Genomic DNA, 60948 nt, shown 5'->3' on the forward strand with positions numbered 1-60948 from the left:
TTCAAGAACGTGTCAAATTGTCACAATATTAAACACGCTTATAGCGTCAATAGTGTTGTAGAGACAGTTCTTAACATGCTTTTGAAATCGCCTAAAAATGATACGGAGTTAGACACACTTCTAAGCGTCGTTAACCTATAGACACGTTATAAAGCGTATCAGATATTTGTTTATATCAATTAAAGACTTTTTTACATAATTAAATAATACTAAAAAATGTTTTACAAATTTGTAATTAAATAATACTAAAAAATGTTTACAAAATTGTATCTACATGATTGTCTCTACCTTGATTAACACATGATAAAGTGTTACTATATTGCGTAACTAAACCAATAAACACATTTTGTAGATGTGTTTGTAAAACGTATCAATGTGTGTTCACATGAATCAAACATGTCTACAAAACGTCTTTTTCTTTCATATGCACGCTTAAAGAATTCGTTTCTATAAAGCCTGACACGGTCCATACGAAGACGCTCCTAACACGCTTTGTGAAAGCATGCCTACATTTGTATAGAGATGAAATAAAGCGTGTCTACCTCCAAATTAAGCGTGACTACAGGGAGTGCATTCTAGTAGTAATTCTAAAAATAGAACAACTACTAAACAAGTCAGAATGTTTCGGAACACTTTCGAAAATGTCTTAATATTTTGGAACACTTTTGTAATGTCTCGAAAACAAATCTGAACATTTCGGAACAATCTTGAAAATTGCCCAGAACATTTTTGAAATGTTCACAGAACAAATCTTAATGTTTCGTAATAAACTGAAATGTCCGGAACATTCTAAAAACAGGACAATCTACTAAACCAGTTAGAATGTTTCAGAACAAAGTGTTTTCTATTTGTTTTAGAGAATATCTTTTACTGAACATTTTCATTTGTTTCAAAACGATAGCTTGAATTTGTAACATTTGTTCCTCTTAGAGTTATAATTGTTTCCGCTTCTTGAATTTTTGTTCCTCTTAGAGTTATAATTGTTTCCGCTTCACCATCAAATTGCTCCAACTAAAGAAGTATTTAAATATACTCATGTTTATGAATGTTTCAAACATTTTTTTTGCGACTGAATGTTTCAAACATGTTGAAATGGATTTACAATTTTTTGAACAGTTTGAAACATTCTAAAATGTTTGACACATTTATAAATGTTATGAGCCTATTTATATATGTTTAAAACAATTTGAAATGGTAAACAACTCTTTTGAATATTTTGGAAAATTTATAAATGTTTTAAACATTTTGAAATAGGTTCAGAACTTTTTTTAAGTCTACAACATTTTTTTGGATAGTGATTGAAACATTCTGAAATTGGTATATAACTTTTTTTTGAATATTTTGGAACATTTATAAATCTTTCAAACATTCTGAAATGGATCCAGGCTATATTTTATTTAAAATATAAGATTAATATTTTTCAAATAAATTTAAATTTCCGTTTGTTCCGATGTTATTGTTGATGATGCGCTCGTTGGCCTATTGAAGATGAATGTACGATCAGACCATTTTAGTAGTAAGAGACTTGGTGAATCAATAATGGGCCTCGAGTTTCGGCCCGTGAGGTCCGCCTGCAGGCTGCCCGCTCTGAAGATGCTTCTGCGATGCATCAGCGCAAATTCGCTCGCGCTACGTATAGACGTCCCCGACTCTACCCGTAGATACCCAATCCGTTGGCACGCTCAGAAGGCGGAGCCGAAGGCGCCTGAACGTTTCTGTCAACGCCTCATAAGGACGTACTTCTCAAGTTATCCCTTAATTTTTTTGAAAGACCGAGTTGAGACCTTAGAAACAGTATTATAATATTCTTTTTGCCAGAAAGAAACTTTATTGATCTACTCGAAGACGGGTATAAACCTGAGTAACAATTGATCTACACAATAATGTGAATCTACGCCAAACTAAGGAGCGTGCAGGTACAAAGAATTTTTGACACCATCTCTATATGCAAAAGAACAAAAAAAATTGGACGTTCGGTCGACATTCTAACATTTTGACAGGAAATGTAATCTGATCTATAGTTTGAGCTCCAAGTCCAGCTCCTCGGCATGGCCGCCGCCATCGTCGTCGTCGGAGTCGACGAGGTCCACGAAGGCGACCTGCTGGGGCGCTGTTACTGGCACCGTCTGGCCAGTAGGCAGCTGCTGCTGCCACGGACGGCGACTCCGCCGCCGCTGGTACGCCGCCGACGAGCTCTGCAGGTCAGACCGGCCTATCTATCAGTGACGATTTACAATGTTCCTCAGATGATTTTATTTCAGAGAAAATAAAATATACTACCTCAGATGACGCAGCCGGTCCGGCGGCAGGAAGTGCAGTAGTGACGGCGCTCCGAATCTGATGATCGGCCTGACGGCCGTTCTGATGCGGCGACGGATGGCCGCTGGACGTAAACAGCCTGCTGACGCACACAGCAATGATCATTACGTTTTAGAATGAGTGTCAGGCAGCCTGGTAAAGGATTCGTACTGCTGCGTGGTGACGTAATACGGGGGGAAAGATCCCCTCGGCATTTGGAGCTGATGAACGGCGCCATTTCCGACCTGCACATCAGGATCACGCAAGTCTCCGTCATGGCTGACGATCTGAGAATCCTCCGCGCGTACGTGGGAGATGAATCCGTGGCGGTGGCGTACCGCGGCGAGGCCGGCGCCATGCACGACCGCCGGAGCAGTGGGAGGCAGCGCCAGCGGGTGAGGCGCCGGCAGGGGCGGCACGGCGGCGTAGCAGCGGTCGGCCACCTCCAGCGCCACCCTGATTCGCTCCAGCTCCGCCACGCCCAGCCCGCGCCGCGGCTCCCGCCTCCTCGCCGCCATGGCCTCCGCGGAGGCCTTCCGCTTCTTCCCGGCGGCCTCTCTGCTCCCGCCGCCGCTCACCATGATCGCCGCCGCGGACGTCTACCCACCTGGCTATATAAGCGAGGCGCGGGCGGCGGGGGGCCATTTCCTGTATCTCAGCATTGACGCCGGCCCGGGGCGATCTGACGCGCATGAATTCGAGATACGCTCCACGTGAATTCCTTCCTCTTCTGCTCTCCGATTCCTCACCGGCGGCCGGATCCCGGATTCCCGATGGGGTAAGTGTGGTGGATGCTGGTGCATGCCCGGGCGGGATCATATGATTCGAGCCAAATTACTGGCGCGATCTCCATGCATGGGAACGGATCCTGGCTCGATCGGGAAACGGCTGGCAAGTGTCCCAATCAAAGGGCGAGATCGAGAGTTCCAGCTTGTTAGCGGCTCGCAAATAAAGATCGTCGTCATCCGGCCTGTTGGTGTTTCGGGGGGCGTGTTTAATTAAATTCGCCAGCAACTTTCGAAAGATCCACCGCCTAATGCAAAGATAGTAATTTTCTTTCGTATTCGATTAAAAAAATCCACCGTCTAATTGTATTGGATAGATTTAAGGGTCGTTACTTTGTACTTGCACAATGATCAAAGAAAATAACTTTCAGTGGTGGATGCAGCACTGATCTAGGGGTGCCCTAGCCTCCCTAGGCTCCAAAAAATAATGGAGCCTCCCTTGAGCCCCCTCTATTTTTGAGAAGAAATGAGAAGGAAGAAGGTGAGGAAGAAGAAAGAGAGGGCAAAGAAAAAGAAATTAACCCCCCTTTAGGGTGTTTTTGGTTGGGCTTTTGACTTTTGGAGGCAAAAGCCTCCAAAAGTCAAAAGCTCAACCAAAGAGCTCAAAAGCCAGATGTGCTTTTGCCCAAAAACAGTTTTCATTACCCACCTATCACTGGTTATGAGAATACCGGTTCACCATTCTATTTTTTTCACACCTCTCCGCCACCAGCTTGCCCTGCGTCGCCGCCGCCAGCTCCCCCTCTTCCCCCTCCGCCGCCGCGCCACCGCGAGCTCGCCATGCTGCCACCGCAGGCTCGCCCCGCCGCCGCCGCGACCTCGGCCCTCCACCGCCGCCACGCTGCATCCTCGAGAGGAGAGAGAGGGTCGCGGGCAGGAGCAAGAGAGCGGTGGCGCTCCACCGCTGCTGGCGCGCAGTTGGAGGAGAGAGGGGCCGCCGGCGCACAGGTGGAGGAAAGGGGGGCCGCCGTCATGCAGTTGGAGGAGAGAGGGGCCGCCGGCGCACAGGTGGCGGAAAGGGGGGCCGCCGCCATGCAGTTGGAGGAGAGAGGGGAAGAAGAAGATGAGGTGGGGGAGAGCAAAAAGTAATTTGTCTCTATGACATATGGGGTCCACTCGTAAGTCAAAGAAGCTTTACCTAAAGCCACAGCTGCTCAATCAAACTGACTTCCAGGCTACAGCCCACAACAGTTTTTTTCAAATGCCACAGCCCACAACAGCTTTTCCAGAAGCCGCAGCCCAACCAAAATGCACCCTTAATCATTTCTGGATCCGCCACTAATAACTTTACTTATCATATAATAAATGCAACAAATTTTTTTTGTTGATCATTCGATATTTTAGCTAGGAACTCCTCGCTACTAGTGCTATTTATTACTATAGTAACAGCGGAGTAACTCAAGTTGTGATTAATTCAATAATCAAAGGGTTACATATATGGGCGCAGCACAACCTTATCTCAACACGAGTTATAGCACAAGGCCGGGAGATTTAGAAAGGCAGCCCAATTACAGAAGTAATCCACGGCACACAGACTAGGCTGCATGCTATACGCTATCACCCCCCAATCGAAACGGGAGGAGGCCAGACATTCAGAATGTGCCAATCAAAAGGGGAGATCGAGAGTTCCAGGCTTCCAGCTAGATAGCTGGTTGCAAATATATAAGCATATCCAAAAGACTCTTCATTTTGGAATCTTTATTTAACTCTTTATTTGTCCCTCTGTAAAGATTTCACTTCAATTAAGCATCTCACTCCAGCAGTCTCTCCATTTTCCACACTCCAAACCCCAACAGCTACATTATTCAACTTTCCCTCTGCGCATGAGGCCCATACTTGGCCAGCCGAACTGGCTAGCCAAGTTTAGCTAGCGAGTGGGCCAATTTGTAGAGCATGATAACTTGGCGAGTTAGATAGTTAGTCTGTTGGAGAGCTATTTTAGTATTTAGTAGACAAAGCTTAGCTAAGCTATTTGGCTAGTCTCTTGGAGATGCTAACCTTTGTTTCTCAACACCCTATGGAGTAGCCAAGTGGACAGATGATGGGCAGCACTAGGCACCACACTAAAAAACATGACATTAACACGACACGGAGTTGGTACTTTGTAGCATCATGAATAAATCTGCAAAGCGTACAGATACCAAACTGAGAGTATTCCAGAGTATTGTATGAACTGGGAAACACGAATATATTATCTAAAGTTCAAGTTCATCCAAGGACACCATACTATAGAAGAGGTAAGTAGTAGAGAGGATTTTTAAGAACTAAGCATCTACGGTAAGATACTAGTAACTTAGTTGCTTACTTCGGATGACCAGCTTCTTCATGGATAAAACCAGAGTTTCGGTAATACAACTTCTATGATATATCCGGATATGGAGTATTTCATTGAGTAGATAGGGTTGTCACAACTTGCCACCTACATCTACAAACCATGAGGTATACAACAACTAAAAGTAAAATCTAGTCTAGACACCACGTCCGCACTACCTTTTACTAACTCTAGAGGCGTACAAGAACATCTGTCTCTATTAGGAGTCCTACTCTAGAGCATCCACTAAACTAGTGAACGATGGTCCCATAAATAACCAAAGGATTAGCACTAGCTTAACTGAGAAAGTAAAGTATAAAAGAAGTCACGAATGCTTACTATGTTTAGCGAAGTACAAGCTGGCGGAGAGTGCCGGTGCCGCAATCCTAGCACCTCCCAGACTTCCCCTCACTCTCTTCCTATTTTTAAAGCATTATCTAGGCAGCACTAAGCCTCTAAGGCAAGCTTTCAAGCTCAAAGGTGGGAAGAGTGTGTTAGTGGTGGTGTGTCCTCATTACTAACCCCTCCCCTACTATTTATAAATGCGGACAGGAGGTTTTGGCCTGTGAGAATGCTTGGGGTGCCCGAAACTGACTTCTAGATTCACCAGGCGTCAACAAGAAGGTGGAGAAGAGAGGAAGCTGTGGCTGATTGGTCGACTCCTAACTGCTTCCAACCGACTTAGTGTTGGGCTGGGTCACTGCCGGGTGGGCCTTTGTGCATTTGGTGGGTGCTTGCACAATAGGTGAGTCAGTTTACCCCTCTGGCGGGCCCATGAATCCTCATGCTCACGCCTGATTCGTCGAGAAGGTGTTGCCTTGGATTCAGAGTGTGTTTCTCTTGCTCTTGAGGTGTGTTTCCTCCACATTTCTATGGATAAGTGACCAGCATAAAAATATTCACTAATACTTTGTGGAATTCATTTGTAATAACCTCAACCACTAATATTGATGCTCCTCTTATATGTTTCTATGCAGGAGTTGACGATATGGATTCAACACTTAAGAGCTCTCAACAGTGGCCTAGTTGTGGGCCTTTTGATCCATGGGGGGCTTAATGACGCACTTTGATTGGTCGGGACTTTTGTAGCTTGGGTTCTAGATCTTGTTTTACCTGCATTCCTGCTCAATTCCCAACATTCCAATATTTTGCAAGGAATATGTGGAGTTGGCATTATTTCAATAAAAATGCAAGCATGATATGTTAATTTCATGATTTTGGCTAAAGAATGACGCTGTAGGACCGAGAAATGCGACCAGAGGGGGGGTGAATGGGAGCCGATCAAAAATTTTCGCAAACGAAAGTTCGGCCTTGATCCCAATTACGCACCCAACCCAAGAGTCCTAGGTGAAGTGCAGAGTAGCTATAGATGAGCTACACTAACACAAAACAACCCTAGGAACAAGAGTGAACAAGCGTGGAAGCAAATACGAGAAAACAGCACCAGAACCAGTAAGGTATATATCACCGGTTGATCCGACGCTCACAGAATTGAGTGCGTCGGTTAAACCGATGATACAGAGCCTACAGCACGTGAAAAGCAACACCGGTTGATCCGACGAGAAGATTTGAATAGTGTCGGATCAACCGACGGTAGTGCACCGGATCAACTGACAAAATCGACTTGAAATGTCGGTGCAGTTGTCCAGAGAGAGCTCAAAACGATCTTAACACGCACCGGTTAAACCGACGCTCTCAAATGCAAACACCGGTGCATTTGTCCAGAGAAGCACCATGTCTAAACGTCCAGAGCGCCGGTTCAACCAACGTCAGTGAGTTTCTATACACCGGTTGAACGAGCAGAGTAGCAGTAGGGCAGCAATCACCGGATGAACCGATGCTCTAGGGAGAGAAAGCACTAGTGCAATCAGATGAGAAGCAGAAAACCGCAACAGTCGAGATTTCTACACACCGGTTGAACTGACGATGTTAAGCTTGAACATCGGGTTAACCGGTGATAGGAAAAGTTCAGCACGACGCAGAAAACTCAGTTTTTGCTCGCGGCTCGATCAAGACTTGACGATTCAAGGATCAAAACAAGTCCAAATCCCACCAAAATTTGCAGGCACGATCACAAAGACCTTGTGAACATACCCACCAAAGGAATCGACGATTCACTCCATAGTTCGAGAGGAATCGACGAAATCCCGAGCACGAACGGGGTTTTCTCAAAACATGAAACTCTCAAGAACGTCGATCCTAAGAAGCTCGTGAATCCTAGGGGTTTTGCACTAGGCAAGAGGGCATGGATTCAACACAAAAAGCTCTAAGAACTACTACGATCTCATGCAACAAAGGAATTCTTCGCGGAATAGAAATTCAACCCAAACACGAGAACATGAAGTATTGAATTCACAAGGAATTGAAAAGCCCAGAGGGCACAAGGAGGATAGGGGCTCCTTTCCCAATCGAATTCAATACATAGTCTCATGATTCCATCCCAAAATCTCAATCCCAGAGGAGGAAGAGAAAGAACAGTGAGGGAGAGAAAAAGAAGATAGCGCCTGGTCTATCTTCTGCCTTTAGTTCTCAGTGCGCCACCAGGGAGAGGAGGGGCGCCTCCTTTTGTTTCCTGGGCGTAGCCACCCACTCCCTGCTGGCTTCCTTTTCTTCCCCTCCAAGTCTTCCTCTAAAGACTAAAATACCCCTAAGTGCTGAAATTGAACTATAAGGCCCGTAGGGGCAAAACGGGAAAAGATACACTAAAGATCATCCAACGGCCGTGACGACTTGAAGATATTTGCTTCAACCCGACGTAATCGTCCCGATGTCGCCACGCGTCCTTCTAGAATCTTCACGGGGGCAGTTTTGGGAAAACTGCCAAACCAAGTTCGGGGGCGGTTTTGGAGGAACCGCCAAACCTTCCCGCGCGATGTTTCCGGCACACCCGCCAAGCCCGATGTCACCACGTGTCCGACCTCCCTCCGGAACCCTAGCGCCTTCGTCATCCAGACGCCATCGCCATCTTTCTCCGACTTGGCCGACGTCGACGCATCCGAGCCGTTGGTTTTTCCCGAGCTACCAACAAACTCCACGTCGTCCCGTCTTGGCGCCAGGAGTGGATCGCAATGCGGCCCAACAGTGGCCCAAGCATCTGGGCCGCCCTTCTCCACCGCACGGTCGTCCGGTCGGGCCTGCAACGCCACCGCAAGGTCTCCTGCCGCCGCTTGGTCGTCGAGCTCCCTGCCACCGCAACACCGCCGCATGGTGCATCAGCACGCGCCTCGCTCTTGTCCAAACCATCTCACTGCCACCGCGCTATCCGTGTACCTGCACACCACAGACCAAGAACCGGCGCAATCTCCACAGAGTCGCGACTACACACAGTTAGTCCACTCCACGTGTTGGCAATCACTCATCACACCAAGGGGCAGGCCTCCACTGCCTCTCAATCTCCCCCTTGATGAGTGCATTGTCAACACCACACCCCACACGGGCACTGGTGAAAGAAAAAGATAACTGAAAAAGAAATGGAAAACAAAGAGAGCTAACTCAAGTGATCAAAAGCGAATGAAAGCCAAAAAGGATCACTTGAAGATAGCAAAGCCAAAAGAGTCAGCCCCCAAGACAAGGGCAACGGCTCGACGCACTGACTCCAAAACATGCTTGACCCGTGAAGGAAGAGGCAAGGCTCAACACAGCCAAGCATGTGCAAAGCTGGTCCCTCCAGAAAGAGGCAAGGCTCAACACAACCAGCAAAGAGCATGAAAAGGCTCAAAAACTCCCCTGAAAAGCAGCTCCCCCTCACTATGCAACTCTCCCCCGATGTGTACACACTCAAAGACTGGAACTCTCCACAATCTCTCCGCCTAAGGTATCAGAGACACCAAATTCTCCCGCTTAGACTAAACACCAATCTCTCCCCCTTGTTGACAAGGCACACACCAAGGTACCTCCCCCTGTCTAGATCCTCCCCCTGGAAATATGCCATGAAGTACAATGCATGCGTGCCTAAAAAGCTTCCAGGTACATAACAAGAGCATTTGCAAGGGTCGAAACAGCACAGCATATGAGGGTGCATATACAAAGACAATGCATGGAGAAGCTCATCAGAATATATCTATTCAGATCATGAGCAAGCATTTGTCATTTGTAAAAGAAAAAGCATCACCAGAAAGGACCTAGCATACTAGAAGGTAAACAAGCATGCTAGTGCTAGCAAGAACATACAGGTGAGCTATCCAAAGCATATCGCAGTAACTACCACTCAACCAACTGAAAACTCTTAATTTCTCAACAAGAAGAAGTGGTGCCAGGGGTTGAAAACTTTGCAAGTGCTTAACTTAGTGAATGTGCCAAGCCTAGGTCAAGGACCATCAGAAGCATAAGACAACACTCTCAGTCATTCACAGCCTTGTCCAAGTTCTCCAGAGGAGCAGTCTCGGTACAAGATCAGTGGTGCAAGCAATCCCACCTGGATCTTTTCACTCAGAGCAAAGCATGATATACCAATTATAACACACCAACTGTTTGAGTTTGCAAAACAATCATGAATCAAAAGAGGGCATCTTGTTGCATATGATAGCAAAGGACCCAGCCACTAAGCATGAAACAAGATAGCATAAGCATACAAGTCTACACATGCTAGTAGCTGATCCTGAAGGTGACCATGTTTTATGATTTTCACAGAATAAAATAGCTCAGCTCAGAGCCGATATACAACATATTCAAAGGAGCTAGCTACACATGGTCAAAGCATATATACAACTCATAGCATAGCACAAGGCACAAGCAAATGCAGATATCATACATGAGAAGCTTAGTGCAAGTATAATGCATATGAGCAAATGCTATGCAAAATGGTATGTACACAAAAATGCAAGAAAAAGCAAAAAGAAAGGAAAACCAATCCTAAACTATAGAAAAAACTACCCAACTCAAAATGGATAGCACACGCCAAGCTCTCCCCGCAAGCGAGCATAGGTGGCTTGTTCTAGGGGCCTGGTCAGAATGTCGGCTACTTGATTATCAGTGGATACATGGGTCAGCTCAACATCGCCCTTCTCATAGTGATCTCTCAGGAAATGGAACCTCACGTCTATATGCTTGGAGCGAGAGTGTAGGACGGGGTTCTTGGCTAAGCTTATGGCTGAGGTGCTGACAATGAAAATAGGAACTTTGCCATAGGTTAGGCCATAATCACTGAGAGTGTGTCTCATCCAAAGGATCTGGGAGCAGCAACTAGCAGCAGCAATGTATTCAGCTTCTATGGTGGAAAGAGCTACACTAGTTTGTTTGCGGGCAGACCAAGACACAAGAGAAGTTCCAAGAAACTGACAGCAGCATGAAGTCAACTTGCGATCAATCCGACACCCACCATGATCAGCATCAAAAAAGCAAACCAATGCAAGAGAAGAGGAAGAAGAGTACCAAAAGCCAAACTCAGGAGTGTAGCGGAGGTACCTGAAAATCCCCTTCACAGCATTCCTATGAGAAGTGCGCGGAGAAGACTGGAACCTCGTGCAGAGACAGACCGCGAACTGGATGTCGGGTCTGGTGGCCGTCAAGTACAGGAGCGAGCCGATCATGCTCCTATACTCCTTCTGGTCCACAACAACACCTTCATTGTCCTCATCCAGCGCCATAGAAGTGCCCATAGGAGTCGGCATGGGACTGAGGTCCCCGAAGTCGAACTTTTTGAGCATGTCCTTGGTGTACTTGGCCTGGTGGACAAAGGTGCCATCTCGGGTTTGCTTGATGTGCAACCCGAGGAAGAACTGAAGCTCACCCATCATCGACATCTCAAACTCCCTACTCATGTCATCAGAAAAACTAGAAACAAGAGACTGAGAGGAGCCACCAAAGATAATATCATCCACGTAAATCTGAACCAACAGAAAATCAGCGCCACGCCTGAGGAGAAACAAAGTCTTATCTACCGATCCCATGACAAACCCCTGCTTAAGCAAAAAGGCTCTCAACCTTGCATACCAGGCTCTAGGGGCTTGTTTCAGACCATACAAAGCCTTCTGAAGCTTGAAGACTCGGTCTGGAAACTTGGGATTCTCAAAGCCAGGAGGTTGCTTCACATAGACCTCCTCCTCTATGAACCCGTTCAAGAAGGCACTCTTCACATCCATCTGATACAGCTTGAACCCCTTCGAAGCTGCAAAGGCTAAAATGATCCGGATGGCCTCTAAACGAGCTACAAGTGCAAATGTCTCCTCGTAATCTATCCCCTCCTGCTGGCTGTAACCCTGAGCTACTAACCTAGCCTTGTTCCTCACAACCATCCCATCCTCACCCGGTTTGTTCTTGAAAACCCATTTGGTACCTATAGGGTGGCAATCTGGTGGCGGCTCTACTAGGACCCAGACTTGGTTTCGCTCAAAGTTTTCTAACTCCTCATGCATGGCATTGACCCAGTTAGAATCAGATAAAGCGTGTCCAACATCTTTGGGCTCAAAGGTGGCTACAAACGCGGAGTGAGCACAGAAAGCAATAGAGGTAACCTTCAACCGCGTCTGAACTCCTTGGTGAAGGTCCCCAAGTATCCTCTCTGGAGGATGATCCCGCAGGGCTCGGTGGTATACTCGCTATGGTGAAGTCACCTCACCACTGCCCTCAGCATGGGTCCTGGAGGAAGAACCTTGAGCTAGACGTGGATCGGCCGTAATCGAAGCTGTGGGGAGCGGGCCGCCATCGTCGTCAGAACTCGAATCCCCAGGAAGTGGGCCTGCAGCCGGCGCAGGGACACCACCATCATCCTCAAAGGCTTCAGGCTCATCCTCATCCTCGAAGATGTCCTGGCCAAACTCATCGTCACCTGCACGCTCCACAGAAGCAGACAAGAAAGGAGTGGACTCGTCGAAGGTTACATTACAAGTTTCGACGATCTGGTTAGTCTCAAGAATAAGAACACGATAGCCTCTAGATTGAAGAGCATAGCCAAGAAGAATGCCATCAGAGCTCCTAGACTCGAACTTATCAAGATTTCTCTCCTTCAAAACAAAGCATCTTCAACCAAAAGCACGTTGGTGGGACACTCTGGGCTGTCGACCAAACCGCAACTCATACGAAGTCTTTTTCATGAATGAGCGAAGGAAGACGCGGTTGGAAACATAGCATGCGGTGTTGATTGCCTCAGCCCAAAAATGGTTAGGAGTCCTATGCTCATCGAGCATCGTCCTGGCCATCTCCACTATGGTCCGATTTTTGCGTTCAACCACGCCATTCTGTGGAGGAACATAAGGAGAGGAGTACTGGTGATCAAGACCGAGGCCACGACAGAAGTCATCAAAACAAGCATTCTTAAATTCAGAGCCATTGTCTTTGCGAATAGCCCTCATGGCATGTGGAAGCTCATTCTGTAACCTGAAGGCAAGGTCTCGAAAGTACTGAAAAGCCTCATCCTTAGTCTCCAAGAAGAAAACCCAAGAGTATCGAGAGAAGTCGTCCACGATCACAAGAATGTACCACTTCCCACCAATAGAGCGCACACGAGCAGGACCGACGGTGTCCATATGAAGAAGCTCGCCTGGGTGCGATGTCATCACCTGATTCACAGGTGGGTGCGGAAGGGAAACCATCTTCCCGTGACGACATGGATGACAGACAAGGTCCTTTTCCAACTTGAGCTTGGGCAATCCTCGGATCAGATCAAGTGAGCTGAGCCTAATTAGTAGATCAAAGCTCAAGTGACCAAGTCCCCTATGCCACTTCCAGAGCTCAGAGGACTGACCAGTCACCAGACAGTGAGAAGTGCTAGAAGAAGATCCAGAGAAGTCAATGCGAAACACACGACCAAGAGGAACAATGCTGCAAACAAAATCCCCTCTTGAATCAAGAACACGCGAGCAACCTCTCTTGAAACTCACCTCATACCCATCATCAAGACGTTGCGAAACAGAAAGTAAATAAAAACCAAGTTTATCAACAAGAGCAACCTCTCTCAGGGTAAAGTCATCAGAAATCCGAATAGCGCCAACTCCACGTACCTTTCCTCTGCTGTTATCCCCGAAGACGATGTACTCCTTGTCCTTCGTCGGGGTGAGGCTGGAGAACCATCTGTGACTCCCGGTCATGCGGCGCGAACAACCGGAGTCCATGAGTCATATGTTCTCCAGGCCTCGAGTGTCCTGCTCAGTAAGAGGAAAAAGAGCGGGCAAATGGCCCGACACTGGGGTTAGCACAGAAGGAAGCAAACCAGTGTTGTGCCATCTGCTCGAAAGCAGGGTAAGTCTCCTCAAACGAAAACTGTGGCTGGCGACCACCACGATGAGGAAAACGTGGTGCGCCTCTGTCACCAAAGCCTCGGCCACGCTGACCACCACCGAAAGCATGGTGTGGGATGGGGCCGGTGAAACCATCACCAGGAGTGCGGTATCCACCACCGCCTCCCCCTCCTCCATCTACACGACGTGGCCTGGCATCCCAACTCTTCCCACATCAAGCTGGAGCGTGTCCTTCTGTAGGCTGGTGGAACACCTCCGTAGCGCGCCTCTCAGGTTGCCTGCGCTCAAACCTCAACCTCCGAAAGCAGAACTCTGCCAAGTGACCATCCCTTCCAAACCACTCACACTGGTAAGGCTCTCGCTTGTGTGTAGGCTGTGGTGTAGAAGCTGGGGCTCTCTAAGGCACTCTGGGGGGCTGAGTCCTCACCTTCGGCTTAGGAATAGGCTTACCACTAGGAAGGAGTGTATCCAGTCGGTTCTTGAGGTGGTTAGGCTTGGGAACCCACACTGGATTCTTAGGTGGAGCTCTGGGCGGCTCAGAGAGAATTCCATCCTTAACTGGTGCTGGCTTAGGAACTAGTGGAGCTATGGAAGAAGAAGGTGCACTCACACTCGGCTCAAGCATCTCACCAATCTTGCCATAGGGTTGGACAAAGTCAGCAGGAGTGAAAGCAAAACCAACCCCAACACCGTCAGGACGCTTAAACTGTTGAACCATCATGCCCAACTGAGGCTCGCGGGCGGACACCCAACTAAGAATCTCCCGAAGGTGGGAGTTCTCCTCCTCCATCCGGGTCTTGTCCTTCCATGCCTCCTCAAGTTCAGAGATCAGGCTTGGGCACACAGTACAATCAGCGGAGCAAGAGCTAGCGACTGCGGATTTCTCCAACTTCCTCAAAGTAGCATTCTTCTCCTTAAGCTCTTCTCTAAGCGCTGGGCACTCCTTACAAGCACCCAAGAGGGTAGGCCGGGACTTGAGCTCGTCCAAGGCCTTCTTGCCCTCCTCGAGCTTGAGCAAGTTCTCATCAAACTTGCTCCTGAGCTCGGAAAGGTCAGACATCAAATTGATGCACTGACTGCACTCATCTTCCTCCTCACAATCCTCCACAATAGGAGCAGACTGAGCAATCTCTAGAGCTAGCTTAACTTCCTTCAACTCCTGTCTCAAAGCTCTAAACTGCCTCTTAGCATCCTTAATGATCAAGTCCTGATTATCTAGAGCAGTGTAAAGATCCTCCAACTCCTCAGGAGTGGGGTGCTCAGGACGTACCTCAGAGCTTGGCTCTGGCTGAAGTACAGGCTCTGCCGTGGTGGAAGGAGTCCCATCAACGTCGGAGTCGATGGCCATGGTGCAGAAACCGGCCGCCTTCCCAGCATGGAGGCAAAGGCCAGTGAAGCCCTCCGTGGCCTTCTTCTTGGAGCTCCGCTTCTTCTCGGCGCGGTGGTGTGAGTCGGAGTCACTGGAGCTGGATGAGGACGAGGACGTCGAACTCTGGCTGGTGGAGGAGTGATCCTCACTCTGGGCGACGAATGCCTGCTTGCTCTTGTACTTGCCGACGTTCTTCTTCCGCTCGTGGTGCCGCTTGTAGCGTCCGCCACTCTTCTTGTGTGAGTGCCCACTCTTGTGCTTGTGGCGGTGCTCGCGGTACTCTTCATGCCTGGAGCGGTCGTCCTCCTCCCTGGAACTCTTCTTCTTGGAAAACTCGGTTGCGAAGTGGCCGGTCTTGCCGCAGTTGAAGCAGGTCTTCACTCGTGCTTGTCTGTTGTTGAAGGTGCGCTGGAACTTGTGGATGATCAGTGCAAGCTCCTCGTTTCCCAGCACCTCCAGCTGCTCATCTGTCACAGACACAAGAGAAGACAAGCAAAAACCTCCAAAAGAAGGGTCAGAGTTAGCTCCAGAGTTGCCTACCAGGGCCATCGACTTGGAGGCGGAGGCATTAGCATGATTGCCTTCCATCTTAGCTCGAGAGAGCTTCTCCACCTCCGAAGCCTTGAGCTTGCTGTACAGCTCATCCACAGTGAGGGTCTCATAGCCAGCAGACACTATGATAGTCTGGACCTTCACCTCCTAGACCTTGCGATCAAGAGCATAGAGAAGCTTCATAGCCTTCTCATGATCGGAGTAGGTCTGGGTGCCCTGTGGCTGGTTCGCACGCACCTTGTTCACAATCGATTGGAAACGACTGAACATGGTGTCGATGCTCACACCCGGCAACTGAGTGAAGTTCTCATATTCCCGCCGGTGAGTCTCATACAGCCTAGACTTGACATGGTTGGTTCCCTCATGGAAATTGGCCAACCGTGCCCAAAACTCCCGGGCTGTGAGAAGATCGCTGACACGATCGAACTCAGGACAAGCGAGACAGGCGATAAGAGTGTTGTATGCCTTGCTATTGACCTCGTGTCTCTTGACCTGAAGTTCGGTCATGCGAACCGCAAGGTTCACGTAGTCAGGGTCCACGCAAATCTCCCAGACTTCGGAACCTAGACTCAAGAGATAGGCACGCATGCGCACCTTCCAGTAGTCATAATCGGTTCCATCGAAAATCGGGGGTTTGCCCGGTGAACCCATGGTCGCACAACGGTTTCGAACCGGAGAAGGCTATACAGAAACCAACCCCGCTCTGATACCAATTGTAGGACCGAGAAATGAGACCAGGGGGGTGAATGGGAGCCGATAAAAAAATTTCGCAAATGAAAGTTCGGCCTTGATCCCAATTACGCACCCAACCCAAGAGTCCTAGGTGAAGTACAGAGTAGCTATAGGTGAGCTACACTAACACAAAACAACCCTAGGAACAAGAGTGAACAAGCGTGGAAGCAAACACGAGAAAACAGCACCAGAACCAGCAAGGTATATATCACCGGTTGATCCGGCGCTCACAGAATTGAGTGTGTCGGTTAAACCGATGATACAGAGGCTACAGCACGTGAAAAGCAGCACCGGTTGATCCAACGAGAAGATTTGAATAGTGTTGGATCAACCGACGGTAGTGCACCGGATCAACCGATAAAATCGACTTGAAATGTCGGTGCAGTTGTCCAGAGAGAGCTCAAAACGATCTTAACACGCACCGGTTAAACCGACGCTCTCAAATGCAAACACCGGTGCATTTGTCCATAGGAGCACCATGTCTAAACGTCCAGAGCACCGGTTTAACCGACGTCAGTGAGTTTCTATATGTAGGTTGAATGGGCAGAGTAGCAGTAGGGCAGCAATCACCAGATGAACCGATGTTGTAGGGAGAGAAAGCACCGATGCAATCAGATGAGAAGCAGAAAACCCCAACAGTCGAGATTTCTACACACCGGTTGAACCGATGATGTTAAGCTTGAACATCGGTTTAACCGGTGATAGGAAAAGTTTAGCACGACGCAGAAAACTCTGTTTTTGCTCGCGGCTCGATCAAGACTTGACGATTCGAGGATCAAAACAAGTCCAAATCCCACCAAAATTTGCAGGCACGATCACAAAGACCTTGTGAACATACCCACCAAAGGAATCAATGATTCACTCCATAGTTCGAGAGGAATCGACGAAATCCCGAGCACGAACGGGGTTTTCTCAAAACGTGAAACTCTCAAGAACGTCGATCCTAAGAAGCTCGTGAATCCTAGGGGTTTCGTACTAGGCAAGAGGGCATGGATTCAACACAAAAAGCTCTAAGAACTACTACGATCTCATGCAACAAAGGAATTCTTCGCGGAATAGAAATTCAACCCAAACACGAGAACATGAAGTATTGAATTCACAAGGAATTGAAAAGCCCAGACGGCACAAGGAGGATGGGGCCTCCTTTCCCAATCGAATTCAATACATAGTCTCAAGAATCCATCCCAAAATCTCAATCCCAGAGGAGGAAGAGAAAGAACAGAGAGGGAGAGAAAAAGAAGATAGCGCCTGGTCTGTCTTCTGCCTTTAGTTCTCAGCGCGCCACCAGGGAGAGGAGGGGCGCCTCCTTTTTGTTTCCTGGGCGCAGCCACCCACTCCCTGCTGGCTTCCTTTTCTTCCCCTCCAAGTCTTCCTCTAAAGACTAAAATACCCCTAAGTGCTGAAATTGAACTAGAAGGCCCGTAGGGGCAAAACGGGAAAAGATACACTAAAGATCATCCAACGGCCGCGACGACTTGAAGATATTTGCTTCAACCCGACGTAATCGTCCTGATGTCGCCACGCGTCCTTCTAGAATCTTCACGGGGGCAGTTTTGGGAAAACTGCCGAAACCAAGTTCGGGGGCAGTTTTGGAGGAACCTCCAAACCTTCCCGCGCGAAGTTTCCGGCACATCCGCCAAGCTCGATGTCGCCACATGTCCGACCTCCCGCCGGAACCCTAGCGCCTTCGTCATCCAGACGACATCGCCATCTTTCTCCGACTTGGCCGACATCGACGCATCCCAGCCGTTGGTTTTTCCCGAGCTACCAACAAACTCCACGCCGTCCCGCCTTGGCGCTAGGAGTGGATCGCAACACGGTCCAGCAGTGGCCCAAGCATCTGGGCCGCCCTTCTCCACCACACGGTCATCCGGTCGGGCCTCCAATGCCACCGCAAGGTCTCCTGCCTCCGCATGGTCGTCGAGCTCCCTGCCACCGCAATGCCGCCGCATGGTGCATCGGCACGCGCCTCGCTCTTTTCCAAACCATCTCACTGCCACCGCGCCATCCGTGTACCTGCACACCACAGACCAAGAACCGGCGCAATCTCCACAGAATCGCGACTACACATAGTTAGTCCACTCCACGTGTTGGCAATCACTCATCACACCAAGGGGCAGGCCTCCACTGCCTCTCAGACGCTCAAAATGGGTCATTTGTGAGTGTCAACACACGGCACGACAGCCATAGTTTCAGTGCCTAAACGACATGTTGAGTTGTGTAGGTCTGGGCCGCAACCTCAGCACGTAGTGCCAACACCCACACGACATGACTTTTATTTGGGTAGGCCCTACATGGTACGTTTACCTTGGGTCATAGTAGTGAGAAATAGAGGTCTCTGTTGAAGTATTTGATAAAATCTATATATATCTCTTTATGAATATATGACATTGATCTATATTCATATGAGTTCATGATGAAATAGATGAAATTGATGTATATATTGTGGCGTCTGAGGAACAGGGTCCCCCAAAGAAGGGCCTAAAAGCAGGCTCGGCCCGTCAACAGCCCAACAACAAGGCACACATGGGACGGTCCACAAACTGTCTAACTAATCCGGGATGGTTTGAAACTCCCCAAGATAGCCCGTTAGCGTCCTGGGAAAAGCATCCTTCAGGACGAAGGAAGGCAGTGGCATATTCGATGCACCCCGACAGACAAGATGGCGCTGGGACCCGCCAGGGGTGCCTTCCCCGTAAAAAACATCAAGTAGTGCTGGCATATTGGAAGATTACCTTTGTATGCTCCGAGCCCCCACGATTTGGTAGGGTAAGCAGTAGGTGGTGATAGTCCTATCTGTCCAGCACGCTTCGATGTGTCTTGTGAACTCCCTCATGTTCGGTGATGGAGTTGAGCAAATGGCCAGAGGGTCATGGCAGACCCGGGTCAGACCGGTGTCCAAAGTAAAGTGAGGTGGCAACATCTCCCTTATATTCCCATGAATGGGAAGGGTATGGTGAGAGGTGAGAAGAGATCACGACATTTCTCACTAGAGAGGTGGAGGTTGGCCTTGGGAGAGGCACAACGGGTTGGAGGGAGGAGAAACCGACAGAGGGGGTGCGGTTTGAAGATAAAGTTGGGAGTGGGCTATCATTTTATAGATGTAAACGGAGTGTGTTCTCGGAATAGTCATGTCCTTTCTTAAAAATGAGATATATCCATTTCTTTTCTAAAACATGAAAATATGCACTACTGGAAACCACATGTTTCCCTAGGGTTATCTGAAGTTTCCTAGGGAATCCTAGGGAAAGATTGTTTCCCTAGAGTTTGTCTAGTCTAGGGAAATCTCAAATTCCCTAGGATTCCAACTCGCTTCCTAGGGAAATATTAGACCTTTCCCTATGAAAATATACTTTCCTACGGAAAAATATTGGTTCACCACCAAAAATGTAAATATCCTGTCCTAGGGAAAAATATTGGTTCGCCCACCCACAATGTCCAATTTCATCCCCTACACTACTAGAAAACAGGCCAAAAGTCCTGGCCAAAGGTACCAGCTGTTGTTGCAACCGGTACTAATGCCACGCATCAGTACCGGCTGCAAAAGCAGCTGGTACCTTTGGCCAGCGGCGATCAAAGGTAAGGTGTTTGGTACCGGGTTAAAGCATCACCCGGTACCAAAACTTTAATATAGGAACCGGTTAGTTCCACCAACCGGTACCAAAAGCACAAGGAGGAATAGGTACCGGTTGGTGGAACCAACCGGTGCCTAAAGGGTGGACAATGGCACCGGATTTTGCCATAGCCCGGTGCCGCCTCGTGCCCACAACAAAGGCACCGGTTAGTAACATCAACCGGTGCCTATGCCTTTTGTTTGGAACCGGTTGTTGAGCACCAACTGGTGTCTTTGAGCCACACCTATAAATACCCCAACCCCTCCCCCCTCCAAGCTGCCGTGAACTCACTGTTCATGGCAGCTGAGTGAGGGGAGGGGAGGCGATTTTTTTTCAAAAAAGGTTAGTTATTTTTCTCCATAACTTAACAATTGGTTTTTAGAAGCAGTTATCATTTAATTTATTTGATAAGTGAATAGTATCTATTTATTATAGTTATAAGCATTATCAATTATATATTTGAATTCAAATTTAATATAGTATGAATGTATTATTTGTACACTACAATGATGTATATAAATGTATTGTGGACCTAGATGAGTAGGCAATGGATGTACATGGCCGATCGGCATTCAAAGGAGTTCATTGATGGCGTGCATGAATTCATAGAAGTGGCCGAGAAACACAAGTATGACGGTTTCGTTCGTTGTCCATGCAAATTCTGTAAGAATGAGAAGGATTACTCATCATCAAGAACCATCCATAGTCACTTGTTCAATAGTGGTTTCATGTCGAACTACTATGTTTGGAACAAGAATGGTGAAAGAGGAATTGAGCTGGATAATAATGTAGAAGAGAGGACAGGATTCCTGACTTTGCAGCCAATTATAATTCCTTTTTCAACGACACTGCAATGGGTGAGCCTAAAGAAGATACTGAAGGATACGTTGTAGAAGATGATCTTGGTCAGATGCTGCACGAAGCTGAGGAAGGTTGCGAAAAAGAAAAGAAATCGAGAGATATGAAGCGTATGTTGGAGGACTACAGAACATTGTTGTACCCTGATTGCAAACAAGACCAAAAGAAGTTGGGTACCACATTGGAATTATTGCAATGGAAGGCATCAAATGGTTTGTCTGACAAGGGATTCGAGGAGTTGCTGAAACTTATTAAAAACTTACTCCCTGAGGGTAACACCTTGCCGTAGACAACATACAAGGCAAAAAAAGTTGTTTGTCCTTTAGGATTAGAGGCACAGAAGATACATGCTTGTCCTAATGACTGCATCCTATATCGAGGTGAGTATGAAAATTTGGATTCATGCCCTGTATGCAACACATGCCGGTATAAGATCCCTCGAGATGATCCAGGCGACGTTGAGGGGATGCGTGTCAAGAAGATGGTGCCTACCAAGGTGATGTGGTATTTTCCTCTAATACCACGTCTGAAACATTTGTTCATGAACAAAACGAATGCTAAATTGATGCGATGGCACAAAGAAGAACGTAAGCAAGACAATATATTGAGACACCCCGCTGATGGGTCGCAGTGGAGAAAAGTGGACAGAACATTCCCAACATTTGCAAATGAAGCGAGGAATATAAGGTTCGGCTTAAGTACGGATGTCATGAATCCTTTCGGTGAGCAGAGCAGTGGTCATAGTACCTGGCCTGTAACACTCTGTATATACAACCTTCCTCCCTGGTTGTGTATGAAGGGGAAAATTCATTATGATGCATGTGCTTATCCCCGGCCCGAAGCAACCCGGTAACGATATAGATGTGTATCTGAAACCACTGATTGAGGATCTTCTATTGTTGTGGAAAGATGAGGGTGTTCGTATGTGGGATGCGCACGCAGAGGATCATTTTAACCTGCATGTATTGCTTTTCGTCACCACCAACGATTGGTCAGCACTAAGTAACCTCTCCGGACAATCCAATAAGGGTTATAGGGCATGCACCCATTGTTTAGAAGAAACCGACAGTATGTACCTCAAGCACTGTTGGAAGATCGTGTATATGGGTCATCGTTGATTTCTTCCGATCAAGCACCCATTAAGGAGGAGGCATGCTCACTACGATGGAAAGGCAGATCATCGTACCAAGCCTAGGCACCGTTGTGGGAAAATGGTGTTTGAAATTGTCAAAGATATAAAAGTAGTATTCGGAAAAGAACCCAACAGCAAATCAGTGCAGAGTGATGACGGACGTGCACCTATGTGGAAGAAGAAGAGTATTTTTTGGGAGTTACCTTATTGGGAAGTCTTAGACGTCCGCCACGCAATTGATGTGATGCACCTAACAAAAAATCTTTGTGTGAACCTTCTAGGTTTCCTTGGTGTCTACGGTAAGGCAAAGGATACATTGGAAGCGCGGCAAGATCTTCAACGTATGAAACAACGGGCCGCCCTACATCTAGAAAAAAGGGATAAAGGACGTCATTATCTAGGTCCTGCGTGCTACACTCTTGTAAGGAAGAGAAGCAAAGTATGTTCGACTGTTTGAACAGTATCAAGGTCCCATCAGGGTACTCTTCGAATATAAAGAGGCTACTGAACTTGAAAGAGAAGAAATCTGCACATGTAAAGTCCCATGACTGTCACGTGTTGATGACGCAATTGATTCCAATTGCACTTAGAGGTATTCTACCATCTAATGTTCGAGCAACAATCATAAAGCTATGCACATTTCTCAACACAATTTCTCAGAAGGCAATCGATCCATCGAGTTTAAGCAGGCTACAAGAGGATGTTGTCCAAAGTTTAGTCAGTCTTGAAATGATATTTCCTCCATCATTCTTCAATATTATGACGCATCTTCTAGTTCACCTGAGCAAAGAGATTGGTATTCTCGGTCCTGTTTTCCTTCATAATATGTTCCCTTTTGAACGATACTTTGTAGTACTAAAGAAATACGTTCGTAATCGGGCTCGTCCAGAAGGAAGCATTGCGAAGGGTTACGTCATAGAGGAGGTCATTGAATTTTGTGTTGACTATGTGGAAGAACTCTGCCCAATTGGAATTCCAGTATCACGTCATGAGGGGCGGCTGATTGGAAAGGGCACACTTGGAAGAAAATCAGTATATACCACAGATCATACCACGTTGAGCAAAGCACATCTCACAGTTCTGCAACAATCAGCCTTGGTGGCTCCATACATGGAGGAGCACATGCAAATTGTGCGAAGTATATACCCTTTAAAGTCTGAGACATGGATTACAAAACATCATAACGATACATTTGCCACCTGGTTGCAGAAGGAAGTCATGGCCAACGATCAAATTCATGAGCAGCTAGCTTGGCTGGCCAGGGGTCCGGCAAATTCAATCCTGATGTACCAAGGATATGAAATTAATGGTTACACATTTTATACAAGAGCCCAAGATAACAAGAGCACCAATCAAAATAATGGTGTCCGTATAGATGCCACCGACTCTAGTGGCCAAACGAACTCATATTTTGGTTACATTGAAAGAGATCTGGGAACTCGACTATGGGCCGTTGAAGATACCTCTATTTCATTGTCAATGGGTTAAACTCACAAGAAAAGGTGTCGATATTGATGAGTACGGAATGACAACGGTAGACCTCAAAGAGCTTGGCTATCGAGAAGAACCATTCGTCCTAGCTAAAGATGTCACTCAAGTTTTCTATGTGCAGGACATGTCTAGCAAAATGAGAAAGGACAAGTCTAGGAATAAATCAAGTTTTGTAGGTGCCGGAGATGAGGCAAAGCGCCATATTGTTCTGGCAGGAAAAAGAAAAATTATGGGAGTCGACGATGTCACAGATGACGAAGAATACAATAAGGTTGAAGATATGACTCTGTTCGCAGTGGTGGTTGACACAAGTATTCTTTTAGCCGAAGAGGAGGCTCCGTACGCACGTCATGATCATAATGAAGGGACGATTGTAAAGCGAACCATCGTTAATATTCCCTTAGCTGAATGATTATGTCTTGTAATATTTTCTGTGAACATTATTAGATTTCTTTTGCAATTATTTGATTTATTATGCAATTAAAATAATTAGTTATGCACCTAAATGATTTATTATGTAGTAATTAAAATTATTGTACATTTAAATGATTTATTATTGTGCACCTAGAACCATAGTTAATATTTTCTTGGTTGAATGATTTACTAGGCAGTTAATAAATTTATTGAGCAAATAACAAATTTATTAGACAATTATTTTAACTATTAGATAATTATTTAAATTATTAGATAATTATATGATTTTCTAGGCAATTATCAGATTTATTATGCAAATATCAGATTTATTACGAATTATGAGGCAATTAATAGATTTACAAGAGAAAAAGAAAGGGGAAAAAAAAAGATAACCTTTGGTACCGGTTGGAAAATCCAACTGGTACCTTAGGGTCCTATTTGGGTAAAAAAAAGTGGGGCGTCGCGCGGGAGTCGAACCGTGGCCGCGAAGCCCAAATTTCCGCGAGTTACCATTGAGATACTGACGAATTCCATTCAAAGGGGGTCAAAGAAGATTGAAAAGTGAACTTCAAAAGGTCTAAGGTACCGGTTTTGTTAATCCACCCGGTACCATAGGGGCTTTTCATTTCCCGCCCGTTGGGCCCTAAGGCACCGGGTGTGCGGAGAACCGATACCTAAGTCTCGCCTAAGGCACCGGTTGGAGATACAAGCGGTACCTAAGGCCTACATAGGTACCGGCTAAATTTTTGACCCGGTACCTTTGGCCAGGGGTATAAACCCATTGCCTTCTTCCTCCCAATTCTCCACTGCTCCTCCATTCCTCCGGTCGACCGCCGCCGCCCTCCATCTCCGCGCGCGCACCGCCGACCTCCCTGACCCCTCCACCGGCTTCGCAGCTCAATCCTGAAGTTCCCCGTGGAGTCCAGAGGCCCGGAGGACCCCTGCATCGACCCGTCCACGAGCACCGCGCACGGGATTTTCCCCGGAACTCCGCACCGGTGAGTTCTATGCACCACCGCGATTACTCGCCGCTGGCGATCCCCCGGCCATGCTGACCCCTTGTACACATCCGCAGCAACACACCGCATCGATTCGAGGAGACAGGAGGCCCGGAGGAAGCCCTGCAGTGCCCCTTCCCCGAGCTCCGCACCATCCTCGCCGCCGGAGCTCGCCGCCAACCCTGCTGCGTCACGCCCCCGACCGTTTCAAGCCTCGGTGAGCACCCTCTAGTCCCCGCCATGCTTTTATGCTAGATTGCTTTAGCCCGTAGCGCACCCCAGCAGCCTGCACGCCACACGCCGGTGAACCCTGCCGCGCAGGGCCGTCGCCGTCGTAGCACACGCCGCCACGGACCTCCCCGAGGCCCGCAAAGGCCTCAAGTGGACTACGCATGTCACGTAGTCCCTTCCCGACCCAAACCCCAGCTCAATTCACCCTGGAAACGCCGAGTTCGAACAACTCCGGCCGCGCTCCGCCGCGATTGAAGGCCGCCGGCGAGCCCCGCCGCCGCCCCGCGCGCCCAGTCGGTCCCAGCCGCCCGATCCTCAGCCCACGGACGAAATTAGATCACATCCGGATCTAATCTGAGCCGCGGGATCGTGATCCAACGGATCAGATCCGCGCGTACCCCTTCGGCCTGGACATTTTGCTAAAGAGCCCCTGCACTTTCTGAGTATCAACCCGCGCTCATGTCCTATTCAAAAGTATTTGTAGTTCAGCCCAAAATCTTGCACGGACCCCCCCTGAACTTTCCAGTAATAGAACCCGCCGACCAGCCCTTGTAGTTTTGCGAGTTAGAACCTAGATCTATGCGTTATTTATGTTTAGGTCCTCGGTTTTTGCAGAAAACCCCCAGAAACTCTGTTTTTCTTGCAGTTAAGCCCCTAGATCTTGTTTTAAGCCTAGTTTTCGCGTTATAGCTCCGTTTTAGGCATTCTTTATGTCCCCGCGATCATTGTAACGCGTAGAATAGTTCTAGCATAGTTTTGATTGCGGTTTTCATGTAACTCGTACGTGTAACAACGACGAGTAACGACGTCGAGTAATTTCGTATTCGCTCTCTAACTCGCAACCCCGTTCCTCGACCCGGTTCCTCGACCCCGTTCCACGACACACACACACTGTCTAATACACTCTAACACACACACTCACACTAACACACACAGACACACACACACACTAACTCTCTCTCTTTCTCAGTCCCTTTAACATACACACACTCTCTCTCTCAAACACATATTTAAGGATCTCCTGCTTCATTTAAGGATGGACACATACTCTAACACATATTTACGGTTTCAGTTAAGGATGGACCCCTTCGGTGATGAGCAGGCTGCCGAGCAATACATGTTGGATGCAATAAACGAAGATACGAGGGCTAACACCACCCAGCCAATCGCTGAAGAAGATGCTCGGACAGTTGATTCGTTCCTGAATATGTCTGGAGATGCCGATGAAGAAGATGATGACTTTGCGCCGCCGCCCAATCAACAGCAGTATGTTCCAGTACGAATCTAAAAACTATATGCATCGTGACTTCGGTAGATTAGTTTTGCGATTAACATATCTTTTCTGTAATTTAGTCGACCTCCGCATCGACTTCGTTGAGCCAGTCAAAAGGGAGACGCCGGCCAACCAAGAAAATGGAGGGAAGAGAGGTCGTCAGAGAAGTGGACGCAGAGGGCTGTCCAAGTGCTCCAGAGGATGCTAGTACAAAATTTATCAACCAATGTGGGGTTATTGTTCGGGCAAGAATTCCGATCACCACAAGACTATGGAAAACGACCAAACCCGAAGAACAGCAACACGCCGTGCCTGCACATCAGAAGGAAATGCTATGGGCAGAACTCAAGGATATGTTCACTCTTTCTGAAGGAGTTGACCAAGAACTTGTGAAGAAATATGCCTTGAGAAAGATGGCCCTTGCCTTTGCAACTTTCAAGAAGAAGTTGTACACCAATTACATCAAGAAGGATAAGGAGCCGAACTGGGACGATCTTCCTCAGGTTAAACCATACTGGGAGGAGTTCAAACAATACAAACTATCAGAGGAAGCCCAAAAAAAATCCGAACAAGCCAAGGTGAATGCTGCAAATAAGAAGTACAGCCACCACCTTGGGGCTGGCGAGTACAAGAAGTCAGTTAAAAAATGGCAGAAGATGGAGCAGGACCTTATAGATAGAGGCATCAGGCCAACGACTTGGGATTGGCCGGATAGATCTAAGTGGTGGTTATTTGCTAATGGCGTGACACTAAACCAGTTGGATGGAAGTTTGGTCGTGCCCGAGCATATGCAAGAAGTGTCCCGCGATCTAGTCGCTGCAATAGATGAGACTCAACAAGGAACATTCCATCCTCAAAGGGAGAATGATGAGCTGACAAGGGCATTAAAGAATCTGGAACACCCTGGACGAGCCCGCGGCATCAGCGTGGTCCCATGGAAAGTTGTTTGGGACGGAGATCCCTCTTACAAGACTCACCGAAAGAGCAAAGCCGAACAGGAAGAGAAACTTCATGCCATAGAAGAAAAGATGAATGAGAAGGTTGCGTCCTTGGAATCTCAGATGGACGCCAGGGTCAATGAGGCGGTGCAGCTAGCTCCGAGCCAAAGGGGCACTGCTGGGTCGCACCCGGATGTTGTGATAAGCCCGGCCTCTCAGCGACGCAGCAGCTGTGCATCCACGGCGGCGCCCGACGTACAAGCGGAACAGCAACCCCAGATTGAGCCAACGGTGGTAGATGACCAGAGGTATCCAGTGGAGGAGGCAACGGGGCATGTGGAGGCAAAAATCCCTGTCGCTCGCACTATTACTCCATTCCAGCATGGAAAACCGTTTGTCACTGAGGAAGAGGAGAAAAGTCTAGGCACGCAGATGTTCAATTTGCATAGATGGTACCTGCGAATGGCGAAAGACGAAGGGAAAATGTTTGGAGTCTAGTATCGTGACCATGATTTCTTCCGCGGGGAGGACGACTTCTGGGTGTACTTCCAAAATTTATATCACATTTACCATCGACAAGCCCTCGACGCCTCTATCATCACCATTTGGGTTTTGTAAGTATCACTTACCTCTACATTAATACTTTTTGTCAACAAGAACATAATTATATGTGTGTATTATAAAATTTGTATTGCATAGTTTAGACAGGAGATCCAAAGAAGCCGAAAACATGGATGGCACCATCAGATCGGCTTCATGTCTCCTTTGCTAGTCAACCAGAAATTGATCAACGAAAGTTACAAGGAAACGTGCGAAAACCTATACGATTCATTGACTAGGCAAAGTTACAAATCCTATATATTCATACCATACAACTTTGGGTAAGCCTTGATCGACTCAAACCTCTGTTATATTACTAAATAAATACTAAGTTGTCTAATACATTTATGTATATATATCCTATCTATATCTGCAGTTATCATTGGATTTTACTCATACTTTCCGTAGAGACCAGCAATCTTATAGTCTTTGACTCAATGAGAAATCCATATTCCGCAATCCAACATATCATAGATCCCTTGAATAGGTAAGTTCAGTTTGCACAATCAAATCTTTTTTTTGTTAATAACAATTCCTGAATATCAAACTTAACTTTGAGCGTAGGGTTTGGAAAAAAGTTGTGAAAAATAACAAAGGACGTGGTCAATGGAGACCCGAACTGAATGTTAACATGAATTATCCGGTATGATCATTCATAAAGATTTGTCTAGTTAAGTATATAATCCCAAATTGTTCTAAATTGAGTAATTTATTTGTTTCTCCTTAAGTGTGCAAGACAACAACAAGGAACTGATTGGTGCGGGTACTACGTATGCGACTACTTGCACATCATGACTCCATGCGGGAAGTCTACTGATGAAGAAACGAGAGTACGTCCAAACCGTTCACTAGTATATTTTCATAATTGTACTAACGCACAGAATGTTAATGCTTTTTTCCTAAATGATAGATGTCTCAAATGGGGGATGAATGTTACTCTACTGATCGGATCAACGCCGTGTGCGAGCAGCTCGCCGGATTCATTTTGAACGAAATCTTGGATCCTAGAGGCGAGTTCTACCACGACGGTCACATCGATAGAGGACTTTCATCGACATCCTGAGGAGACTAGTAGTTGGACGGCTAACATGACTTGTACATTTGTAAATATTTTTAAACATTATGCCTTGATGTTTGTAAATTTGTAAATATATTAGTTCATGTAATTAGCTTAATTATATGCTCGCATTTCACTTTTAGTTAGTTTCAAATATTCTCTGAAAACGAACACGAACAACCAATGAACGTAGAGTACTGTAGAGCTTAAGTGCGTTTAGCAATTATAAAAGAATAAACAGTAATAAATAGAACAAACAAAATTGGATTTGGGAAAAAAGGGAAAAGGTCATTGGTACCGGTTGGAAATACCAACCGGTACCAAAGGGGCTGCCACCTTACGTCAGCGAAGCAGCCTCTTTGGTACCGGCTGGTATTTCCAACCGGTACCAATGGAGGTCTAAGGCACCGGTTAAAAAACCCGATGTCTTAAGTAGAGGCCAATGGTCGCGGTTGCGGGGCACCGGTTGGGATACCGGTGCCTTTGGCATTTCTCAGCCGGTGCCCAAGGCCCGTTTTCTAGTAGTGCTAGCTCCTCTCTCTCTCCTCATCTCCTCCCCCCTCAGCCACTCTCCACCTCTCTCTGTCTCCCATGCTGCCCAATCTCTTTCCCAGAGTTCCCTCTCCCCCCTCCGACTCTCTCTCAAGCCGTGGTGGTGCAGTGCGCAGCCTTGCAGCGCCGGTGCTCGGCGATCGTGGTAGGACCAGGGTTTTATTTCCCAACCGGTTTCCGGTAACCGCCGGGCTCCGGTTCCGGTTTACCGGACCGGTTTGACCGGTTACCGGTGGAAACCGGTTGAATTCAAATCCAAATTCAAATAAATTCAAATTTTCCCGTGCAACCGGTTCCGACCGGTTTACTGGCCGGTTTGACCGGTTTACCGGCCGGTTTTACCGGTTTACCGGTCGGTTTGACCGGTTTGAAATTCAAAAGCTCCCGTGCAACCGGTTTACCGGCCGGTTTTACCGGTTTACCGACCGGTTTGACCGGTTTACCGGCCGGTTTGACCGGTTTGATCGGTGGGCCTTCATGGGCCGGTCCATTTTTTTTCTTTTTCTTTTTTGATTTAACTTTAAATTCCCACAAACTATACTAAATGAATGAATTTTTGAGAAAATTTGACACCATTAGATTCATCACACCTTGAAGTATTTTTAGGAATTTTTTGGGAATTTTTCATTTTTTGAATTCAAATTTAAAATTTGAATTTTGGCCGGTTGGGTACCGGCCGGAACCGGAACCGGACCGGACCGGTTTGACCGGTAACCGGTCAAACCGGACCGGTTCCCACCGGTTTGGTTAACCTTGGGTAGGACAGCAAGCGGCAGGATAGCACCTGGATCTGCAGTGCCAGTGAGCGCCACGATGAACGTGGCGGGGCGGCGCGCGGCACCGGAGCGCCGATGTGCCGCAGTCCGCGTCGGGATGGCAAGCGGTAGTGCGGTGCCCGGAGCTTCAGTGCCGGCGACAGCCACGACAGACATGGTAGGGCGGCGCACAACACCGAAGCGCCGACGTGCAGCGAGCCGCAGCACGGCAGCAGGACGTCACGCTGCGGGCGGCCCCCAGCCCTGTAGCGTCGGCGCGCGGTGGCGCGCGGCGGCGCTCGGCGGGACGGTGGGTAGCCTGGCTGCGCTCGGACCTGTAGCGCCAGGGCACCCCGCGGCGGACGTGGCTAGGCTGCGCGGCCTCGCAGCATTGGTATGTGTGCCATGCGGCGGGATGGCACGCACCGGTGCAGCGCCCGACCCTACAGTGTTGGTGCGCAGTGGCACGCGGCGGGGCTGCGTACAGTTCGGTAGCATCAGCACGCGACGGCATGGCGCGCGGCTCGGCAGTGGTAGCACTCGGCACGGCGGCTAGCGGCCCGGCAGCGGGGGGGGAGGAGGCAACCAGCGAGCCGCAGTGGTGCGTGGGAAGCAGCGGTGATGCACAGTGCGAAGGCAGCAGCGGCGGCGCGCGGAGGGTCTTTTGCATGGGGACCGCGGTGACGGCGCACGCAGTGCTCGAGCAAGTGGAGCATCGGGCAAGTGGAGCATGGCGGCGATGATGCAGGAAAACGGTGTGGGGCCGACGAGCACGCTTGGAGAAGCCAGACCGCAAGATTTTTTTTTTAATTCATTTTGGCAGGTTCCCTAGCGTCCCAAGTTCGAGTCCAAATAGTAGGTAAATCTTTATTTCCCGTCAATTTTTTCCCTACTAGTGTATCCCTACCAAATTTCCTTTGAAAATGGTTACCCTAGGATTTTTCGACCATTTCCCTAGGGTTTTGGCTCTAGGGAAACAGGTCGCTTCCAGTAGTGCTGGTTCATTGGAAGATAAACTTTGGTTAACAAAGTTAGTTGGAGAGATCCAACCAACCCGGTAGAGTGATTGGATTTGCCAACGCCATACGCACATGTCGTTCTATAATTATTGATTGGCTTCTACCCATGATTTTGATAGGAAGATTACTCGCTCCGTTTCTGTTACATGTCGTAGAATTTGTCTTAAGTCAAATTTAGATAATTCTTACTAAGTTTATATAAAAATATGGCAACTACTACAACTACTAAAACTCTATGCATGGTGAATTCAATGAAACAAACCTTGTATGATAAATTTATTATCTTTTCTACAAACTTGATCAATATTGGCTAAATTTGACTTGTGACAAACCGACATAAATAAAGAAAATTAGGGAGTACTTTGAACAAAAGTCAAAAGTTTAATCGAGCAGTCGTAAAAAACATGGCACAGCTCCACATGCTCTTGGCAATTATCGCGCTCCACAAGAAATTCCATCGGAGATACATTATTCTATGAAATCTTTTGCTAACCAATATAGTATTTCAAATCTGGGAACTCCTCCCTGAAAGTGAGGGATTATGCAGAAATAGTAGACTGATTGTGATGAGCATTATTGAAACAAACCATAATATATATGCAGTTGGCAATGCTCACCAGCCGAAGGATGACATGCACATGAATCTACGAGACTACCCGCACGCACACACGATGGTGTGATAGCTTGTTTGCATTGATCAGTTCTCTAGTAGTGTAAGGCCGGGCTTGAACACACGCAAGGGCCCAAGCCCCAATCCAAATCTGCCTAACAGACCCAATAGTCACAGTGCGGTCCACTTGCACCACCAGTTAACTGAAGCGGCTTTTTTATTTTTATATTTTTTAAAAACGTTTTTTATAGAAATATATTTTCTGTTTCACATTTTACAGTTTTATACTCCTACCGCCCGGCAGGGGGTGGCAGGGACCTACATGTAAATAAATATTTTTTTTTTGCACGAAGGCCCCTGGCGGGAGTTTGCCGCCCCCTGCCGTGCGGCAGGCAACCCGCCCGCCCGGCGGGGGCGGCAGGCTCCCCCCCCCAAATATAAAATTGGTGCTTGTGCTAAAGGTGGGCACAAACTATGTATCCAAGCATTTGGGGCTGACCAATTTGATACAATGAACAAAATGCTAATCTTGTGGGTCTAATAGACCTCTTTTTTCAAACTAAGGCCCCCCTTTTTGGAACAAAGGAAAAACGTAGGATTTTTTTTTGCGAATTTTAAGCCTATAGCAAAATTTCCAATGTTACCTTTAATTTGGGACAACGGATTACCCTATGAAATTTAGGATTCCTATAAGATGCATGAATCTATTGGAATTTCGGAGGAAAACTAACATGAGATTGTGAAGCGCAAGGCAGGAGGGCTCCCACCCAAATGCTTGGACACATGGTTTGTGACCACCTTTAGCACAAGCAACAATTTTATATTTGGGGGGGGAGGCAAGTGACTACCGCCCGGTAGGGGGGCGGCAGGCTTCCGCCAGGAGCCTCCGCGTAAAAAAAAATATATTTATTTACATGTAGATCTCTGCCGCCCCCCTCTGGGCGGTAGGGGTATAAAACTGTAAAATGTGAAATCAAAAATATATTTCTGTAAAAAACATTTTTAAAAAATATAAAAATAAAAAAGTCGCGTTAACTGAAGAAGCTGCTGTTTACCCCAGCCCAGAGCTTAACCTCAGTGTATGCTGGCACGAAGAAAACATCGCCTTCCTTTGCTCTTTTTCCATCAGAAGATAGAGAATCTGCCTGGAGCTTACCTTCCTCGGTTATAACGACAAAGACAAATGGGCCCGGCACCGAGGATAGGATAACCAGTTCACCGGCAGGTACCAAGCAGCAATCGACCTCAAACTCATCAAATGGAGGGGTGTAGCGTCTTACGTATGGCTGCACACGGACGCCTTGCAAGATTTCCGGGAATACCTGCATGAAAAGGCTCTTATGCATGATTGATGACACTGACAAAATATAAGAACAAAGAAGCAAATTACAAGCCTAGCTAGCTAGCTTTGAAGAGCCGATCAGCCAGTTTTTGTTTCTTGACTTGACAGATGTGCTCATTTCATTTACTTGATTCAAAAAAATACTTCCAAATTTCAATGTTTTCCATGAATGCGTGTATATGGGAAAACAACTAGGATTATTCTCCAAAAACATATACTTTTTTAACACCAAAGATAATATATATTATGAACCTAGTGAATTTATTAGGTACTAACTTGTGTTGTTCAACATTATAGGTCAGAGAAGATCACTGGCAATAGGGGTGGAGCCAGCGTGGGCCCCCCCTACCCCAATGTTGTCCACTGGAGGCAAGCCCCCCCCCCACATACACACACCTAAGAAATTTTGGCATAGCGAAGAGGAGGAAGAAGGAGAAGAGAGGAAGACGAAGGGAAAGAGAGAAGAAAATGAGCCCCCCTTATCCAAATTCTGGCTCCGCCTCTAACTGGCAACATTGCAAACGTGAAGGATGTACTTGCCAAATACATAATTCCTAAACCTAGCTTACAGGTTGAACAAGTAAAATATATATAAATATTAGACGTGACACGATAGTAATAACGGCACTGACCTGTTTGTATGTTAGCATTGAGCAGAGAGTTTGTATATCTTTGTACTTAGGAGTCAAACCAGCACGGACAACATTGTCTGAGGTGGCCATACATTCAATGCATTCCCCCAGAGAGATACGCATGCGGTTCATTTGCACCAATATAAAGTGCTTCACCAGGACCAAGTTTGACGTAGTTAAAGAAAAGTGCTGCTATGACACCAATATCATCTTCATATTGTCTCTCCAGTGACAAAACCAGCTGTTCTTTATCTGTTAAGGTTCTAATCTGGATAGATAAAGAAAGCATGATGAGGCAAACATATTTATTTTGAAAAAACAAGTAGCCTGGCTGTCTACAAGCTTATGAGTTAGCACCATCCAAGGATCTTTTCCAACCATAGAAAATTGCAAATATTTGAATTGTCACAGATAGCAGCCTATAATTATGGAATGCAGCAGTTTACCGCCTATACACTCAATTTATATGCGGTGTTTGTTGAGATTTAACACCTGCTTCCAAAATACTGGGTGGCCCAACTATACTTGATGTGCCAAAAAAGTTGGTTGGTAAATGAACTTCAAAATTATGTCATATGAAAAAATAGGGAACACGGGTGCAAATGTCTCACCGTAACAGAAAAACGACCTGTAAAAAATCATTTAAATCATGCAATCCAAACAAAAGGGGTAATGGCACGATGAAGACAAAAATGGCAACCTTGGGGTGCCTTTTAGCAAGGAGAAATTTCAAGCTTCGTCTGATTTACAACTACATGTTATTAGTAGTAAATGTTTGCAGTTTCCAATTGTTCATGTCACAAAAGCAATATATATCTTTGAGGCTTTGTGATCAACTTTGTCAGTTATGCTAAACATGTGTTCTTTTTTATTTTCAAGGAAACATAATGTTAACATCTGTCAAAAATAAAAAAAGAATATTCTAAATGTATCTGAACCAACATGATAATTAGCTTTGCAAGCCGCAAATGATCATCTTGTAAGCTATATGTTCAACCTTAATATTATCTCATTTTTGCATTTAACCTATACTACCCACGTTTGGCACTTAATGGTGTTGAGTGTTGACTGTAAGCTGAGGTGGAAACCCCTCAAGTTCATACCTACAGCTTAACTCACGTGAAAATGACAAATATCAGGTGCATATGCACTACATACAAAATTTCCTCCTACATATGTACTAGGTAACAAATTTTGTCATGTCGTAGATATGCACATAAAATTTTCGTTTTCATATGTATTAAGATCGAATGAGTTTGAATTTGAGTTTTTGCATCGATGTGTTTCACAATCTCAGGTATAGATGCCAAGTTTCAAAAAAAAAGCAAAGCTTCTAGGCATGCGTTTTGACATATTTGTGCCAGTTTCAAAATCCGTGGTGTTTTCACCTGATATACTCCGCTAAAAGCCTGTTCCTGTGCTAGAGTGCCACCATCAGAGTTGCCCAATTAACATGTAGAATTATTACCATTCACTTGATCATAAGTGGCAACGAGCCAACAGATGCAGATATTCCACCCTGATGAGACATCTTATGGTATGATGCCATCTATGGGAGCATTTGAAAAATGGGGGTTCACTGTTTTTCGTTTTTTCACTATTTTGCCATCTGTATAGTTCGTAGCTCGATAGAGCTATATATAGAAATGAAGATACTGATGAAGGACTCAACGTCTCCTGAACAACTTTTTCATCATTTAAAAGATAGTAGCACCTAAATATCTTTTCACGGAACATGAATTAGGAAGACGTTAATGCATCATAAAAAAAAAAGAACCAGAGCGAGACAAATTTGCTAGCAACCTCCAGGATATGAAGGTGGACGTTAGTAAAACTGATGTCATAACAAACTGTAGGAGATCACAGCAATTATGAGCTAAGAAAAATTTTCACCTTGCTCTCAATATTCAGGCGACGGATCAGTTTGGAAAGTGCTTCAGAAACCTTCTCTTTACTTGCTGCCATTAGCTTAGCAAAAGCTGATTGCAAACTGGATTTTATTTCATTACCCTCATCATACTCCTTCAAGCTCATCAGCTTGCCTGCATGCTCATGCCCAACTAGCCCTTCAACTTCAGGTACAGTCCTCAGGACATCCTTGAGCTCCTTGATTGTATAAAGGGTATGTTAATTTATACCTCCTCTGCCCCCAAATTATAATTTGTTTAACTTTTTTACCCCAAATTTGACATCTTATTTAAATTTTTGTGCAAAATATCACTTATTTTGTTGTGGCTTGCATTATTAATAAAAGTACTTTAAAAATAATTTAAATTTGACTATGTTTACACAATATTTTTGAATAAGACTAGTATTCAAACTTAAGGTCAAAACATCAAACGAATTATAATTTGGAACTGCGAGGTAGTAGGTAAGGATGTGTCCTTTGCAGACTAGAACATTAAATAAAATAGAACAAGTTTCCTCGGAGATAAAGAAACGGGGTAGGAGAGAGAGAGACAAACCAAAATTGAGATTATACAGTAGTTCAGGTTCTGGAGACATGTCATACCTCCATGCCCGCAAAGCCATAAAGCAGCCGAAACTCAGGGATGGCGATGGCCATCTCGGGCTTGTGGTTATCATCCTTGTAGATGGAAGGCCGCAGCGCGTGCAGCGCCTCGGCGAGTTTCTTGTCCGGGTGCGCCTGGATCGAGAGCGCCTTGGCCACCGATAACACCTGCAAATTGACCAGGCGTCGCCGATCGAGTTAACCGGCGTTCGACACGGACGAAGCCAAAACGTACGCCGAGTCAATCATCAGTTGACCGATGCTATATACCTTGAAGAGGAATGGGATCTCGCCTCCCCACCGCGCGGCGGCGGCGGGGCCGAGCGCGTCGGGTTTCCGCACGAGCCAGTCCCTGAGGAGCTCGCCGTCGTCGAGGAGCGTGGAGGGGCCCGACGAGTGCGTGCCCATCCAGAGCTCAGCGTATGGCCGGGCCAAGTCGGGGTCCTGGTCGTCGGCGAGGCGAGCGACGAGGGAGGCAGCCCCGCGCCGGCCCCACTCGTAATGCTGCACAGCGCAGCGCAGCCTCTGCGGCGCCGGCGGCGGCAGAGACGACGGCTCCACGTCGCGCTGCGAGGACGCCGCCGCCGCGGTCTCCGGCGGAGACGGGTGCTCCATTGGGAACTGACGCGGGGAGGGACACGGACGAGGGAAGCTTTTAATAATAGAGAGCTGATGCGGCGTGGCAACTGGCAGCTGGCAAGTTAGGGTGTGTTTAGAGCATCTCCCAGAGTTGCCAAATTTTACTTGGCAACTCCCAAAACTATATGTCAAATAAAAAAATAGTCCATCTCTAATAATTTGCTATTTTAGACTTGGCAAAATAAAAAAGAAGGCCCACAAGACTTATCATGGTCGGTTTCTTTGCTTCGCGCGTAGCGTTCTTCTCCGTTCCGGCCCTCTCCTCCATCCAGATCTCTTCCCAACCGTTTATCGAAGCTTTAAATTGTTGTTGATCCATTTACCCCGGGCCAGGAGCCATGCCTGGAGAGTGTTCAATCAAATATATTTTAAATAAATATACGAGTGTGTAATGGATCAAGAGCAGGAGACAAGGATGAGACATGGATCAGCAGCAGCGTAATCTTCTACTAGTACGTCCAATCAAGTCAGGAGCAGCAGCATACAATAAGAGCAGGCAATGATTATGCAGGTCGAGCAGCTCGTGTGTAATCGGCAGGAGCAGCAGTGTACAGCAGGAGCAGCATGCAATTTGCGCGACGGTAGCCAGCGCGCATATTTGCGCGTGGAACGGCTGCATTTTCCAAGTTGGCAAAAGATGGCAAGGGAGATAGCAAACTGTTGGAGACCTATTTTTTCTTATTTTTGTCAAAAACCAATGATGGAAACCAATTTGACAAATTATTGGAGATGCTCTTAGATCACTTTGCATTTTACGTTTTTAGAAAAAAAACTTCAATATTTAAAATATTAAATGTAGACTAATCACAAAACGAATCTAATGAGTCTAATTAATCCATCATTAGAGCATGTATACTATAGCATTACTGTAGCAATTTAGTGTCTAATCACGTCATACTTAGGCTCATTAGATTCGTCTCGCGATTTACAGTCCATTTGTGTAATATGATTTATTTTTTAACTATATTTAGTACATCATGCAAGTGATTTAAAAAAATTATATTTTACATTTTGGGATCTAAACAAGACCTTACTCAGTTCCTGTCAAGTCCAGCCCGTCCATGCGTCCAACTGGAGTGGAGACAGACGACAGATTGCCAGGAGTTAGCTGGTAACGTAAAGCGCAGCGGCCGCGGATCTCGCAATAGCTGCAAGCCTGCAAACAGTTGCAACAATGAGGCTCATAAACTCTGTAAACAAAAAAAACATCACATCGAATATTTCGACATATACATGGAGTACTAAATGAAATCTATTTACAAAACTTTTTATATGGATGGGCTGTAAATCGCGAGATGAATCTAATGAGCCTACTTAATTCATGATTTGCAATAGTGATGCTACAATAACTATCCGCTAATTATTGATTAATTATGAATTAATTAGCATTATTAGATTCGTCTCGCGATTTACAACCCATCTGTGAAAAAAGTTTTATAAATAGACTTCATTTAGTTCCTCAAATTATTAAGATTCTATCGTAAAAAAATTTTGGGTTCGAACTAAACACGGCTTGAGATTTTTTATCTGGAGGCTTCTAGATTTTAAATTCTCTTCTGTCGAGTTTGTGTAGCGCGTGAGTGTATCCATCTGGTTACGTACCGTGGAAGAGTGGTGGAACAATGTGCCGCCAGTTGTACGTCGTTGCTGGACATTGATTGTAAATTTGTAATTGCTTTTATTGTGGCCTCAGATTATGCTCCAAAACTAATAATGACACCCTTAGCGGTTGAAGCTATTACTTTCACCTACATACAGATGTATTATTGGCATTTCACTTGAAACTGTCTATTGGCTGACAAATTTCACTTACAGCGCGCGGTGTATTGGCTGACAATACTCCATGTGAGGACAACATTCGAACAATTTATTCCCTCCGTCTTGAAATATAGGTCATTCTAGAATTCAAAATTTGTCCTCAAATATAAGTCATTCTAGGTTGAAAGTGGATCCAACCATCTTAATTGTGCATCGTTTTCAGGTTTTTCTTAATAAAAGACGTGCATGCAACCATGTAGAGGAGGTGCATGTGGGGGAGGTGCATGGGAAAATGGCATACTACTTTAATTAGCACATATTTAATGACCCAAATAGAGTTCCAATACATAATAATTAGGGGTAGAAGAGTCTTTTCTACACAATCATAATCTGTCCTAAAAACTCTATAATGACCTACATTTTAGGACGGAGGGAGTACATTGAACTGCAAGAATATTAAATGTAAATTGTTTGAATGTTGTCCTTACATGGAGTACGTACCATATTTAGATATCGTGTGATCCTTAAGGAATATATTGTTTTATGGTTTTTACATTTGCAATCACTAGTACAAAACACGCCAAAGGTCCACCCTAAAAGTACTAGAATGAAGATTAACCAGTATCTATGCTAGGTTCATCTTCGTACTGGTACTTTTGAGGTGGATGGGAATGTGACCTATGGATGAGTCTTAGGTACCGGTTGCTAAGGTTCTCCATAGGTACCGGGTGGTAACTTTTACATTAGTACCGGTGGTACCACCAACTAATGCCTATGGATGAGCCTTAGGTACCGGTTGGTGTTACCAATTGGTACCCTAGGCTCATCCATGAGTTATTTCAACAGAAAATTATCTATCTTCCTATCAAAAGTGATATGTAGGCGAGATAGTAAGAAGGGTTCATGTGAGGCAAGAGATCCTGAGTTCGAATCCCACCCAACCACTTTTGCCAAAAAAAATACTAGCCTTAGGCACCGGTTCTTCTACCCGGTGCTCATGACCGTGACTTTTGGTCTCGATTTCAGGGTACTGGTTCAAGAACCGGTACCTTAGCCCTTTACCAACCGCGGTTCTTCTACCCGGTGCTCATGACCGTGACTTTTGGTCTCGATTTCAGGGTACCGGTTCAAGAACCGGTACCTTAGCCCTTTACCAACCGGTGCCTATGGGCACTTTTCCAGTAGTGAATATCAAATATCATCATAGCGTTAGCTAGGATTGAGGATTATAATTTTTTTTAAATGCATTTATTCCTTAAATAAATACAAGGATCTGTTATTTTGATTAATATCATACCTAAAGGTCTACAAGATGGTGAGCACATGGATGAATTTTGGAAGTGCTTGGGACATTTTTAGGAATTTCCGCTGTGTATTCGTAGAATTTGTTTGGATTAAAAGCTTTTTCTTGTGTATAAGCAACTAAGCTTTTCTATATACAAAAGCTAAGGAAACCGGGAGAGGCAATGTCGTACCTCTCACGGGCTTTTTTCTATATACAAAAGCAACTAAGATTTTTTCTATATACCGAATCCGGACCTCTCACGGGCTGCCTCATAGTCGCCACCTCGATAACACAAAACACAGGGGCCTCACCACATCTACCGTTGGACACTCCACCTCACTCTCGTCGCCTCAAGGAAACACTGCACGCGGGGACCATGGCACGCCCACCTCAGTTTCCACATCACGGATCTGTTTCTTAAGTTACCGTCAGGGTGGTGGGTGAATTTGCCCTGCCACCCTGGATCTCCGTCAAACCGCTGAGTCACTACCACTACTACAGAAATCTTAATTTGTCTTGGTTGGGAAACCTCAGTTGTCCCGCGTAAAAAGTCTCTGTTGCCATGTTAGCATGTCGAAGAAGTCGCTTGCGCCATCTTCCGGTGATGTACCACATCAGATAGTCTAGCCAAGCTGGACAACCCACAATGTGGATGCCACAAGCGCTGTCCTCCCATGCAGTCCCACTCCGCACTGACGGATGCCAAGCAACGCCAACCGCCGCGGTCCGCTGCAAGCAACCACAATTGACAATCATGCGGGAACCTTCGACCGCCACCATAGCCACGTGAAAACCTACATGTTGGGTAAACAACACCCGTTCAGCTTGCCAAGAAGAGAGATTGCCGCCACTGACTGCGACCGCCCATGACTAATGAACCAGAAATGCCAAGGGCTGGGATAGGTATCTAGAGATGATGCCTCCAAGAAGGGTACAACGTTGAGGGCTCCGCTATCACTCGTCCAGGAACTAGAGGTTTTCACCCAGAGAAACCCAGGCAATAGGGTTGGAGCTTCGATGTGACGCTTCCCAGCGTGGGGAACGACGCCATAGGGCACCGCCGTCATGTACGCCGGCAGGAAATACGGTAAGGGCTTTCGCCCGGAGTATTGCTCCCCATGCTCCACACTCACAGTTCGGCACTCCTAGATCGTAGCCAAGGCAACCAAGCCAGGGTGGTGCCGCCGCCGCTCCTCCTCTCACCCAGCCGCAAACCACCGCCATTCCATTCCTATTGCGCACGAGGCCATCGCCGTCAAGCCGGGCCTAGCCGCTCAGCTGCGAGAAATTGCAGTTGTCGCACCTCCAGGCACTGGGCGAGCAAGTCCGTAGTTGGCCCGACTGTGTCGCCACCCAGGAACGCCGCACACGACCACATCACCTCCGTGGCCACCTCCTGGAAGAAGTATTCCTCCACGACGTGAGCCAGGCCCCGCCCCACGCCCAGCTCAAGCTAGCTTGCCACCGCCCACATCACCATGAAGCTCGCCAGGGATAGCAAGTACTGCCGCCCCACGCGGCCCCGCTGCTGATAGCCGACAACACCGCGCCCACACTTCCTTGCAGCCAGGCCAGCGCACCTTCTTCGCGCCCGCACTGCGATTAGCCGTCGCCTCCGCAAGATCACATAACTTCAGGCCAGGGTGCCGCCGCATGTAGAAGGGAGCATCACCACCAAGCCACACGCGGCCGCCGCTAGTGCTACTTACCGGACCCGCCAAAGGACCGCTCCGCTGCCGCACCGCGTAGATCCACCCCCATAGGTGCCGGATCTTCAGGCCCGGATCACCGCCGCCACTGCTCGCATGGTCGATGCTGCAGCATCCTCCACCTGAGCGGGAGCAAGCCTACTGATGAAGAAGCCCCGCCACCGCCACTGCTTCCTAGCAGACATACGGACTTCCGGGACCCTGCTCCTGCGGTGGCGTGGTGGAGAGAAAGTCTGGGAGGGGGTGGCGGCGAAGGACGTTAGGGGTGCCACCCAAGTCGTCTCCCATGTAATAAGTACTTAGGAATAAACCTTTAGTACAAGTCCAATGGAAGAGTGGGGATTCACATTTCTAGGCAAGCCTAATGAAGGTCAAAGCAAACTTCTTAAAATTCGGCACCTTCATCATTAAGGATGGCTCTCAGATAAGATTTTGGGAAGATGAATGGTTGGGTAATAGATCCCTTCGCGAACAATACCCACAACTTTATAACATTGTTCGCAAAAAACAGAATACGGTGGCTGAGGTACTGTGTGTGTTCAGGTACCCCCCCAATCTATCTTGGCGAAGAGATCTAATTGGCAGCAAATTAGTAATGTGGAATAACCTTGCTACACGCCTAGCTAACATTACACTTAATCACGAATGGGATGATTTCAAATAGAATCTACACCAAACATGTGTTTTTACTGTAAAATCACATTACCTCGGACTAATACATCAGAATATCCCAAATACAATCAAAGATCAAGATCTTTCTATGGTACCTAAAATGGGGGGGTCATACTTACAAAAGACAACCTAGCAAGACGCAATTGGCAAGGGAGCCAACAATGCTGCTTTTGTCATGAAGATGAGACAATACAACATCTTTTCTTTGATTGCCACTTTACACGATTGGTATGGGCCTCGGTCTACGTGGCTTGGGATTTGCCTAAACAAAGTAGTGTATCTAATATGTTTGGAAACTGGTTGAATGGTATACTAAAAGATTACAAACCACTTGTCCTTGTAGGTGCTGCAGCCCTCTGCTGGTCTATTTGGCGCTGCAGAAATGTGGTGGTTTTTTTATAACAAAAACATTCTTTCTTGCAGGTTATCTTTGCGACTACACATTGGCTACAAACATGGGCTATCCCACAACGGCCTTCTTCGCATGACACCCTTGTGGCGGCATCGCATTTTTTGGCCCAGGTGGCCAATGATTTTTTTGCCCGGGTACATGGGTGGCAGTCTAATCTTAGGATTGATAGCTATTCCAAAACTTTTTAAAGGATTGTGTGTCGTTAGGGCAGAGGCCGGAACATTTTAAGACAATATATACACCTCGATGTATCAGACTTGAAGTTAATAAAGTTTCCCTTTTCTAAAAAAAAAAGTCGCCTCCCACGGGAGAGACGACGCGGGGGCTGGAACGGTCTGGCAAGATAAATGATTTAACATCTTCTATCCATGGAAGAACAGCAAAAATGAGTTCGGTGATGTCGTCAGTAATAAGTGCCGGCACAGAAACTAACTGATAACCAAAAAAATTACTGGCACGGATCTTCTGGATCAATGTTCGGTGCGCTTCGGGCTGACACGGATGAGATGGTCTGCAGTGTAGTGCAAATGTGCAATATAGGTTTTTTAATTGTATCCTCTCAGTTAGTGATGGAACATTTTGTAGTATTCCCTTTTACTATAATGATATTTGCTTTGCTCCTTGACTTTAGGAACGAAGATTCTCACAGCTCACTTGAACAATTGTATTGCGGTATCCAAAGACACATAAAAATCGCATGCTTTCTTTCTTGAGGAAAAACTAGGTGTCCAACCGCCCACACGTTGCGGCGGGGCTGCTATTTATCACAACTTTGCAAAGAAGAACACGAACCATAAATCCAATAAAAATAAGAACCAATAGCAATAGGTGCCCAGCTCTGGATCAAAAGGCGGAGGACTCAGCTTAGCTGCGGCTGCATTCAGCTGGGAGCCCCTGCGGGAACCTCCACCCATCCTGGCAGTAGTTGTAGCGCATGTAGTTGCGCTCCGCCCACTTCACGGTCCCCAACTCGGCGCGGCTGAGCTGCTTCCTCATCCAGCCATCCCTGCCGGCGTGGCACGCGCCGCCGCTGACGCAGGCGCTGGCGTAGAAGCTCCGGTAGGAGACGACGAAGGGCGCGTTGTTCCAGTCGATGGGGACCTTGCCCTTCTCGGTGGCCCAGTAGCTGCCGTCCCACAGGGTAGCATGCAGGGTCATGGGCTTGGAGCTCGGGTAGGGGAGGTCGGCGTAGCGCTTGAAGGAGCGGATGAAGACGTTGTCGACCTTGAAGAGGATGTTGCTGGGGTTCCAGATGATGGTGTAGGTGTGGTGGTCGGCCGAGGGGTCGAACCAGAGGTCGAACTGGTGCTCCTTCTTGCCGTCACCATTGGCCCAGACGTTGGTGTTGAGTACAACGGGCTGGCAACTTGAGTTGCCCAAGAGCTCCATGTCGATCTCGTCGCGCCAGTCGTCGGTGCCGGACGAAAGCTGCAATTGTCCACAAAGCAGCAGCATCTGTGAGTTATCTGCGGATCCAGTGAGAGGTTTTGTGCGAGTCGGGAGAAAGCTGATCGACTTACGTAAAAGCATGAGACGGTGCCGGCGGAGTTTCCCCGGATGAGCTTCATCTCGAAGCTGAACTCGCCGTAGAGGAACTGCTGCTTGGAGTTTAGGCCGGCGGCGCCGGAGCTCCGGTCTAGGTTGAGCATCACCACCTGCTGGCCCGAAGCGTCGCTTCCCATGCGCACGGTGCCGTCTGTGGTGAATTGTCTGAGCCAGGACCTCGCCGAGGCGACCTGCAAAATCGCAAGGGCGGCGGCGAGAAGAGCTAGAGAACGCCGCGCCATGGTGGCTACTCGATCTTGAGCGTCTTGGAAATGTGCTTGGAAAGTGGAGTGCGTTTGGGTTGTGGTGCGAAGAAAGCACAGGGGATGGGTCGCCTTTATACTAGTGGCCGCCAGTGCTGGGGGGCACAGACGTCCTGCTGATGCTGAAGATTGGGTACATTTTTTTCATGCATTATCGGGTCGGCGCGAAGGTCGTTACAATTATTCGTGTTGCACATGGGCTACAAGTACAACCGGCGATAATCTTGGGTGTTCATACATTGGCAGTTTGATGATGTGTCCTAAGGAACACCTAGAATATCGTGGGTCCCAGAGATTAAGAGCCAGAACTGAAAGGGTGGTATAAGCTTCAGATAGGGTACTACTTTCATTTGCTCAATTGTACCAATTTTGCCACAAGCATGCATGTCTCCTTCCATAAGAGGTAAAAAGACTGCCTGATTGACATTACTCCCTCCATTCCGAATTAATGGTCATTTTGGTATTTTTTCTGGATCATAGTTTTTACTATACACCTAGAATAAATATACACTATATTTAGATACATTGCAAAAAATCTATGCATCAAGAAATTCCAAAATGACTTATAATTTGAAATGAAGGGAGTAGAAAATAGGTGACCCGCTAATCAGTCCACTGAAAAAAATTCACTTGCTTGACCGCCGGTCCAAAGCCCGGGCTAAACACATGAAAGCTACCTTGCCAAGTGAGAGTCCGAACCTGACAACCTCTACCACACCAGACCCATGAAGACGCGTTTCCAACATGGACGGACACGATGATGCCTTGCTAATCTCTCCATTCATAGCGTTAGTTGCGCCTTCGTTGCTTAACCACTCCGGCCGCCTCACCCATCACATTAAGCAAGCAACGTCATCGTTTATTCTACTACAAAAAATATTTTTAGGAGCGGGTATAAGATTGTATTTTTAGGGGCAGGTGCGATATCTGTCTCTAATTCTCACAGCTAAAAATCGATTTGTACAAGTGGGTAACGTACCCGCCCCTACAAATCATTTTCAGAAAATAAAAAAATCAGAAAATTTTTGAAAACATCAAAAGCAAAAAGAAAAAATATCCTAGCTAACTGCCCACCACCACAAGACCATCTACTATCGAGGTACAACTTTTTTTTATGAAATATGTGCATTTGCGTAAATAAGGTTCGAACCACTTGTCTCAAGCTTTGCACGTACCCTCCTCTCCACCATACTACACAAACACTTGTGACTCTATGAGACATGATATTTCTTTATAGTAACTTTGAAAATGATGTGTAGGGGCTGGTGAAGCCATGACCCGCCCCTACAAATTTATTTTTAGGGGCGAGTGACGCCGTGACTAGCCTATACAAATATTTTTTGTTTTCATTCCGAAAATCCATTTAAATCTTTAAATATAGCAAAAAAGTAAAAAAAGTGAAATTTCTACGCTATGGTTATTTTGATCTACAGATACCGAAAGAATATGTCAAATACATTTTAGTGTATATAAATATTAAGATTGTGATAACTTCAAAATATGTCTTGAGTTGTATGAGACACACTACTACAAAAAATAGTTTATGGTGACCCTTTTTTAACACATCCGAGGAGGTCAGTTTTTATTAACTGAAGTGTTTAAAAGAAACCATCTCGCAAAATGGATTAACTGTGGCGGGTACACTTAAAAAGCCCGTCTCAGTTAATATTGATTAACTGAAGCGGTTGTTCTAAAGCAAATGCCTCAGTTAATCGATTAACCAACACGGGCGCACTATAAGGCTTGCCTCAGAAAATACAGACTCAACTAAAAGGCCAAACATCCCATCCTGGCCCGATATCCCGCTTAGTGTATATATATCTCTTAGGGTTTGGAGTGCCACACTTCTCTCTCTCCCCCTCCACCACAGTCAGTTGCCGCCCTTCCTCACCCTCTCCACTCCCTCCCGCACTCACGCACGGCCCTCTTCCTCTGCCCCGGCCCTTCCTCTCCCTTCCGACTACTGGCGCCGGAGCCGAGCAGCAGTGGCGGCACGGAGCAGCGCCTCAGAGCAGGGGCGGCGGCAGCGCTGACGCCGCTGAGCCGTGGCCTGGAGCGGCGGCGGCAGCGCGAAGGACGGCGGCCGGCACCTGGAGCGACCACGGTGGCCCGAACAATGGTGGCCTCGACCCGGAGCGGCGGCGGCGGCTGTGGCGAGAAGGGCAGCAATCAAGCAGAGGCAGCGCGGGAGGACAGCAGCCGAGCTGACGGTGGTGGTGGAGCAGCACCAGGCACGGCGATGGGCCGTGATGGGCTCGGCAGGGTCTGTGGTTGGCTCGACAGGCTTATGATGGGCTCGGCAGGCTTTTTCTTTTTGTTTTAATTTTTTATTTGATTAACCGTGGCGGGCAAGGAAACTACCTCCATTAAGGCACGATTAACTATGACCATTGCTCCGAGACGGTTGCAATAACTACCTCGATTAATGTTTTTTTTTGCCCGCCTCTGTAAAGATTTCTGAAGTAGTGATACTACACTACAACAAAACATGCAAGTAGAGATATTATTTTTAGCTTGTAGAGATATTTTAGGTTACGTTGTCTCTACATAATTGTAGAGTCATTTTTTACTATGTCGTAGAGATGTCACTACATCCAATATCACTTTGATAGGTGAGACACTTTGTTAATACTCTAGTCACTGTGCACCATGGAGAGGGAGCGGCGAGAGCAACCCGCTGCTCCCGTCGCAACACGTGCCGGGCAGAGGACGCGCGACACGGGCCATGGGTTCCTCACTCTGCCCTCTTGCCGAGGTCGCGCTCCGTGCTCTACGTGTGGGCCTCTTTGGTGCCGCACCGCCTCTGATCCACGCGGGCCTCGCCACGATGCGCTGCCTCTGTCTCCACGGGACACCGCCCGTTCCCTTCCTGCCTCTTTTCCGCTTTCGTTTTCCTCCTCTCGCGGTGGCCTAGGGTTTGGGAGGGTTTGGGGAAGGCAGGACCTCGCCGACATTGCAGGAGAGCGGCGGCGCGGGAGTCCTCAGCCCGGCCATCGGCGACCGGCCCGACCGACGGCGTCGTCCTCCAGGCGCGCGGCTTCGGCGCCATCGTCCGCGGAGGTCCCCGCCGGCGGATGCGCGGCACGGCGGTGCGCATGCGCCGCGGCGGCAACCTGCGGCCCTCCCTCCCTGCCGGCGTACACGTGACACGGCGACGCGCACGTGCAGCGGCGTCGGGGCCGGCGACCGTGGCGGCCTCCTCCCTTCGTCGATGTGCCCCCTCCTCCCTCCTCGTGGCTACGTCTTCTCTGCCTCACACTCGCGTGCATGCGATCCCACGCTTGGATCTCGCTGCCATTGCAGGAGAGCGGCGGCGCGGGAGTCCTCAGCCCGGCCGTCGGCGACCGGCCCGACCGACGGCGTCGTCCTCCAGGCGCGCGGCTTTGGCGCCATCGTCCGCAGAGGTCCCCGCCGGCGGATGCGAGGCACGGCAGCGCGCACGCGCTGCGGCGGCGGCCCGCGGCCCTTCCTCCCCGCCGGCGTACGCGCGGCATGGCGGCGCGCACGCGCAATGGCGTCATGGCCGGCGACCGTGGCGGCCTCCTCCCTTCGTTGATGTGCTCCCGCCTCTCTCCTCGTGGCTTCGTCTTCTTTGCCTCACGCTCGCGTGGATGCGATCCCATTCTTCTTCCTCCCCGCTATTGAGGGGCACACTGACTCCATCACCAAATCACATCCTTCCTGCGCATGTTTTTGCTGACCGCAATAGATCTCTCTCTCTCTCTCTCTGATTATAAAGGCATGGATCTTCCCCTTTTGCAAGCATCTACTGTCTTGAGATGTTGTTTCCCTTAGATGTAGCAACCATACCAAACTGCTTAAGGTCCTTACTGATTACTATCTAATATACTATGCATGAATCTTGCTCCACAATACATCTGAGAACTTTGGTAGCGACTTGATAAGTTTTATGCTGAGTAATATCCGATATGCATTCTACATGTGCCTCTCTATTAAACAAATCTGGGAACATGAATGAACCTCTCTTTACAATGTATCAGAGAACATGTTGAGTATTGGTGTCTATTTTGATTTCAATCTGTAGCTTGCCAATTGAGTGGTAAATTTGTAAATATATTAGTTCATGTAATTAGCTTAATTATATGCTCGCATTTCACTTTTAGTTAGTTTCAAATATTCTCTGAAAACGAACACGAACAACCAATGAACGTAGAGTACTGTAGAGCTTAAGTGCGTTTAGCAATTATAAAAGAATAAACAGTAATAAATAGAACAAACAAAATTGGATTTGGGAAAAAAGGGAAAAGGTCATTGGTACCGGTTGGAAATACCAACCGGTACCAAAGGGGCTGCCACCTTACGTCAGCGAAGCAGCCTCTTTGGTACCGGCTGGTATTTCCAACCGGTACCAATGGAGGTCTAAGGCACCGGTTAAAAAACCCGATGTCTTAAGTAGAGGCCAATGGTCGCGGTTGCGGGGCACCGGTTGGGATACCGGTGCCTTTGGCATTTCTCAGCCGGTGCCCAAGGCCCGTTTTCTAGTAGTGCTAGCTCCTCTCTCTCTCCTCATCTCCTCCCCCCTCAGCCACTCTCCACCTCTCTCTGTCTCCCATGCTGCCCAATCTCTTTCCCAGAGTTCCCTCTCCCCCCTCCGACTCTCTCTCAAGCCGTGGTGGTGCAGTGCGCAGCCTTGCAGCGCCGGTGCTCGGCGATCGTGGTAGGACCAGGGTTTTATTTCCCAACCGGTTTCCGGTAACCGCCGGGCTCCGGTTCCGGTTTACCGGACCGGTTTGACCGGTTACCGGTGGAAACCGGTTGAATTCAAATCCAAATTCAAATAAATTCAAATTTTCCCGTGCAACCGGTTCCGACCGGTTTACCGGCCGGTTTGACCGGTTTACCGGCCGGTTTTACCGGTTTACCGGTCGGTTTGACCGGTTTGAAATTCAAAAGCTCCCGTGCAACCGGTTTACCGGCCGGTTTTACCGGTTTACCGACCGGTTTGACCGGTTTACCGGCCGGTTTGACCGGTTTGATCGGTGGGCCTTCATGGGCCGGTCCATTTTTTTTCTTTTTCTTTTTTGATTTAACTTTAAATTCCCACAAACTATACTAAATGAATGAATTTTTGAGAAAATTTGACACCATTAGATTCATCACACCTTGAAGTATTTTTAGGAATTTTTTGGGAATTTTTCATTTTTTGAATTCAAATTTAAAATTTGAATTTTGGCCGGTTGGGTACCGGCCGGAACCGGAACCGGACCGGACCGGTTTGACCGGTAACCGGTCAAACCGGACCGGTTCCCACCGGTTTGGTTAACCTTGGGTAGGACAGCAAGCGGCAGGATAGCACCTGGATCTGCAGTGCCAGTGAGCGCCACGATGAACGTGGCGGGGCGGCGCGCGGCACCGGAGCGCCGATGTGCCGCAGTCCGCGTCGGGATGGCAAGCGGTAGTGCGGTGCCCGGAGCTTCAGTGCCGGCGACAGCCACGACAGACATGGTAGGGCGGCGCACAACACCGAAGCGCCGACGTGCAGCGAGCCGCAGCACGGCAGCAGGACGTCACGCTGCGGGCGGCCCCCAGCCCTGTAGCGTCGGCGCGCGGTGGCGCGCGGCGGCGCTCGGCGGGACGGTGGGTAGCCTGGCTGCGCTCGGACCTGTAGCGCCAGGGCACCCCGCGGCGGACGTGGCTAGGCTGCGCGGCCTCGCAGCATTGGTATGTGTGCCATGCGGCGGGATGGCACGCACCGGTGCAGCGCCCGACCCTACAGTGTTGGTGCGCAGTGGCACGCGGCGGGGCTGCGTACAGTTCGGTAGCATCAGCACGCGACGGCATGGCGCGCGGCTCGGCAGTGGTAGCACTCGGCACGGCGGCTAGCGGCCCGGCAGCGGGGGGGGAGGAGGCAACCAGCGAGCCGCAGTGGTGCGTGGGAAGCAGCGGTGATGCACAGTGCGAAGGCAGCAGCGGCGGCGCGCGGAGGGTCTTTTGCATGGGGACCGCGGTGACGGCGCACGCAGTGCTCGAGCAAGTGGAGCATCGGGCAAGTGGAGCATGGCGGCGATGATGCAGGAAAACGGTGTGGGGCCGACGAGCACGCTTGGAGAAGCCAGACCGCAAGATTTTTTTTTTAATTCATTTTGGCAGGTTCCCTAGCGTCCCAAGTTCGAGTCCAAATAGTAGGTAAATCTTTATTTCCCGTCAATTTTTTCCCTACTAGTGTATCCCTACCAAATTTCCTTTGAAAATGGTTACCCTAGGATTTTTCGACCATTTCCCTAGGGTTTTGGCTCTAGGGAAACAGGTCGCTTCCAGTAGTGCTGGTTCATTGGAAGATAAACTTTGGTTAACAAAGTTAGTTGGAGAGATCCAACCAACCCGGTAGAGTGATTGGATTTGCCAACGCCATACGCACATGTCGTTCTATAATTATTGATTGGCTTCTACCCATGATTTTGATAGGAAGATTACTCGCTCCGTTTCTGTTACATGTCGTAGAATTTGTCTTAAGTCAAATTTAGATAATTCTTACTAAGTTTATATAAAAATATGGCAACTACTACAACTACTAAAACTCTATGCATGGTGAATTCAATGAAACAAACCTTGTATGATAAATTTATTATCTTTTCTACAAACTTGATCAATATTGGCTAAATTTGACTTGTGACAAACCGACATAAATAAAGAAAATTAGGGAGTACTTTGAACAAAAGTCAAAAGTTTAATCGAGCAGTCGTAAAAAACATGGCACAGCTCCACATGCTCTTGGCAATTATCGCGCTCCACAAGAAATTCCATCGGAGATACATTATTCTATGAAATCTTTTGCTAACCAATATAGTATTTCAAATCTGGGAACTCCTCCCTGAAAGTGAGGGATTATGCAGAAATAGTAGACTGATTGTGATGAGCATTATTGAAACAAACCATAATATATATGCAGTTGGCAATGCTCACCAGCCGAAGGATGACATGCACATGAATCTATGAGACTACCCGCACGCACACACGATGGTGTGATAGCTTGTTTGCATTGATCAGTTCTCTAGTAGTGTAAGGCCGGGCTTGAACACACGCAAGGGCCCAAGCCCCAATCCAAATCTGCCTAACAGACCCAATAGTCACAGTGCGGTCCACTTGCACCACCAGTTAACTGAAGCGGCTTTTTTATTTTTATATTTTTTAAAAACGTTTTTTATAGAAATATATTTTCTGTTTCACATTTTACAGTTTTATACTCCTACCGCCCGGCAGGGGGTGGCAGGGACCTACATGTAAATAAATATTTTTTTTTTGCACGAAGGCCCCTGGCGGGAGTTTGCCGCCCCCTGCCGTGCGGCAGGCAACCCGCCCGCCCGGCGGGGGCGGCAGGCTCCCCCCCCCAAATATAAAATTGGTGCTTGTGCTAAAGGTGGGCACAAACTATGTATCCAAGCATTTGGGGCTGACCAATTTGATACAATGAACAAAATGCTAATCTTGTGGGTCTAATAGACCTCTTTTTTCAAACTAAGGCCCCCCTTTTTGGAACAAAGGAAAAACGTAGGATTTTTTTTTGCGAATTTTAAGCCTATAGCAAAATTTCCAATGTTACCTTTAATTTGGGACAACGGATTACCCTATGAAATTTAGGATTCCTATAAGATGCATGAATCTATTGGAATTTCGGAGGAAAACTAACATGAGATTGTGAAGCGCAAGGCAGGAGGGCTCCCACCCAAATGCTTGGACACATGGTTTGTGACCACCTTTAGCACAAGCAACAATTTTATATTTGGGGGGGGAGGCAAGTGACTACCGCCCGGTAGGGGGGCGGCAGGCTTCCGCCAGGAGCCTCCGCGTAAAAAAAAATATATTTATTTACATGTAGATCTCTGCCGCCCCCCTCTGGGCGGTAGGGGTATAAAACTGTAAAATGTGAAATCAAAAATATATTTCTGTAAAAAACATTTTTAAAAAATATAAAAATAAAAAAGTCGCGTTAACTGAAGAAGCTGCTGTTTACCCCAGCCCAGAGCTTAACCTCAGTGTATGCTGGCACGAAGAAAACATCGCCTTCCTTTGCTCTTTTTCCATCAGAAGATAGAGAATCTGCCTGGAGCTTACCTTCCTCGGTTATAACGACAAAGACAAATGGGCCCGGCACCGAGGATAGGATAACCAGTTCACCGGCAGGTACCAAGCAGCAATCGACCTCAAACTCATCAAATGGAGGGGTGTAGCGTCTTACGTATGGCTGCACACGGACGCCTTGCAAGATTTCCGGGAATACCTGCATGAAAAGGCTCTTATGCATGATTGATGACACTGACAAAATATAAGAACAAAGAAGCAAATTACAAGCCTAGCTAGCTAGCTTTGAAGAGCCGATCAGCCAGTTTTTGTTTCTTGACTTGACAGATGTGCTCATTTCATTTACTTGATTCAAAAAAATACTTCCAAATTTCAATGTTTTCCATGAATGCGTGTATATGGGAAAACAACTAGGATTATTCTCCAAAAACATATACTTTTTTAACACCAAAGATAATATATATTATGAACCTAGTGAATTTATTAGGTACTAACTTGTGTTGTTCAACATTATAGGTCAGAGAAGATCACTGGCAATAGGGGTGGAGCCAGCGTGGGCCCCCCCTACCCCAATGTTGTCCACTGGAGGCAAGCCCCCCCCCCCCCCCCCCCCCCCCCCCCCCCACATACACACACCTAAGAAATTTTGGCATAGCGAAGAGGAGGAAGAAGGAGAAGAGAGGAAGACGAAGGGAAAGAGAGAAGAAAATGAGCCCCCCTTATCCAAATTCTGGCTCCGCCTCTAACTGGCAACATTGCAAATGTGAAGGATGTACTTGCCAAATACATAATTCCTAAACCTAGCTTACAGGTTGAACAAGTAAAATATATATAAATATTAGACGTGACACGATAGTAATAACGGCACTGACCTGTTTGTATGTTAGCATTGAGCAGAGAGTTTGTATATCTTTGTACTTAGGAGTCAAACCAGCACGGACAACATTGTCTGAGGTGGCCATACATTCAATGCATTCCCCCAGAGAGATACGCATGCGGTTCATTTGCACCAATATAAAGTGCTTCACCAGGACCAAGTTTGACGTAGTTAAAGAAAAGTGCTGCTATGACACCAATATCATCTTCATATTGTCTCTCCAGTGACAAAACCAGCTGTTCTTTATCTGTTAAGGTTCTAATCTGGATAGATAAAGAAAGCATGATGAGGCAAACATATTTATTTTGAAAAAACAAGTAGCCTGGCTGTCTACAAGCTTATGAGTTAGCACCATCCAAGGATCTTTTCCAACCATAGAAAATTGCAAATATTTGAATTGTCACAGATAGCAGCCTATAATTATGGAATGCAGCAGTTTACCGCCTATACACTCAATTTATATGCGGTGTTTGTTGAGATTTAACACCTGCTTCCAAAATACTGGGTGGCCCAACTATACTTGATGTGCCAAAAAAGTTGGTTGGTAAATGAACTTCAAAATTATGTCATATGAAAAAATAGGGAACACGGGTGCAAATGTCTCACCGTAACAGAAAAACGACCTGTAAAAAATCATTTAAATCATGCAATCCAAACAAAAGGGGTAATGGCACGATGAAGACAAAAATGGCAACCTTGGGGTGCCTTTTAGCAAGGAGAAATTTCAAGCTTCGTCTGATTTACAACTACATGTTATTAGTAGTAAATGTTTGCAGTTTCCAATTGTTCATGTCACAAAAGCAATATATATCTTTGAGGCTTTGTGATCAACTTTGTCAGTTATGCTAAACATGTGTTCTTTTTTATTTTCAAGGAAACATAATGTTAACATCTGTCAAAAATAAAAAAAGAATATTCTAAATGTATCTGAACCAACATGATAATTAGCTTTGCAAGCCGCAAATGATCATCTTGTAAGCTATATGTTCAACCTTAATATTATCTCATTTTTGCATTTAACCTATACTACCCACGTTTGGCACTTAATGGTGTTGAGTGTTGACTGTAAGCTGAGGTGGAAACCCCTCAAGTTCATACCTACAGCTTAACTCACGTGAAAATGACAAATATCAGGTGCATATGCACTACATACAAAATTTCCTCCTACATATGTACTAGGTAACAAATTTTGTCATGTCGTAGATATGCACATAAAATTTTCGTTTTCATATGTATTAAGATCGAATGAGTTTGAATTTGAGTTTTTGCATCGATGTGTTTCACAATCTCAGGTATAGATGCCAAGTTTCAAAAAAAAAGCAAAGCTTCTAGGCATGCGTTTTGACATATTTGTGCCAGTTTCAAAATCCGTGGTGTTTTCACCTGATATACTCCGCTAAAAGCCTGTTCCTGTGCTAGAGTGCCACCATCAGAGTTGCCCAATTAACATGTAGAATTATTACCATTCACTTGATCATAAGTGGCAACGAGCCAACAGATGCAGATATTCCACCCTGATGAGACATCTTATGGTATGATGCCATCTATGGGAGCATTTGAAAAATGGGGGTTCACTGTTTTTCGTTTTTTCACTATTTTGCCATCTGTATAGTTCGTAGCTCGATAGAGCTATATATAGAAATGAAGATACTGATGAAGGACTCAACGTCTCCTGAACAACTTTTTCATCATTTAAAAGATAGTAGCACCTAAATATCTTTTCACGGAACATGAATTAGGAAGACGTTAATGCATCATAAAAAAAAAGAACCAGAGCGAGACAAATTTGCTAGCAACCTCCAGGATATGAAGGTGGACGTTAGTAAAACTGATGTCATAACAAACTGTAGGAGATCACAGCAATTATGAGCTAAGAAAAATTTTCACCTTGCTCTCAATATTCAGGCGACGGATCAGTTTGGAAAGTGCTTCAGAAACCTTCTCTTTACTTGCTGCCATTAGCTTAGCAAAAGCTGATTGCAAACTGGATTTTATTTCATTACCCTCATCATACTCCTTCAAGCTCATCAGCTTGCCTGCATGCTCATGCCCAACTAGCCCTTCAACTTCAGGTACAGTCCTCAGGACATCCTTGAGCTCCTTGATTGTATAAAGGGTATGTTAATTTATACCTCCTCTGCCCCCAAATTATAATTTGTTTAACTTTTTTACCCCAAATTTGACATCTTATTTAAATTTTTGTGCAAAATATCACTTATTTTGTTGTGGCTTGCATTATTAATAAAAGTACTTTAAAAATAATTTAAATTTGACTATGTTTACACAATATTTTTGAATAAGACTAGTATTCAAACTTAAGGTCAAAACATCAAACGAATTATAATTTGGAACTGCGAGGTAGTAGGTAAGGATGTGTCCTTTGCAGACTAGAACATTAAATAAAATAGAACAAGTTTCCTCGGAGATAAAGAAACGGGGTAGGAGAGAGAGAGAGACAAACCAAAATTGAGATTATACAGTAGTTCAGGTTCTGGAGACATGTCATACCTCCATGCCCGCAAAGCCATAAAGCAGCCGAAACTCAGGGATGGCGATGGCCATCTCGGGCTTGTGGTTATCATCCTTGTAGATGGAAGGCCGCAGCGCGTGCAGCGCCTCGGCGAGTTTCTTGTCCGGGTGCGCCTGGATCGAGAGCGCCTTGGCCACCGATAACACCTGCAAATTGACCAGGCGTCGCCGATCGAGTTAACCGGCGTTCGACACGGACGAAGCCAAAACGTACGCCGAGTCAATCATCAGTTGACCGATGCTATATACCTTGAAGAGGAATGGGATCTCGCCTCCCCACCGCGCGGCGGCGGCGGGGCCGAGCGCGTCGGGTTTCCGCACGAGCCAGTCCCTGAGGAGCTCGCCGTCGTCGAGGAGCGTGGAGGGGCCCGACGAGTGCGTGCCCATCCAGAGCTCAGCGTATGGCCGGGCCAAGTCGGGGTCCTGGTCGTCGGCGAGGCGAGCGACGAGGGAGGCAGCCCCGCGCCGGCCCCACTCGTAATGCTGCACAGCGCAGCGCAGCCTCTGCGGCGCCGGCGGCGGCAGAGACGACGGCTCCACGTCGCGCTGCGAGGACGCCGCCGCCGCGGTCTCCGGCGGAGACGGGTGCTCCATTGGGAACTGACGCGGGGAGGGACACGGACGAGGGAAGCTTTTAATAATAGAGAGCTGATGCGGCGTGGCAACTGGCAGCTGGCAAGTTAGGGTGTGTTTAGAGCATCTCCCAGAGTTGCCAAATTTTACTTGGCAACTCCCAAAACTATATGTCAAATAAAAAAATAGTCCATCTCTAATAATTTGCTATTTTAGACTTGGCAAAATAAAAAAGAAGGCCCACAAGACTTATCATGGTCGGTTTCTTTGCTTCGCGCGTAGCGTTCTTCTCCGTTCCGGCCCTCTCCTCCATCCAGATCTCTTCCCAACCGTTTATCGAAGCTTTAAATTGTTGTTGATCCATTTACCCCGGGCCAGGAGCCATGCCTGGAGAGTGTTCAATCAAATATATTTTAAATAAATATACGAGTGTGTAATGGATCAAGAGCAGGAGACAAGGATGAGACATGGATCAGCAGCAGCGTAATCTTCTACTAGTACGTCCAATCAAGTCAGGAGCAGCAGCATACAATAAGAGCAGGCAATGATTATGCAGGTCGAGCAGCTCGTGTGTAATCGGCAGGAGCAGCAGTGTACAGCAGGAGCAGCATGCAATTTGCGCGACGGTAGCCAGCGCGCATATTTGCGCGTGGAACGGCTGCATTTTCCAAGTTGGCAAAAGATGGCAAGGGAGATAGCAAACTGTTGGAGACCTATTTTTTCTTATTTTTGTCAAAAACCAATGATGGAAACCAATTTGACAAATTATTGGAGATGCTCTTAGATCACTTTGCATTTTACGTTTTTAGAAAAAAAACTTCAATATTTAAAATATTAAATGTAGACTAATCACAAAACGAATCTAATGAGTCTAATTAATCCATCATTAGAGCATGTATACTATAGCATTACTGTAGCAATTTAGTGTCTAATCACGTCATACTTAGGCTCATTAGATTCGTCTCGCGATTTACAGTCCATTTGTGTAATATGATTTATTTTTTAACTATATTTAGTACATCATGCAAGTGATTTAAAAAAATTATATTTTACATTTTGGGATCTAAACAAGACCTTACTCAGTTCCTGTCAAGTCCAGCCCGTCCATGCGTCCAACTGGAGTGGAGACAGACGACAGATTGCCAGGAGTTAGCTGGTAACGTAAAGCGCAGCGGCCGCGGATCTCGCAATAGCTGCAAGCCTGCAAACAGTTGCAACAATGAGGCTCATAAACTCTGTAAACAAAAAAAACATCACATCGAATATTTCGACATATACATGGAGTACTAAATGAAATCTATTTACAAAACTTTTTATATGGATGGGCTGTAAATCGCGAGATGAATCTAATGAGCCTACTTAATTCATGATTTGCAATAGTGATGCTACAATAACTATCCGCTAATTATTGATTAATTATGAATTAATTAGCATTATTAGATTCGTCTCGCGATTTACAACCCATCTGTGAAAAAAGTTTTATAAATAGACTTCATTTAGTTCCTCAAATTATTAAGATTCTATCGTAAAAAAATTTTGGGTTCGAACTAAACACGGCTTGAGATTTTTTATCTGGAGGCTTCTAGATTTTAAATTCTCTTCTGTCGAGTTTGTGTAGCGCGTGAGTGTATCCATCTGGTTACGTACCGTGGAAGAGTGGTGGAACAATGTGCCGCCAGTTGTACGTCGTTGCTGGACATTGATTGTAAATTTGTAATTGCTTTTATTGTGGCCTCAGATTATGCTCCAAAACTAATAATGACACCCTTAGCGGTTGAAGCTATTACTTTCACCTACATACAGATGTATTATTGGCATTTCACTTGAAACTGTCTATTGGCTGACAAATTTCACTTACAGCGCGCGGTGTATTGGCTGACAATACTCCATGTGAGGACAACATTCGAACAATTTATTCCCTCCGTCTTGAAATATAGGTCATTCTAGAATTCAAAATTTGTCCTCAAATATAAGTCATTCTAGGTTGAAAGTGGATCCAACCATCTTAATTGTGCATCGTTTTCAGGTTTTTCTTAATAAAAGACGTGCATGCAACCATGTAGAGGAGGTGCATGTGGGGGAGGTGCATGGGAAAATGGCATACTACTTTAATTAGCACATATTTAATGACCCAAATAGAGTTCCAATACATAATAATTAGGGGTAGAAGAGTCTTTTCTACACAATCATAATCTGTCCTAAAAACTCTATAATGACCTACATTTTAGGACGGAGGGAGTACATTGAACTGCAAGAATATTAAATGTAAATTGTTTGAATGTTGTCCTTACATGGAGTACGTACCATATTTAGATATCGTGTGATCCTTAAGGAATATATTGTTTTATGGTTTTTACATTTGCAATCACTAGTACAAAACACGCCAAAGGTCCACCCTAAAAGTACTAGAATGAAGATTAACCAGTATCTATGCTAGGTTCATCTTCGTACTGGTACTTTTGAGGTGGATGGGAATGTGACCTATGGATGAGTCTTAGGTACCGGTTGCTAAGGTTCTCCATAGGTACCGGGTGGTAACTTTTACATTAGTACCGGTGGTACCACCAACTAATGCCTATGGATGAGCCTTAGGTACCGGTTGGTGTTACCAATTGGTACCCTAGGCTCATCCATGAGTTATTTCAACAGAAAATTATCTATCTTCCTATCAAAAGTGATATGTAGGCGAGATAGTAAGAAGGGTTCATGTGAGGCAAGAGATCCTGAGTTCGAATCCCACCCAACCACTTTTGCCAAAAAAAATACTAGCCTTAGGCACCGGTTCTTCTACCCGGTGCTCATGACCGTGACTTTTGGTCTCGATTTCAGGGTACTGGTTCAAGAACCGGTACCTTAGCCCTTTACCAACCGCGGTTCTTCTACCCGGTGCTCATGACCGTGACTTTTGGTCTCGATTTCAGGGTACCGGTTCAAGAACCGGTACCTTAGCCCTTTACCAACCGGTGCCTATGGGCACTTTTTTCCAGTAGTGAATATCAAATATCATCATAGCGTTAGCTAGGATTGAGGATTATAATTTTTTTTAAATGCATTTATTCCTTAAATAAATACAAGGATCTGTTATTTTGATTAATATCATACCTAAAGGTCTACAAGATGGTGAGCACATGGATGAATTTTGGAAGTGCTTGGGACATTTTTAGGAATTTCCGCTGTGTATTCGTAGAATTTGTTTGGATTAAAAGCTTTTTCTTGTGTATAAGCAACTAAGCTTTTCTATATACAAAAGCTAAGGAAACCGGGAGAGGCAATGTCGTACCTCTCACGGGCTTTTTTCTATATACAAAAGCAACTAAGATTTTTTCTATATACCGAATCCGGACCTCTCACGGGCTGCCTCATAGTCGCCACCTCGATAACACAAAACACAGGGGCCTCACCACATCTACCGTTGGACACTCCACCTCACTCTCGTCGCCTCAAGGAAACACTGCACGCGGGGACCATGGCACGCCCACCTCAGTTTCCACATCACGGATCTGTTTCTTAAGTTACCGTCAGGGTGGTGGGTGAATTTGCCCTGCCACCCTGGATCTCCGTCAAACCGCTGAGTCACTACCACTACTACAGAAATCTTAATTTGTCTTGGTTGGGAAACCTCAGTTGTCCCGCGTAAAAAGTCTCTGTTGCCATGTTAGCATGTCGAAGAAGTCGCTTGCGCCATCTTCCGGTGATGTACCACATCAGATAGTCTAGCCAAGCTGGACAACCCACAATGTGGATGCCACAAGCGCTGTCCTCCCATGCAGTCCCACTCCGCACTGACGGATGCCAAGCAACGCCAACCGCCGCGGTCCGCTGCAAGCAACCACAATTGACAATCATGCGGGAACCTTCGACCGCCACCATAGCCACGTGAAAACCTACATGTTGGGTAAACAACACCCGTTCAGCTTGCCAAGAAGAGAGATTGCCGCCACTGACTGCGACCGCCCATGACTAATGAACCAGAAATGCCAAGGGCTGGGATAGGTATCTAGAGATGATGCCTCCAAGAAGGGTACAACGTTGAGGGCTCCGCTATCACTCGTCCAGGAACTAGAGGTTTTCACCCAGAGAAACCCAGGCAATAGGGTTGGAGCTCCGATGTGACGCTTCCCAGCGTGGGGAACGACGCCATAGGGCACCGCCGTCATGTACGCCGGCAGGAAATACGGTAAGGGCTTTCGCCCGGAGTATTGCTCCCCATGCTCCACACTCACAGTTCGGCACTCCTAGATCGTAGCCAAGGCAACCAAGCCAGGGTGGTGCCGCCGCCGCTCCTCCTCTCACCCAGCCGCAAACCACCGCCATTCCATTTCTATTGCGCACGAGGCCATCGCCGTCAAGCCGGGCCTAGCCGCTCAGCTGCGAGAAATTGCAGTTGTCGCACCTCC

At 46.8% G+C, this 60948-nt stretch overlaps 1 protein-coding gene and 2 pseudogenes across 1 annotated transcript; all 3 read right to left on the reverse strand.

The window, feature by feature from the left end:
- Positions 1-32794: 32794 nt before the first annotated feature.
- On the reverse strand, positions 32795-36864 carry LOC120677985 (annotated as a pseudogene).
- Positions 36865-43405: 6541 nt separating this feature from the next.
- Positions 43406-44569, reverse strand: LOC120678872 (xyloglucan endotransglycosylase/hydrolase protein 8-like). Its single transcript, XM_039960292.1, has 2 exons — positions 44245-44569; positions 43406-44152 (listed from the first exon to the last, which is right to left on the reverse strand). Exons 1-2 carry the CDS (start codon positions 44509-44511, stop codon positions 43589-43591), a joined length of 831 nt encoding a protein of 276 aa, XP_039816226.1. The 5' UTR covers positions 44512-44569; the 3' UTR covers positions 43406-43588.
- A 7911-nt stretch (positions 44570-52480) lies between these two features.
- Positions 52481-56572, reverse strand: LOC120677987 (annotated as a pseudogene).
- Between the last annotated feature and the right edge of the window lie 4376 nt (positions 56573-60948).

Source organism: Panicum virgatum, chromosome 6N, assembly GCF_016808335.1.
Source record: "Panicum virgatum strain AP13 chromosome 6N, P.virgatum_v5, whole genome shotgun sequence".
NCBI classification, from domain to species: Eukaryota; Viridiplantae; Streptophyta; class Magnoliopsida; order Poales; family Poaceae; genus Panicum; species Panicum virgatum.

Excerpts from the sequence above, each read along its gene's own strand:
- LOC120678872 (XM_039960292.1), bottom strand. The coding sequence starts at position 44,511 with ATGGCGCGGCGTTCTCTAGCTCTTCTCGCCGCCGCCCTTGCGATTTTG. Across the intron at positions 44,153-44,244 it reads GCACCGTCTCATGCTTTTAC|CTTTCGTCCGGCACCGACGA; the intron begins GTAAGTCGATCA and ends GGACAATTGCAG.